Genomic DNA, 72,089 nt, shown 5'->3' on the forward strand with positions numbered 1-72,089 from the left:
ATCGTGTGGGCGAATACTACACCCCATTTGGAGTCTCCTAGCTCCCTCTAGCTATAAATATGTGCACCCCTCCTCCAAATCCGGGTTCCGAAACCCTAGCCCCGCTCCCCTTCGCCGCCGAACGCGTCCGGAGGAGCCGGACGCATCCGCGCCGCCGCCCGCAGTGAGCCAGCCACCGCCACGTGGCGACCCCGGCCCGCCAGCCGCCGCCCGCCGAGGCCCATCGCCGGCCCCCGCGGGCCCGAGCCGCCCCGCGCCCCGCGCCTCCTAGCGCGCCGCCCGAGCCAAGGTGCTCCGCCGCCCGACACCTCGTCCTCCGCCGGCGCCTCCCGCGTCTCCGCCGGCGACCCCCGCCGCCTCGCCTCACCAACCCCGACGCTGGTCGCCGTCCGTCCGGTCGCCGGTCGGATCCGCCTCCGCCCGTGCTCCTCCGCCCCGACTCCGGTGACCGCGAGCCTCTCCCTCCTCTCCTCGCCGGCCGCCGTCTCCCTCCTCCTTCCGCAGCTCCGGCGAGCGCCAGATCCAGATCGAGGTTGCTTCCCCCCCCTCGAAATTCTCTAAGTCCCGAGATATTTTTACAATATGTGGCTCTGTTCATTGCATCATAACTCCGTGCATACTGCTCTGTTTCGTGTCTGTAATAAGTCGAAATGTTCATTATGAGATGGTCTTCATTTCGTTCCATTACGCCATGCTCGTTTGAGTTCATCTGGGTGCTCAAATCTCTGATGCAAGAGTGCTATATGATGTTTACCTGCTGTTACTTATCAGAACTTGATGTTTTGTTATTTTTGTTGCATTTGATGTGTGCATCTTATGGGCATGAGCTCTACAGGTGTTTTGATCTATGTCATGCCATCTTTACGGAGGTGTATGCCATGTATTTTTGTGATCTATGTGGTGACTAGCACAAGCATGCAAACTAGGCTTCGTGGTATTTCTGTTTTCAGGGACAGGATTTTGCTGTCTGTTACTGCTGTTATTTTCTTGCCATGTATCCATGTGTCTACAGAGAGATACATGCTTGTTTTGGGCATGTTCAGTAAGGATGTTTTGTAGATATAGTTGTGCTCTATCCATCCATGCCCCTGTTTGCAATTATGGAGTGACGTAGCATGTCTTAATCTTACTCTACTTTTGCTATAAAATATTTCTGGCAGAATGTTAACATGATATTCAATTTTTCCAAGGCTGTTGTAGTTGATCCATACATGCTATTATTTTCTCTTGCCATGGATAGCTTCATAAACATGCCATCTTGCCGTAGGTATGCTTTTTTAGTCATGCATTGCTTTGTGATGAGTGAATCAAGCTCACCAAGAGGCCTTCATAATTCTGTTAATGCCATGTTATGTTTTCTGCCAAGTCTGAAACCTGTTAACGAAACTTGCTATGTTTACATGGGTGCCATCATATCTTCTGATCCTTTTTGGCTCATGGTCAGTAAGGGAATTTTGTTATATGCTTTGAGTAGAATCATGCTATTCCTTGTTTTGCCATGTTAAGTTCCTGTAGCATGTGTTTTCCTTGCTCTGAACATTGCTACCTGATGCTGTTTATGCCATGTCCAGTAATTTCACTTTTGCCATGCTTGTTTGAACCTTTTATGTTGTGATCTAGCCGTAGCGCAGTGTTCATCTTTTGTCAAGCATCTCCTTTAGATCACTTCCATATACTTTGTTGCTATGTTGGAGTGCTGTAGCATAGTTACTTGATGTATTCTATGTGCTATCATGCTGTTAATCGTAGAATCGTGTCATTCTTGTTTTGCTTGCCATTTGCAAACCGTGCATCCGTTTCCGGTGATCTTTATATCGATTTCGACCGAAATCATCTCATCTTTCCAGTGGCATACTTGGTTTGCCAAGTTACTGCCTTGTTCATCCTTTTTCTTCCGGAGCACGCATACGCATCGCATATCATATCTTGCATATCATGCATGTATTGCATCATGTTGCTTGTGCATTTCCCGGGATTGATTGTGGTTCCATTGCTTGTGTTCTTGCTGTGGATAGAGCCGGGAGACGAGTTCATGAATGAGGAACCTGTTGAGTACGCTTACGAGGATCAAGCTTTCGACAACTCTGAGACCTTGCGGGCAAGATGACCATACCCTCGAAATCACTTCTATCTTTGCTTTGCCAGTTGTTCGTTCTATTGCTATGCTGCGCTACCTACCACTTGCTTTATCATGCCTCCCATATTGCCATGTCAAGCCTCTGACCATCCTTTCCTAGCAAACCATTGTTTGGCTAAGTTACCGCTTTTGCTCAGCCCTTCTTATAGCGTAGCTAGTTGCAGGTGAAGTTGAAGTTGGTTCCATGTTGGAACATGGATATTTTGGAATATCACAATATCTCTTATTTAATTAATGCATCTATATATTTGGTAAAGGGTGGAAGGCTCGCCTTATGCCTGGTGTTTTGTTCCACTCTTGCCGCCCTAGTTTCCGTCATACTGGTATTATGTTGTAACACCCCGGATGTAACTTGCCATATTTGCAACTCCGACTCTTGCCATTTTCGGCTATGTGCTATGTTATTTCCTCCGTGGTCGGGTTTTGTTTTTTGTTTTGTATTTTGTCATGTCATGCATTTTCATATCATGTCATCATGTGCATTGCATTTGCATACGTGTTCGTCTCATGCATCCGAGCATTTTCCCCGTTGTCTGTTTTCCAATCCGGCGCTCCTATCTCCTCCGGTGCACCCCTCTTGTTTTCTTTCGTGTGCGGGTGTCAAACTTTCTCGGAATGGACCGAGGCTTGTCAAGTGGCCTTATTACACCACCCGGAGACCACCGGTCAAGTTTCGTTCCATTTGGAGGTCGTTTGGTACTCCAACGGTTAACCGGGCATCCGCAAAGTCCATTTGAGTGTCCAGCAAAAACCCCCTCTAAAACCAGCCCAAAACCCACCAAACTCTCTTCCATGCTCTAGGTCGTTCGATCACGATCGTGTGGGCGAAAACCGCACCTCATTTGAAGCCTCCTAGCTCCCTTTACCTATAAATATGTGAGACCCCCGTATTTTTCGCGCAGTCCAACCCTAGCTCCGTTCCCTCTCCGCCGCCGGAAACGTCCGGACTGGACCGGATGCGTCCGCCGCCGCGCCCCGCCCAATCGGGGGCCGCCACGTGTCGCCCGACCCGCCGCCGTTCGCCGCGCCGCCCGCGGCCCGGGGAGCCCGCACCCGGCCCCCGCGGGCCCGCGCCTCCGCCCGCCTCCGCGCCCAGCGCGGCTGCCTGCCCGCGCCGCCGCCGGCCGGCCCCGCCACCGCGCCGGCCACCGCTCACGGGCGAGCTCGCCCGCCGCCGACCTGCCGCGCCGGCGCCGCCGGCGCCCGACGTGGCCACCCTCCGGCGCGGCCCCTTCTTCCCGCCGGCCACCGCGCCTCCCCGGCGCCTCCTTGTGCTACGCGCCGCCGTCGGCAACCACCACCGGCGAGCTCCCTCGAGCGACTCGGCCTCGATCCAGATCCGGAGCCCGTACGTTGACTTTCCCGAACCCCCCCCCCCCCCTCGAAATATTTCTAAGTCATGGATTTTACAGCATGTGCACTTGTTCGTGATGCCATAACTCCTCCCATGTAGCTCTGATTTGCGCGTGTAATATGTCAAATTGTTTGTCTCGTGATGCTCTACATTTTGTTCAATTGCACCATGTTCATTAGAGGTCATCTTGATGCCCAAATCTCTGTTGGAAGAGGGCTAGTTGCTGTTATTCTCTGGTTCTTATCAGAACTTGGAGATTTGTCATTTTTGTATCATTTATTCTGTGCATCTTATGGGCATGAGCTCTACATGTGTTTTGAAGTATGCCATTCTCTCTTTCCAGTGGTGTAGTCGATGTATTTTTGTGATCTCTGTGGTGACTAGCACAAGCATGCAAACTAGGCCCCGTAATGTTTCTGATTTCAGGGACTTGGTGATTTCTCCAAGTCTTTGTCTGCTGTTATTTTGTTGCCATGTAAACTTGATGCTACAGGGAGATCCATGCATATTTTGGAGATATTTCGTAAGGATGTTTTATAGCTATAGTTGTAATTGATACATTCCTACAATTGTTTGCAATTATTGAGTGCCATAGCATGACTCAATCTTGCTCTACTTTTGCTATAAAATATTTCTGGCAGATTCTCAACATGATATGCAATTTTGCCAAGCTTATTGTAGTTGATCCATACATGTTATGCAATTGTTCTTGCCATTGATAGCTTCATAAACATGCCATCCTCCTTTAGATGTGCTTGGTTTGTCATGCATTGCTCTGTAGTGAGTGCATCAAGCTCACAAAGGGGCCTACATATTATTATTTCTGCCATGCTCTGTTTTCTGCCAAGTCTGAAACCTGATAACGAAACTTGCTATGTTTACATGCTTGCCATCATATCTTCTGGTCCTTTTTGGCTTATGGTCAGTAAGGGACTTTTGTCATGTGAATTTAGTAGAACACTGCCATGCCTTTTTGTTCTATTTTTAGTTCCTTTAGCATGTTGATTTCGTGCTCTGAACATTGCTACCTGATGCTGTTTTCTGCCATGTCCAGTTTTCACCAAGTCTGTGATCCTGTTATCTTTTGCACTTTTGCCATGCTTGTTTGAGCTTGATATGTTGTGAACTAGCTGTAGCTCACTGTTCATCTTTTGTCAAGCATCTCCTGTAGATTACTTTCATATGCTTTGTTGCTATGTTGGAGTGTTGTAGCATTGTTGCTTGTTGCATTTTAAGTACTATCATGCTGTTAATCGCAGTTTCGTGTCATTCTTGTATTTCTTGCCATTTGCAAACCGTGCATCCGATTCCGGTGATCTTTATATCGATTTCGACCGAAATCATCTCATCTTTCCAGTGGCATGTTTGGTTTGCCAAGTTACTGAAATGTTCATCATTTTCCTTCCGGAGCACGCATATGCATCGCACATCATATCTTGCATACCATACATGTTTTGCATCATGTTGCTTGTGCATTTCTCGTTATTGATTGTGGTTCCGTTTGTTTGTGTTCTTGTCTTGGGTAGAGCCGGGAGACGAGTTCGTGAACGAGGAACCTGTTGAGTACGCTTACGAGGATCAAGCTTTCGACAACTCTGAGAACCTCGCAGGCAAGATGACCACCCCTCGATAATCACTTCTATCTTTGCTTTGCTAGTTGTTCGCTCTATTGCCATGCTCCGCTACCTATCACTTGCTATATCATGTCTCCCATTTTGCCATGTCAGCCTCTAACCATCCTTTCCTAGCAAACCGTTGTTTGGCTAAGTTACCGCTTTTGCTCAGCCCCTCTTATAGCGTTGCTAGTTGCAGGTGAAGTTGAAGTTTGTTCCATGTCGGAACATGGATATGTTGGGATATCACAATATCTCTTATTTAATTAATGCATCTATATATTTTGGTAAAGGGTGGAAGGCTCGGCCTTATGCCTGGTGTTTTGTTCCACTCTTGCCGCCCTAGTTACTGATATATCGGGATTATGTTCCTTGAGTTTGCGTTCCCTACGCGGTCGGGTGATTTATGGGACCCCCTTGATAGTTTGCCTTGAATAAAACTCCTCCAGCAAGGCCCAACTTTGGTTTTACCATTTGCCGCCTAAGCCTTTTTCCCCCGGGTTTTCGCGAGCCCGAGGGTCATCTTTATTTAAACCCCCGGGCCAGTGTTCCTCTGAGTGCTGGTCCAAACTAGAGCCACTTGCAGCGCCACCTTGGGGAAACTCGAGGATTAGTTTTAGCTGTACGTAGTGTTCATCCGCTGTGCCCTGAAAACGAGATATGTGCAGCTCCTATCGGGATTTGTCAGCACATTCAGGCGGCTTTGCTGGTCTTGTTTTACCATTGTCGAGATGTCTTGTAAACCGGGATTCCGAGACTGATCGGGTCTTTCCGGGAGAAGGTTTATCCTTCGTTGACCGTGAGAGCTTATGATGGGCTAAGTTGGGACACCCCTGCAGGGTATTATCTTTCGAAAGCCGTGCCCGCGGTTATGAGGCAGATGGGAATTTGTTAATATCCGGTTGTAGAGAACTTGTCACTTGACCCAATTAAAATACATCAACTGCGTGTGTAGCCGTGATGGTCTCTTCTCGGCGGAGTCCAGGAAGTGAACACGGTCTGAGTTATGTATGACGTAAGTAGGAGTTCACGATCACTTCTTGGTCATTGCTAGATGACGTCCGTTCCGTTGCTTCTCTTCTCGCTCTCATTTGCGCAAGTTAGCCACCATATATGCTTTTGCCCCTGCAGCTCCACCTTTTTACACCTCCCTTTCCTATAAGCTTAAATAGTCTTGATCTCGCGGGTGTGAGAATAAGTAGTGGAGCCCAGTTGGGACGATCGGGGATCTAGCATTTGGGGTTATCTTAATTTCATCTGGATTTTGGCCGTAGTCGGTCTATATGTTTGTATTTTGGATGATGTATGATTTATATTCATGTATTGTGTGAAGTGGCGATTGTAAGCCAACTCTTTATCCCATTCTTGTTCATTACATGGGATTGTGTGAAGATGACCCTTCTTGCGACAAAACCACTATGCGGTTATGCCTCTAAGTCGTGCCTCGACACGTGGGAGATATAGCCGCATCGTGGGCGTTACATATGTTCCTTGAGTTTGCGTTCCTTACGCGGTTGGGTGATTTATGGGACCCCCTTGACAGTTCGCCTTGAATAAAACTCCTCTAGCAAGGCCCAACTATCGTGGAATTGTCACGGCAGATGTCCTTAGTGTCCGGACTTAGTCGCGAGGCCAGCGCAACTATGCAGTAGCTTGAGAGGGGTTGGGCGGAATCGGGAAACATCATCCGGTAATAGCCCTACATGTTGTTTGTGGCTAGGTCTCATTATGCTCATGAGAGAGTCGCCGGTAAGTCGGCTCTTTGTGTCTAGCCCTAGAGATTGTTTCTTGTTGCTCGTCCCTCTTTGGGGTGCCCTGCCCCTCCTTATATAAGTTGAAGGGGCGGGTCACATGTGGAGTCCTATTAGGATTAGGACTAGTCTATTACAAGTGGAATCCTAGTCTGCTCCCTTAAGGGAAAACTCCTTATGCCTTTCCTCGTAAACCGGCCCACCATAACATGAGCCGGCCTTCTGGGCCTTGGGCCTAGTCTTCTATATGACCCGCCGTTAGGGCCATCCGTGAGTCGCCAGGCTCGTGAGTCGCCACCACGGCGGGTTACCAATGAAAACGCCAATCCCGGCCGGGTCATACTTCCGGCCTGGTCATACCGCGGGGTATATCCCCGACATTAGCCCCCAGTTTAATTTGGATTTATCCACGTTAAACTGATCCTTGCCAATGCAAAAAAATCCCGGCACTTCTTCTAAAAAGTCCTGGTCAATAGGCCAGCTTCATAACCAATTTGCTGACATTGGCTCTTGTAGAGAAATATTATAAGAAATAATCCATTTGAGTGGGCCTTCAATGCTCTAACTTGACAAAAATTATTGGTCTTGAAATATTCAACTGATATTCAGCCGGCTTAAAGATGTAGATCTTGCCGATTTATGATTGCCAAAATTGTCGGGTTATAAATAAGTGATGCCGGGTCATGATTGTTGCAGACACCGTGTTAATCTGGTCTACTCCAAACTGAGAATTTGAAGATTTTTTCTCCCTTATATGCATATCACTTGTAGCCCCCAAGTCTTAAGAGGAAAACATAGTGATAACTTAAGACTTGCTTCAATATAAGTGTTGCAACCTTGAAGAAATCCGGGCTATTCATCTCAATCATTAGTCATAAACTGAATATTCCACATATGTAGCCCCCAAGTGCCGGGTTGTCATGCTTGCAACAACCTGGGACTTGTAATTGCCTTATGCTCATAAAAACTTCAACCAATGTAGCCCCCAAGGGCCGGGTCATTATGCAATAATGAGCAGGGACTTTGTAAATATGATCATGTAAACTTGACCAGCAACATGTAGACCCCAAGGGCCAGGTCAGTAAGATATTATCGAGCTGGGACTTTGTATATTATTCACTGATAATAACATCATATGATGTAATCTCTACCATGGGGCTTGAACGCACGTCCACAAGGTTAAGAGCTTTGTACTCTACCAACTGAGTAGTGGATCTTTCAATATAATGGATTAAGGCTTGTGTACCTTGAATTTTCGATGGGAGCAATTGGTAGCCCCCAAGGGCCGGCTCATTTAGAATGTGATGAGTCGGGTCTTCAATAAGTTGAGCAAAAATGACTTTGCATTAGCCCCCAAGTGTCATGGTACATGCTGGCAGTGACATGGGACTTCGTATTCAATGTAATATCAATTTGGATAATGTAGCCCCCAAGTGCCGGGTCGTAAGCCTGCAGCGACTCGGGACTATTCCTTCCATTTTAGAATAAATCATATCCATTGATAAAATAATAGCCATTGCGCCAAAGCGACTTTGAATACCTCATCTGTTGATAAGTAAATCCGGAGTTTAAATACCCGGCGGCTCTTGGCCGATGGCGATTTAATACGCCTCCATTGTAAGCCGGAATTTGTACAACCCGGCGGCTTATAGCCTTTGAGAAAATCAAGAATTGATAACCCTTTTGAGACACCAATTTCAATCTATGATGATGGGCTTGAATTTAATCATTTATGTAAGTCATAGCTCTGTAAATCCTGCAGAGTTTAAACAACATATGCCCTGGCGACTTAACGTCAAAAACCAGGGCGGGTAACCACCCAAATGTAGTCTTATCCTGCACATAATTAGATCACAAGATCCCTTGGCAGTTTACCGCAGGGCGGGTCATAATATCTCACATATAACCATTGATGTGTAACAAGGAGTCACAGATAAGCCTGTTATGAATCATAACTTTGAAACATAACTATAATAATAATATTATACCTGTGATATTGAATTTTCACTGCCGGTTTATGTGACCTGTGCAGTAAGGGTGATAACCCAATCTTTAGAAATCAAGACTTCCAAATGTTTATGATTGTCATATGATGGCGACTTATCATCCAAAGTCAAACCGGGTTAAATAGCAACCACTCATATACACTTTAGATATGATCAAAAGAGCTTCAAATAAAATCCAAAAATTGTTTGCAAAAAGAGACTTCAAAAAATTTGAGGCTTCTGATTCGAATACGATCAGAAAACCGTCCCAAAGGGGTTAAGCTAAGATTCGAATACGATCATATAGCCCCCAGTGGCTTTGGCGTTGCCGATCAAGAGGGTACCGACAGCTATGTTCTCTTTGGTTCGAATACGACCTATGTTTGAACAGGAAGCCCCCAAATGACCTTGAGAGTTGTTTAACGACGCTGATTCGAATACGATCCACGTCGGTTCCCAAAAGGGGTTGAGCTATGATTCGAATACGATCAAGAAGCCCCCTAGTGAGCTCGGCAGTGTGCCGATCAAGAGGGTACCGACAGCTATGTTCTCTTTGGTTCGAATACGACCTATGTTTGAACAGGAAGCCCCCTAGTGATCATGAGAATATTTAACGACTCTGATTCGAATACGATCAGGGTCACACCTAAAGGGTTAAGCTAAATTCGAATACGATCAGCTCCCAATGGTCATTAAAGCAGGGTACCTATGTTTGGGTTGTGCTTTGTAACAGACTCTTTTTGGTCCCTTTAATTTTTCCTGAGAACTCGAACTTTTGCGAGAGATAAATTCTTTTTGAACCGGAAAAACCGGATATTGAGAGTTTCAAAGCTTTGTGATAAACAAATTTACCTTGAACCGGATTTTGAACCGGATTTGAGAGCTTCAAAACTTTGTGGCAGATAAATTTCCCTTGAACCGGATTTTAAACCGGATATTTAAGAGCTTCAGTGCTTTGTGGGAGATGTCAAGTCTCTTGAGCCAGATCTAAACCGGAATCCTTCTTCTTAAGCCGGAAATTTTCTGACGGCCTTTAAACTTTTTACCAATGTGGCGGTAGCCTCCGGAACCGGGTTATTTTTCCCTCCAATGACCCGGAGTTCTTGAATGCATTGAAACCGACCAATGCTGCCGAGTCATATCATTGTAGCCCCCGAGTCTCAAGACGACTTGAGGAGTTGGCTTTGAGATTCTCCATATTGACCATAGCATAAGGTGTATATCATTGGTGTTGATAGCGCGATGTGAATCCACAGAAGGTTGAGGTGACTGCGGCGGGTTATAAATGATCATGTATGAGCCGTGTCAGCAACTCGGCCAATGGTTCCTTCCAACTGGTGATTTGAAGTTAACCAAAACTGTAGTGGAGGCGACTTGTGCGCCTGCTCATTGAGCCATCCAGTGCAAACGGCGGTTGATGATAATTTGCCTCCAATTTGAAAGAAAACCGGGCTACCCAAGCTATGACTTGCTCATACTCAATAAACAGCTCATGCAGACTGGTGCGGCCCGGTATGTTGATGTAGACCAGGCCGCGGGAGACGGAAGACCTGTGCATGCTTTATTGGGTAATTCGCACGGTCCTAACGAGTTGATGCGGACTGGACCACGATATAAACCGGCATGGGTTATCCAACAGCTCAGCGATATAATAATCCCTTTTTGCAGTAGACAATTTGTCCTGCATTGGAAAACTTGCAAGCCAGGGTAATTGCTCTTTTTAAAGAAAGCAATACATAATATGAAAATATAATGGATGGATTTCACCTGATATGTTAAGCCAGAAAATATCCACCACGGAGTTTAATGATCACCACGGTGAAGCAGTGTTGTAAGCTGGAGCGGGCGCGTGAACCGGCCGTGAGAGCGGACGGGCGAGCCGTCCGTGGCGTTGTAAGCCGGTGTGGTCGCGAGAGATGGCCACAGCATTGGAAACGGCCCGGACCCAGGCGAGACAAACGCGGACGCGGACGATGAGTCAGTCACGCGTACGGATGTAGCGGGGGCGGCGACTTGCACAGATAATCCTGGCGCGCACCCTTTATGCAACACCTTTGTAAGGAATAATGGCCCTGTGAAAAAATTATCAGACCAAGTAATTGTTCTTTGATGAAAACAATATGTGTTAATAAAATAAACTTGGATGGATATCACCTGATTTGTTTGGATGACCAATGATCCGCTCAATGTGCCAGAGACAACTTAGGCGGACTGGCAACTCAATATAGCCTCGGCGGCTAAACACAGCAGAGGCGGCTCAACGCGGCTCCAGCGGTTTATATAGCAGAGCTGATCCGGCGACGCAACGCAAGAGCACTCGCGGCGGCTCGGCAACAGAACGAGGCACCGCAAATGTTGGATGTGACCGGACAGAAAATACCCCGCCTACATGTACGTTTAGCTGAGCAGCAGTAGCACCCCATGTGGCTTCATGACTGCCACGATGACTTATTGTTTTTTATTCCATCCATGAAAACCTAATTTGTCTTGATGAGATGAAGAAACGGCAGTAGCTTTTAATCTCCATGTAGTACGAGCAGTACTGCGCAATGTATCAGCCAAACCAGGGTTTTGTAGTCTGTTTTTGAGTACACTTTTTGCCACAATATGCATGTTCCTCCGTCTCCTCAATGAATGTAGATCAGAAAAAACGAGGCCGCCGTTGTTCCCTGCCACCACAGGAGTCCTTTGGGACTTGGCCCGTGTGTGTAACTAGATTGGAGTTCTCGGATGGATGGAAAGTGGCAGCAATATGGTCTCGTGGCAGCAATAGTCCTCGCAACAGTTGTAGTGTTGATTAGAAAAAACGAGTAGTAAAAACACCAGCCGCGCCTGAGCTCCTCGGGACTTGAAGCTTCCCTGACGTATGGTTGCCGTGGACGGGAAACATGTGCCGTACTTCCGAATTCTTGGCAGTGTGTTATGGAAATCTAAACAGTCTTAGCGACGTGCGGCAGCATCCCAAGAAATCGATCCGGTTTTGGATTAGACTGCTTGTCGGTCTCGTCAACTCGGTGGTTTTGCTGGTTTCTTCATCGGAACGGTCCTCCTTGGTCTTAGTGCTTTGCGTGTCCAACCAATACTAGGTGCTGCAGAAAACGGCTGTCCTCGCCTTCTCTGGGATTTGACGCTTTGTCGGATCACCAGGTGTAGTGCACAGCATCCACCGAGAAAAAATTAATCTCATCAACCCCATCGTTTTTTGTTTGAGGGTATCAACCCCATCGTTTCGTGACGTATAGATTGAGTACCTGTCAGTTTCGGCGGATCATCGGACAGCGGCGGCAGACGCGAATATCTCAACCCTAATCTCTTCTTTTACTTCAATCTCATGGATTGTAAAAATCTTCATCCGAAAAATTGCAAAAATCCTCGATCCCTGGGGATCCCTCCAAGAACTCATCACCACTGTGAACAGGCCCCACGGTGGGCGCCAACTGTCGTGGAATTGTCACGGCAGATGTCCTTAGTGTCAGGACTTAATCGCGAGGCCAGCGCAACTATGTAGTAGCTTGAGAGGGGTTGGGCGGAATCAAGAGACGCAACACAAGACAAGGATTTAGACAGCTTCGGGCCCCGGGAAACATCATCCGGTAATAGCCCTACATGTTGTTTGTGGCTAGGTCTCATTATGCTCATGACAGAGTCGCCGGTAAGCCGGCTCTTTGTGTCTAGCCCTAGAGATTGTTTCTTGTTGCTCGTCCCTCTTTGGGGTGCCCTGCCCCTCCTTATATAAGTTGAAGGGGCGGGTTACATGTGGATTCCTATTAGGATTAGGACTAGTCTATTACAAGTGGAATCCTAGTCTGCTCCCTTAAGGGAAAACTCCTTATGCCTTTCCTCGTAAACCGGCCCACCATAACATGAGCCGGCCTTCTGGGCCTTGGGCCTAGTCTTCTATATGACCCGCCGTTAGGGCCATCCGTAAGTCGCCAGGCTCGTGAGTCGCCACCACGGCGGGTTACCAATGAAAACGCCAATCCCGGCCGGGTCATACTTCCGGCTGGGTCATACCGCGGGGTATATCCCTGACACCAACCTTGGTTTTACCATTTGCCACCTAAGCCTTTTTCCCTTGGGGTTTCGCGAGCCCGAGGGTCATCTTTATTTAAACCCCCGGGCCAGTGTTCCCCTGAGTGCTGGTCCAAACTAGAGGCACTTGCAGCGCCACCTTGGGGAAACTCGAGGGCTGGTTTTAGTTGTACGTAGTGTTCATCCGGTGTGCCCTGAGAACGAGATATGTGCAGCTCCTATCGGGATTTGTCGGCACATCGGGCGGCTTTGCTGGACTTGTCTTACCATTGTCGAAATGTCTTGTAAACTGGGATTCCGAGACTGATCGGGTCTTCCCAGGAGAAGGTTTATCCTTCGTTGACCGTGAGAGCTTATAATGGGCAAAGTTGGGACACCCCTGCAGGGTATTATCTTTCGAAAGCCGTGCCCGCGGTTATGAGGCAGATGGGAATTTGTTAATGTACGGCTGTAGAGAACTTGACACTTGACTTAATTAAAATACATCAACCCTGTGTGTAGCCGTGATGGTCTCTTTTCGGCGGACTCCGGGAAGTGAACACGGTTTGCGTTATGCATGAACGTAAGTAGTTTCAGGATCACTTCTTGATCATTTCTAGCTTCGCGCCATTGCGTTGCTTCTCTTCTCGCTCTCATATGCGTATGTTAGCCACCATATATGCTTAGTGCTTGCTGCAGCTCCACCTCATTACACCATCCTTTCCTATAAGCTTAAATAGTCTTGATCTCGCGGGTGTGAAATTGCTGAGTCCTCGTGACTCACAAATTCTACCAAAACAGTTGCAGGTGCCGACGATACCAGTGCATATGACGCAACCGAGCTCAAGTGGGAGTTCGACGAGGAATGTGGTCGTTACTATGTTTCTTTTCCTGATGATCAGTAGTGGAGCCCAGTTGGGACGATCGGGGATCTAGCATTTGGGGTTATCTTATCTTCATTTGGATTTGACCGTCGTCGGTCTATGTGTGGATTTTGGATGATGTATGATTTAATTTATGTATTGTGTGAAGTGGCGATTGTAAGCCAACTCTCGTTATCCCATTCTTGTTCATTACATGGGATTGTGTGAAGATGACCCTTCTTGCGACAATACCTACAATGCGGTTATGCCTCTAAGTCGTGCCTTGACATGTGGGAGATATAGCCGCATCGTGGGCGTTACAGGAATCTTGCCACACTTTCTGTGTCTATGACATGTGGGGTTCACTGCTAATAAAAAAATCTTGTCTTAGGTGTGGCGAATAAAAAAAAGACTTATATTTAGGAACGGAGGGAGTAGAAAATATAAATAATAATGCATGTTGGGGCAACCCACGTTTTAGTCGTGGGCTTGTTCACAATTTTTACGAGGGGGTGGTTGTTCATTTAATGGAGGGACTTGTACCAGACTTGAACGATACAAAGTGCGACCTGGCACCCTCAAAAAAAAGTGCGACCTGGCACACCGTAACACCACTTGGAACAAGCGGGTAGCTATCTCAAAAAACAATCAACAACTAAAAAACGGCGACCTGGCATGTACTCCCTCCGTTTCTTTTTAGTCCGCATATAAGGTTTGGTCAAAGTCAAGCTTTGTAGAGTTTGACTAACTTTATATTAAAAAATATAAACATTCACAATATGAAATCAATATTATCAGATGCACCATGAAACGTATTTTCATACAATATAGTTTTAGTATTGTAGATGTTTATATTTTTTTATATAAATTTGGTCAAACTTTGTGTAGTTTGACTTTGACCAAATCTTATGTGCGGAGTAAAAAGAAACGGAGGGAGTAGTACACAATTTTAAACGATTGTTTTGATCGAGTGAAAATGGAAAACTACCCCACTACGTATATATAGGCCGGAGCCTCCACGCTTGCTTGCTATGGTTGCTCTATTCACACACTCTCGTCCTCTCCAGATCTAAACAAGATAGGGGTGGTAACACTGTCTTTCTCCCTTCAAAAACACTGTCTTTCTGTCCTCACCGCTGGTTATAGATCCGGACGTATCCCCCTCCGCCGGTGAAGGGGAGGAGGGGCAGCGTTTAGGCCGTCGTCGACAGCGAGGGAGGAGACCCACTGCCGGCCACACCATTATCTCTGGCCGAGCGCCGGCGCGAGAGGTCCTCCGATCCCTTCGTCGTTGCCCTAGTGTGGGCGGATCCGGCCTCCCGCCGCCCACCTATCCACATCCCGACGACCTTCAGGTATATCTTCCTTCGAAACCGACTTAGCTCTACTTCCCCAGCTCGCTACGTCGCTGCATGTGCATCATTTTCTACCTCTCAGCCCCTCTCGATCGGATGGTCCAACGTTACCTTTTTTTCTTCTATTGTTAGAGGTAAAGCTACTTCATGGATTCAAATCTTGTACTTGGTTCAAACACGAAATAAAGTGGGGGTGGGGGAATTTAGTATGTAGTACACGGGACTTGGTACAAACAGGTAGGAAAGGGGGTGAAAGTAGTACAAACTGGTCATCCAACCGGTCTCTTGGTCGAAAAGGGAAATATCGGGGGTAACGATGTACATAGTGGTATGACCAGGACTAGATTTGCTATCCACACATAGGAGTAGGTGGCTAGTGTGAACAAAAATGGGACCAACCAGATATGTTTCTTGGATGTTTGTTTCTTGGGGCAACAAACTATGAATCACCACTTTATGCCCCTGTTTAGGTACATGGTGTTGGACTGCTGGTGCACCCACTGTCCCATGCCCTTATACCAAATATTTAGTTGTTCTTAATCTAATGCCCCTGGTAAAAATGAAGCCATGCCACTGTTATAAGCCATGACAAGTTTAGCCAAATGTTCTTGCCTGTAATTGTTTCAGACTCTGACTGTTTCCTCTGTAGCTTTTTGTGCAAACAGGGATATCCATTTCACCTGGTTGCTGTTGTGACCTTTTGGTGCACTGCACAAAACTCTTCTTAAAAGAAGTGACTTTTGTGCTGTTTAAGTGGAATGTCAGAATGGAAAAGTTGGTTCATTTCGGTGGAACTGCACAAAGGGAGATCTGTGTTCCAATCCTCATCATCCATATTGGCACCATAACCTTCCTTTAGGTAAGAATGATATTTAATGCATGTGTTCATCTCTATTTTGTGACTGCCATGAGAAAATAATGCTATTTTTTACTAGTACACTTGTACTCCCTCACTGACAAAACCAATTCTGAAATAGAAGGCCAATCATGTACTTGGTTTCACCAACTGGTGAGGAGACTGAGAAACAGAGCATGAAGAGGAAGAAGAAGAAGAGTAAACAGTGCCAAGGCGATCTTGCTGAAGCCAGAGGCCTCAGTCGAGGCCATTCAAGGGCTCCGGCAACGACTACCTTACATGTGAGACGATCCTCCAGGGAGCCCTTCCACTTTTGCTGTCTCACTTAATTAATTAGGAGTACTTAAGTACCACTAATTTATTGCTGCCTAATTTTCCTGTCGGAGTTACACAAATCTTTAGTAGCACCCTATGATGAATCATGTACGTGTGTATGTTTGTCTATGAGGTTAATCATGTGGTGGAGCAGGGAGGGAATGCTAACTTTACCCATTAAGATAATGAGGGTGCTTCTATTTGTTAGTGTATGTTTCATCAACTAGTCCCACTATTACAGTAATCTCACTCTCTCAATATATGTGCCAACAGGGATGCTCGATTTTGGTGGAACTGCACAAAAACTTTGGGTGCTTCATTGCCTCGACAGCTTCCTTCCTTTCCTGTTAGTCACTAATCTCGGCTTGCATTCTTCCTTTGCTGTCAGTCGCTTGGCTTATCTCGGCTTCCAGTCAAAGGAAATAGTAATTGATATGCTACCTCACACAGGTTGGTACTGGTCTTTATCCTGATTATTGTGCTCGTCATATGTATTGGTAATTGGGAATTGTGCTACTGTTTGCCGATTTCATAAAGGAGTAACTTGGAGCCTGAACTCGCAGGCAAATCATTACATCGGGTGATTTCAGTAGAACTGCACAAAAAGATCAGATGGACAGGTACTTATGCTGCTGCTATGTACTCCAAAGTTCACTCAGACAAGCATCGATGTTGACAAGAAGAAGTGCCGATATTCATTCGAGTATCAACCGGTGTCAACCAATTGTCAAACTCCAAGTATTAGGAGTGTGAACGCTAAAAATATTGCTTGGCGCATAGCCCAGAAAAATGCGGTCCAGTCTTTGGTCCCAACTTGTGCCTTTTGGTTATCTGCACATATGGTAGTGAACTGTATGGCATGGAGTCTAAAGATTCCAGACAAGTTGGTTGACGCGTATATTCATCTGGCACTTAATCAGTCTGCACGCCAGGAATGCTCCATTTTAGTTGAACTGCACAAAAAAATTGGGTGGTTCATTTTTTCAACCGCCTCCTTTCTCGTCTGCAATGTAGAACTTTGGCGAGATACAGGACCAAGATGAGCCAGTAAACTAGTTGGATGAAAGTAGTGGCCAAGTTGCTCAAACCTCCCTCGGCACGAGGCCACTATTTGAGGATAAACCTACAAGCAAAGTTCAGATTGTCTGTGTTGCCTCTTATGTACTCGAAAGTTTACTCGCAGAAGCATTAATTTTAGCAAGAAGTACCTCCGACTGAACACCATTTACCAGTCTGCAATGTAGAATTTTGGCGAGCTACAGGACCAAGATGAGCCAGTAAACTAGTTGGATGAAAGTAGTGGCCAAGTTGCTCAAACCTCCCTCGGCACGAGGCCACTATTTGAGGATAAACCTACAAGCAAAGTTCAGATTGTCTATGCTGCCTCTTATGTACTCGAAAGTTTACTCGTACAAGCATTAATTTTAGCAAAAAGTACCTCCGATTGAACACCATTTACCAGTCTGTACCCTAGGTAATGAAAGTTCGTCCATGGATCATATTGGCTGTGATCTCAATCATTTGGATGCATAAACATACTGAACATGTGTATATCTGAATCTTTTTGTGAATTATCTATGAATATTGTTGTGTGATCTATCAATCATTTGGATCCGTAGACATGCTGAACTTGTGTATATATGAATCTTTTGAGTTCTTAATAGTGAATGTTGGCTATGAATATGAACGTGTCCTGTGAACCTGAGTTTGATACGAATGTTTACCTTTTCTGTTGTGCTTGTGCGTGAACTTGTTAGTATGCCTACTGTGGGGTATATGACGTGTGGGTGTCAACGGCACACCTTCTTCCCGAGAAGAATTGCACCTGCTTTGTTAGGGTAGCAACGGCGCATCAGATCTTTTTAATCTTTTTGCTCTGTCTTGCCCCCTCCCCCGCTCAACCCCTGCTGTAATGTTTTCGGCCTCAAAACAAACATAGTACTGCGTTGTTTTTGGGGCTTGATGAAAAATCGAGTGTTGGTTTCTGTAGGTTGGCCCGCCCAGCAAATGGGCTGCTGGTCCACCACGGACTGGGAGGCTATAAATACAAGTTGTATGGTGCAGAGGCAAGTAAAAAAACGCCATCGAGAGCCATCCACTGAAGAAAAAAAATCTCTCCTGATGTGCTTCTTCAGTCGTGCCGCCGGCCCCCTCTATAATCCAGTTCGCTCGGGGATTTGGTATCATTTTTTTCCAGAGGGCGAACAAGTATCAGCTAGGCCTAGGTTTTGTATTTTAACATGCGTAGCGCACGACATACGGGTGACAGTGGTTTCAACTTATTTTTTGAGGTCCATACCGGCCTATGGGCTTTTTTTAAAGATCGGCAGCCCAATGTATTTTTTAACCACATTATATATATTTATATTATTACTATTATCGTATATTTTATAGAGACTTATATATACATTATGAAAACATCCCACGTGTTATTAACTTATAAAAGTAAATGTTTAACAGAAGTTGGCAAGGAAAATCCTGGTTGTTTTTTATTCACAGGCAAGGAAAATCCTTGTGATTGCGTACAAAAGCTTGCGAAGATTTTAAGGACCAATGTAATAATAACGCGCTCATTTTTATTTTGAGCAATAACTCGCTAATTTGTTAATTATGTATATAAAAAATGTGCCTCTCCAGTTTATTTTTGATATTAATTGCTCCTTCTAACATAACATTATATATATAATGAGCCCAGCTAATTCGTGTATTTGAAGGAAGTGCAAATGGGCTGGGATTTCTTAGATAATATAATGGGCCGCATTGACGCGAAATTATTTGTTCACCCAGCCCAGCAAATGGACTGTACATTCTAGAAAACATGGGTTAAATATATGCCACATTTTTGCAGGCTGACATGTGGGCCAATAGGTCGAAGCCTACGCAGGGCGATGTCAACTTGGTCCGCATGCACCTTCAATCTCTCGTCTTCTTCCTCCAGCGTCGCCGGGACCGCCTGGTCCGGCCTCCTGCGGCTAGCGGCTCTGCTTAGCACGCATCGTTGCGAAGCACTACCCCACCGCCGGCCAGGCTATCCCTCCACCCCTCCACACCTCCTGTTATTCTCCACCGACTGCAGCCCCACACCGCACCAGAACCAGTTATAACCCTTCTCCTCCACTCAATCTGCGACTCCACTGCCGCGTCTTCCCATCTCCGAGTCGTTCCCGTCCGGGGCCTCGCCATCGTCCACCGCCTCGCTGCACTCGGTGCGGCGTGGTCAACAAACGAGAGTCATCGGAAGAGGACTGTACGTGGAGAGCCTGGCGGCTGGGACCCACGAGGTCCATGGTCGCACACAAGGAAAGTTCCTCCTTATTAAGCTGAAAAAAATGTTTCCTCCACCTGACAGCTGGGACCCACCGGCTGTATCTTCGCACGAAAGGAAGTGCCTCCTTGTTATGCGAAAAAAATTATTCCTCCCATTGACAGCTGGGACCCGTTAGATTTGGTGGCTGACTTGTGGGCCTACTAAGCGGACGTGTACGCAGGGCTTTGTCAACTTAATCAACAAATGATTCTAGCAGCTAGACGGTTGGATGTTAATCCAACAGCCGTGCTCCTACTTCAACCTCTGTTCTTGCTCCTGTCTCCCGTGGGCGGCACCGTGGCTGTGATGCCGCGCACCGAACCAGTCAAGTTTCCCACTCCTCTCCATCTGCGACTCCACTGCCCCGTCTTCCCCATCTCCGGGTCGTTCCAGTCTGGGGCCTTGCCGTCGTCCATCGGCCTTTGGTGTGCTCGGCACGGTATGGTCAACATGGTCAACAACCGAGAGTCATCGGAACATGACTGTACGTGAGAGGCTGACAGTGGGGACACACCACGCCCATGGACGCATGCATGCAACGGAACGCGGCGTGGTCAACGTGGTTAAGGAACGACTTCCATCGGAAGTGTACTGTACGTGGAGAGGCTGACAGCTGGGTCCACAGCCGCAGCAAAGAAGTGCCTCCTTATTACGCGGAAAATAATGATTCCTCCACCTAACAGCAGGGACCCACCGGACGGGCCACCGTATTTTGTGAAAAAAATATTTCCCCGCTAACTGCTGGGACCCACCGGACGGGTCACCGTATTTCGCGAAAAAAACGTTCCCCCCACTGTCAGCTCGGACCGACCAGATGTGCCTCCTTATTACGCACACAAAAATGAATACTCCCCCTACTAGTTGGGACCCACCTTGGTGGGTGGCTGACTTGTGGGCCTACTAAGTTGACGGGGACGGAGTGCTTTGTCAACTTAGTCAATATGAACGATTCTAGCTCCAGTGACCATACGATGTCCATCCAACGGCCGTAGTGCTTCTTCAACCTCTGGTCTTGTTGCTCCAGCTGCCCAAAGCAGCACCGGTCGTGCCGCATGCTCCTACCTCCCGTGGCCTCCTATGCTGCCGCGGAGGCCTCACCGCCCCCTACTATTTCCACCGCTAGCCAGGCCATCCCTCTACTCACCCACACCTCCTATTATTCTGCGGCGACGGCAGCCTCACACCACGGCGAACTAGTGAACCCTCGTACTCCTCTACGCGTGGGCATCCACTGCCGCGTCTTCCCCGCCTCCGCGCCGTCCCCTTCCTAGGCCTCGCCATCGTCCATCGCCCTGGTGCTCTTGGCGCGGCGTGGTCAACGTGGTCAAGGAACGGCTTCCATCGGACACTGTACGTGGAGAGGCTGACAGCCGGGTCCACGGCCATGGCAAGGAAGTGCCTCCTTATTACGCGCAAAATAATTATTCCTCCACCTGACAGCGGGGACCCATCGGACGGTCCACCGTATTTCGCGAAAAAAACGTTTCCCCCTGACTGCTGGGACCCACCAGCTACATCTTCGCATGCAAGGAAGTGCGTCCGGGAAAAAACAAAACAAAAAATGATTCGCCCCCCTGACTGCTGGGAGCCACCAGCTACATCTTCGCACGCAAGGAAGTGCCTGACAGTCGGGACCCACCTGGTCGAAGCGTACATAGCGTTGTCATTCTGGTTGCGAAAGTGTACGTACATACTGGTCGATGTAGAGGCGTGCACATGTCGTAGTAGAAGCGCGCACGTAGCATGTAGACGTACGTACATCGGCCAGGGTGCAAGAAAGTAAATACGGCCACGTACATACATACGGGCGGGGTCTCAAACGCCTACTCGCACGTACGTACGGCGAGGGCTCGTGTACATCGCTGGGTCGGAACGGAGAAACAGCATCGTCGTCGTGTTCATGGGGAGGCAACGGAATGCGTGGTGTTCATCGGGAGGAAACGGAACGCGTGGGAGCCAACCAGCTTGGACGGAACAGCCGATGGAAACGAGGTCTGGCATACTGCAGAACGGAGGAAACGGCCTTGTGTTCGACTGGCCACGTTCGAAACGGGATCCTGTTCATCGGGAGGGGTCTGGCGTACCGCAAAACGGAGGAAACGGACCTCCTACGGTCGAGATGGGGGTCCTGTTGACCGGGAGGGGTGTGGCGTACCGCAAAACGGAGGAAACGGACTTGTGTTGGTGCGCTACGGTCGAAACGGGGGTCCTGTTCATCGGGAGGGGTGTGGCGTACCGCAAAACAGGACTCCACGGGATACTGTTCATCTCCACCATCGACCCCCTCCAGCCTCTACGGGCTACTGTTCATCCACCGTCGACCTCCTCCAACCTCCAGCTGCGACTGTTCATCCACGGGCTCCTGTTCATCCAGCCTCCACCGCGCGCTACTCCACCGGCTACTGTTCAACCAGCCCTCTCCACGGGCTCCTGTTCAACCACCCCTCCACGGGCTACTGTTCATCCTGCCCTCCACCATCTACTGTTCATCCTGCCCTCCACGGGGTGGTCATGTTCATCCTACCATCCACGGGGTCCTGTTCATCCAGCCCCAACCGGCTCGAACGATCGGGGTCCTGTTCATCCACCCCCACCGGGAACTGTTCATCCAAACCCCCCAGCAACGCTCACTGTTCATCCAGAGGAAACGCCACGGGGTCCTGTTCATCCACCCCCATTGGGAACTGTTCATCCAACCTCCCCCCAGCAACGCTCACTGTTCATCCAGAGGCAGCATCGATCGGCTTCAGTTAGCAGCAGTAGTGAAGGAATCGCTCGATCGGGATCAGTTAACAGCCATCGATCGATCGCTCGGGTTCAGTAACGCGTAGCCTGCAGTGCAATCGCTCGGGTTCAGTTAGAGCCCAACGCCTCGCTCGGGTTCAGTTAGAGCCCAACGCCTCGCTCGGGTTCAGTTAGAGCCCAACGCCTCGCACACACGCGCTTACGTACGAGAGAAACGTGCATCGCTCGGCCCCCGACCACCCACTGTAACCGGGGACTCCCCGATATTTTCCGCGCCCTCGCTTCTACCATGGTTTTTTCCGTCATGGACGGCCCAAAGAATGTCATCCAGCTGCGTCTCCGGCCCGCCCAGGAAGAAAAGCCCATTTTCTGTCATGATTTTTTGTCATAGAAGTAGGACCCCACCACATCTATCATGATACCGGGTTTTGTCACAATTATCGTCATAGAAGTGTCATAAGTATGACAGAAAAGATTTTCGTTCGGCCCAAAATGACACGGATGTGTTTTTTTTGTAGTGCTTCCTGCTTTTAACCCACATGGTGGGCCCATAACCCACAGTTCCACATGATTGAAACCTGACCCTTCTGTAAATCCCTGTTCTCTAAAACTGTTCCTCGCACATGGCTTCGTATGCAAATCACAAGCCATGTTCCTAGTGATCTATTCTGGTATTAGACACAATACTTATTCCCATTGCTCTGAACCCCTTTTAATCACTGTTTTAGGGAACGAGCGATTGCCTAACCTGCCTGAAGCTTCTTATTGCACCTTCTTACCATGCTCTCAATGACTTTCTTGAATTTCAACTCGAGAGATTCCTCTATGACATGTTCATTGAGATAGCCCCCAGGTACCTATCATGTGTTGAGCTCCGTCCTTCCTGAGTCTTTCCCCCTTACTCTACCCCTTAAATCTCGGGATGAGATTTCTTGTAGTGGAGGAGAATTGTGACGCCCGGATAATGAATTTCACTGTTGAATCCCTTAAGCTACAGTAATCCCCTGCTAATGATGCCATGTCATCATTTTCACTCTTGCTAAATCCCCCTTTGATTCAATCCGGTTCAAATTCAAATTTAAATTAAAGTCTAAGTTTAAAGTTTTCAAATGTCAAAGATAAAATGTTCAAAGGGTGGCAAATAATCCCTGGATATTTGGCATGTTGGAATCAACCTATTTTGAATTCCCAAAATGCCCCTGGGAATTAATTTTTGGTCCAGCAGCATTTATTTTGGCCTTTTCAATTTCTAAAAATTGTTAGACAACTCCTTTTGACCCCATACTTTTTGTTCCATCTCAATTTATTGTGTTAGAATTATGTGTCAAGTTTGTTCAAAACAAAACTCATTTATTTCCAAAAGAAAATGGAAACTAAGGCTAAAAGTAATATCAAAATAAAAGAAAACTAAAACAGTAAAAGAAAACATCCTCCCCCCTGGGCCAAATGGCCCAGCTGGCCTCACTGGCCAAGCTGGACAAGCCCAGCTTCCCCGCTTCCCCCATCTCCCTGTTCCTTACCCCCTCGTGGCCACCGCCGATGGGCGCCACGGCCTTGGCAGCCACCGTGGAAGTCATCCACCGGCCGCACCCCGCCTACTTAGTCGACACCGGCGCCCCTCCCCCGGACCGAAACCTAGCGCGCCTCTCTCCCCACTCTCTCCGCCTCTCCCCCCTCCAGATCCACCTCTTGCCAACGCGCCCGTTGCCGCCCGCCTCACTCTGCCACAGCCACCGGCCACCTCTCGCCTTGTCATTGCATCCACGAAGACCTCCGTCGTCCGCTACGTCCACTACGTCCACTACCGAGACGAAAATGAGCCGGAACCCTCTCCATCGCCGGATCGCCGTCTTCTTCCACTGCGTTCGTCTGCGAGCTCCGTCAAATCCGGCCACCTTAAGCCCTCCCCGAGCTGGCTTTGCACCACTACTGGCTCCCGGTGAGCACCGCGTGCTCCATAGTTGCCGGGAACGGGGAACGGTGCCACGTTCTATGAACCGGGAACGTCGACCCGGATCGAGGGTCGGGGTCGACACATGGGACGATACGATTCGGTGGCAGGAACGTGACCCCAGAATACAAGGGAACGAGATGGTACGAAGAGTGGTTCGAGACATACCGGGCTAGTGCAGCGTCCGCCCTCCTCCATCGACTATAGCGACGAGAGGATCGACAACTCCAGCGGATTCACGTGATCAGGTCGCCATTCATGCATCTGTGGGGGCGCCATGGCAGCCTCTGCAGTACGCACCTTCCGGGGTCACGGCGGCATGGACTCCGCACTCCGCAGTCCTCCATGGTGCCGCGGCGGCTTCAGGTCGCCGTCCATGCATCCGCGACATCCAGCACCTGTGGGCCGCGGCTGCAACTCCATGTGTTTCGGGGCTGATTGAGATATTCTCCGTGCGTTTTGGGGCTATGAAAAAACAGGAAGAGTGGATGGAACAAGGCCCATAACAATCAAGGCCCATAGACGTTATTAGAAATATTTCGTGCTAAAAAAAGCCACGAAGACATGATCGCAGTAATAGGCACGCGTTACTCTAGACCCACAGTATCGTTCCCGATGATCGTCCCAAACTTGCCGGGGTCGCATCCCTTCCATCGATGGATCGATAGAAAGATGTCTACCCCTATCGTTTCATGTTATTAGCCGGTAGCGATTCTCGACCCGTCGTTTCCGTCCCTCGACCCCATCGACCCAGAAACTTGGCAACTATGGCGTGCTCCCCCTCCTCCTACCCCTCCGTATTTGGCGCCGTAGAACTCTGCCTGCTGCCGCTCGTCGCCGTCGTTTCAGTCGACGTTGCGTTCGACCGAGCCCTCGACCATGCTCGTCGACGCCGTAGTAGGCCGTAGCACCACCCATGCGCTCCTGTTGCCACCTCCGCCCTGCTGCTCGCTGCCAGGTGCCATGCCCGCCACTGCCCGCTCGTGCGCCCTCTGCTCGCCCTGCGCATGCCTCGACCCCCGTGTGCCCGCCAGTCGCCTTGTCGCGCTGCCCCCTGCGCTTGCCCCGCTCGACTGGCCGCCGTTTGCCGCCAGCCCCTGTCCGCTGCTGCAGCGTGCTGCCACTGCTAGCGCTGCTCCGCTGCTGGTGCTCCTGGTACGTACACTACTGCCGCGGCTTGCTGTCGTCGCCGACAGCTGCTCGCCTGGCCGCGCGCGTGCCCGCACCCGCTGCCGCCCACGACTGCCCGCACCTGCCTGTGCCCACAAGCGCGCGTCCATCGCTACTCTGTTGCCGCTGCTCTGCTGGAGCTAAGTAGCTGATGTTTATTGCTACTGTAGATGCTACTAGCTAGCTTTTCTATTTCTACACTGACTAGCCCTCTAAACATCCCCTAAACAGCGATAAGACAAGTCCTAACATGGGTAAAAATTATATGAACGGAAAGTAGACGTAACAATCTTCATTTAGTTCCATTGGACCTGTTTCATATAATTCGTGGTTTAATTCCTACGAAAATCACAAAGTTCTATGTTCTGTTAACAGAAAAACCGAAAACAGCTTTATTTTCATAGCTACTTTAGAGTTGTTGATGATCAAGCAAATGAACTCTAATATGGATGAAAGTGATACTTACATGTAGACCGCAGAGAAATGCTCACAATTGATATAAGGCACAAAATCATAGGATGTACAGAACAATAACTATAGCCTCCATAAAACAGCTAAGTGATGTTTAAAACTGTCGAATTCTCAGACTCAAGCCAAATTTCAGTAAATCCTGAAAATTGCCAAGACTTCAGAAATTCATAGAAATTAATCCGTAACTCGGATGGAAAAGTTTTATACATGAAAGTTGCTCAGAACAACGAGACGAATCCAACACATGATCCGTTCATCTGCCACATGCCCCTATCATAGCTAACATGGAACTTTCCCCCTCCATTTCAACTGTCCGTAAATGCCTAACTTCGGGAAAACTTTCCCGGATGTTATCCCCCTTCACCGGTATCGCGTAGTACTGCGTTAGAACCCCCCTAGCTTTGCATGTTGCCTGTCATACATATGTTTGCTCTGTATTTACTGTTTCTTCCCCCCTCTTCTTCTCTAATAGACCCCGAGACCGCTGTCGATGACTCTGTGATCGACTACACCAACGACTCTTCTTCCCTTTCAGCGGAGCTTCCAGGCAAGCCCCGTCTTTGATCATCCCGATATCGCCCATTCCATTCTCTCATGCTTGCATTAGATTTTGCTACTGTAATTGATTGCTCCTATTCTTATGCATAGCCTGCTTTTGTACCTGCTATTGTACCTTACCTGCTTATTCTAAACTACTTAGTATAGGTTGGTTAGTGATCCATCAGCGACCCCTACCTTGTCCTTGTTGCCCCTGGTTCATCATCGATGACTAGAGCAACTTGATCGAGAACCAGAGCACGACACCTCACATCACATCACGCCCCTTTTGTTGCTCGACTCTATAGAGCTACTATCGAGTGCCGAGGGTGGTACCTCATAACGCACTCCTACTGATGACTCTGTAGTGTAGCTATTAGGTTGTGATCATCGAGGGTGATTCCTCCTTTACCACTCCCGATACAACTCTGTCGTGCAACCCCTCAAGTGTGAACCTCGAGGGTGGTTCCTTTTACGTTCACCTTGACGATTACATCGAGTGGAATCCACCGAGGGTGATTCCTCAGGTTTTCCCCTTGATGTTTGGACACACGGTTACCTTGAGTTTACTTGAGACCTTTGTGAACGTCGGGCGGTCTCGGAGAGCACCCGCAAGATAATTACGTGGCACGGCCGGGCATTCTGGGCCCTTGCCGTAAGTCCACGAGACGGGGCGACAGGGTCACATCGATCATGAGTCTCTGCTTGTCTCCGCAAGCTAATAATACACTATGGTTTGGGTATTTGTTCTGAGTTGACCTTTGGCCTTTACGCACTAACCACCATGCGAGAATAATTATGGGACGTCGTAGTATCAGCCGAAGCTTTGTCAGACGTCCAGTTCAGCATTGTGGCCGGCCCGGATCGCGCCATCGAGGCAGAGGTGGTGCTAGTATCCCCTTGCACACAACGGCCCAGAGTGTGATGGGCGATGGGCCCAGACCCTAGAGTACTTAGGATGTAGACCGGCGGGGACCTCTCTGCTGAGCCTAGGTAGGGCTACGACGTGGTTGATCTCCCGAGGCCGGGCGTTGACCCAGAAAAGTGTGCCCGGCCAGAGTAATCAAGCATGTTGGAAAACATGGTGCACCCATGCAGGGAGGATTATCTATTAATAGTCGCGTCCACGGTAACGGACGTTCAGACTATGTCCTAATCTATTACAACTACAAATTGATACTTGAGATATGTGGCCCCGGGATTGCTTTCTTGCAGGGATTCGAGGAAGGATCTCTGGGCGTTAATGTTACAACATGTTTGTTAAATATAAATTGTTATTCTATACTCTTCTACATGCTGCAAGATGCTTGGAGCTGCTTGAAGATGCTAGTCTTCGATAGGCTAGGCCTCCCCTCTATTCTGGCATTCTGCAGTTCAGTCCACAGATACAACCCTTCCATTTGATACCAATGCAGACTTAGTATAGATTTGATGCTTGCGAGTACTTTGCATGAGTACTCATGGTTGCTTTGATTCCCATTTTCCCCCTTCTTTCTTCTTTCTCGTTGTTGCGACCAGATGGTGGATCCCTGGAGCCAGAAGCCACCGCCGACGGATACTACTACATGGAGACCGCCGAAGACCAGGAGTAGTTAGGAGGTCCCAGGCAGGAGGCCTTGCCTCTTCGGTCGTTTATGTTTGTGCTAGCCTTCTTACAGCAAAACTTGTTTAACTTATGTCTGTACTCAGATATTGTTGCTTCCGCTGACTCACTTATGTATCGAGCAATGTTTAGGTCATATGGCTCTGTTTAATTACTAAAATTGCTCAGAGATGGCCCATAGATACATCTTCGATACACGGAGTGACAAATTCTAATCTCGATCTATGCCAACCCAACAAACACCTTCGGAGACATCTATAGAGCATCTTTATAATCACTCAGTTACATTGTGACGTTTGATAGCACACAAGGTGTTCCTCCGGTATTCGGGAGTTGCATAATCTCATAGTCAGAGGAACATGTATAAGTCATGATAAAAGCAATAGCAATAAAACTAAACGATCATTATGCTAAGCTAACGGATGGGTCTTGTCCATCACATCATTCTCTAATGATGTGATCCCATTCATCAAATGACAACACATGTATATGGTCAGGAAACATAACCATCTTTGATTAACAAGCTAGTCAAGTAGAGGCATACTAGGGACACTCTGTTTTGTCTATGTATTCACACATGTACTAAGTTTCCGGTTAATACAATTCTAGCATGAATAATAAACATTTATCATGATATAAGGAAATATAAATAACAACTTTATTATTGCCTCTAGGGCATATTTCCTTCAGTCTCCCACTTGCACTAGAGTCAATAATCTAGTTCACATCGCCATGTGATTTAACACCAATAGTTCACATCACCATGTGATTAGTTCACATCGCCATGTGACTAATACCCAAAGGGTTTTACTAGAGTCAATAATCTAGTTCACATCGCTATGTGATTAACACCCAAAGAGTACTAAGGTGTGATCATGTTTTGCTTGTGAAAGAAGCTTAGTCAATGGGCCTGTCACATTCAGAGCCGTATGTATTTTGCAAATTTTCTATGTCTACAATGCTCTGCATGGAGCTACTCTAGCTAACTTGTCCCACTTTCAGTATATATCCAGATTGAGACTCAGAGTCATCCGGATCGGCGTAAAAGCTTGCATCGGCGTAACTCTTTACGACAAACTTTTTATCACCTCCATAACCGAGAAATATCTCCTTAGTCCTCTAAGGATAATTTTGACCGCTGTCAAGTGATCCACTCCTAGATCAATATCGTACCCCGTTGCCAAACTCATGGCAAGGTACACAATAGTTTGGTACACAGCATAGCATACTTTATAGAACCTATGGCTGAGGCATAGGGAATGACTTTCATTCTCTTTCTATTTTCTGTCGTGGTCGTGTTTTGAGTCTTACTCAACTTTACACCTTGCAATACAGGCAAGAACTCCTTCTTTGACTATTCCATTTTGAACTACTTCAAAAATCTTGTCAAGGTATGTACTCATTGAAAAATCTTATCAAGCGTCTTGATCTATCTCTATAGATCTTGATGCCCAATATGTAAGCAGCTTCACCGAGGTCTTACTTTGAAAAACTCCTTTCAAACACTCCTTTATGCTTTCCAGAAAATTATACATCATTTCCGATCAACAATATGTCATTCACATATAGTTATCAGAAAGGTTGTAGTGCTCCCACTCACATTCTTGTAAATACAGGCTTCACCGCAAGTATGTTTAAAACTATATGCTTTGATCAACTTATCAAAGCGTATATTCTAACTCCGAGATGCTTGCACCAGTCCATAGATGGATTGCTGGAGCTTGCACATTTTGTTAGCACATTTAGGAGTGACAAAACCTTCTGGTTCTATCATATACAACTCTTCTTTAATAAATCCATCAAGGAATGCAGTTTTGGTATCCATTTGTCAAATTTCATTAAATGTGGCAATTGCTAACATGATTCGGATAGACTTTAAGCATCGATACGACTGAGAAAATCTCATCATAGTCAACATCTTGAATTTGTCAAAAACCCTTTTCGATAAGTCGAGCTTTGTAGATAGTAACACTACTATCAGCGTCCGTCTTCCTCTTGAAGATCCATTTATTCTCAATGGCTTGCCGATCATCGGGCAAGTCCACCAAAGTCCACACTTTGTTCTCTTACATGGATTCTATATCAGATTTCATGGCCTCAAGCCATCTGTCGGAATCTGGGCTCATCATCGCTTCCTCATAGTTCATAGGTTCATCATGGTCTAGCAACATGACTTACAGAACAGGATTACCGTACCACTTTGGTTCGGATCGTACTTTGGTTGACCTACGAGGTTTGGTAGTAACTTGATCTGAAGTTTCATGATCATCATCATTAACTTCCTCACTAATTGGTGTAGGCATCACTGGAACTGATTTCAGTGAAGAGCTACTTTCCAATTCGAGAGAAGGTACATTTACCTCATCAAGTTCTACTTTTTCCTCACACTCACTTCTTTCAAGAGAAACTCCTTCTCTAGAAAGGATCCACTCTTAGCAACAAAGATCTTGCCTTCGGATCTGTGATAGAAGGTGTACCCAACAGTTTCTTTTGGGTATCCTATGAAGACGCACTTCTCCGATTTGGGTTTGAGCTTATCAGGCTGAAACTTTTTCAAATAAGCATCCAACACCAAACTTTAAGAAACTATAGCTTAGGTTTCTTGCTAAACCACAGTTCATACGGTGTCGTCTCAACGGATTTTTAGACGGTGCCCTATTAACGTGAATGCAGTTGTCTCTAATGCATAACCCAAAACGATAGTGGTAAAATGGTAAGAGACATCATAGATCGCACCATATCTAATAAAGTACGGTTACGATGTTCGGACACACCATTACCCTGTGGTGTTCCAGGTGGCCTGAGTTGCAAAACTATTCCACATTGTTTAAAATGAAGGCCAAACTCGTAACTCAAATATTCGCCTCCTCGATCAGATCGTAGAATCTTTATTTTCTTGGTACGATGATTCTCAACTTCACTATGAAATTCTTTGAACTTTTCAAATGTTTCAGACTTGTGTTTCATTAAGTAGATATACCCATATCTGCTCACATCATTTATGAAGGTCAGAAAATAACGATACCCACCGCGAGCCTCAACACTCACCGGACCGCATACATCGGTATGTACTATTTCCAATAAGTCAGTGGCTCGCTCCATTGTTCCGGAGAATGGAGTCTTAGTCATCTTGCCCATGAGGCATGGTTTGCAAGAATCAAGTGATTCATAATCAAGTGATTCCAAAAGCCCACCAGCATGGAGTTTCTTCATGCTCTTTACACCAATATGACCTAAACGGCAGTGCCACAAATAAGTTGCACTATCATTATTAACCTTGCATCTTTTGGCTTCAATATTATGAATATGTGTATCACTACAATCGAGATTCAATAAACCATTCACCTTGGGTGTATGACCACAAAAGGTTTTATTCATGTAAATAGAATAACAATTATTCTTTGACTTAAATGAATAACCGTATTGCAATAAACATGATCCAATCATATTATCCTCAACGCAAACACCAAATAACATTTATTTTAGGTTCAACATGAATCCCGAAGGTAAAGGGAGTGTGCGATGGTGATCTTATCAACCTTGCAATCACTTCCAACACACATCGTCACCTTGCCCTCAACTAGTCTCTGTTCATTTTATAACTCCTATTTCAAGTTACTAATAATAGCAACTGAACCAGTATCAAATACCAAGGGGCTACTATGAATACTAGTAAAGTACACATCAATAACATGTATATCATATATACTTTTGTTCACTTTGCCATCCTTCTTATCCGCCAAGTATTTGGGGCAGTTTCACTTCCAGTGACCATTTCCTTTGAAGTAGATGCACTCAGTTTCAGGCTTGGGTCTAGCTTTGGGATTCTTCATGGGAGTGGCAACTTGCTTGTCATTCTTCTTGAAGTTCCATTTCTTTCCCTTGCCCTTTTACTTGAAACTAGTGGTCTTGTCAACCATCAACACTTGATGATTTTCTTGATTTCTACCTTCGCCGATTTCAGCATCGCGAAGAGCTCGGGGAATCGTTTTCGTCATCCCTTGCATATTATAGTTCATCAAGAAGTTCCAGTAACTTGGTGATAGTGACTAGAGAACTCTGTCAATCACTATCTTATCTAGAAGATTAACTCCCACTTGATTCAAGCGATTGTAGTACTCAGACATTCTGAGCACATGCTCACTGGTTGAGCTATTATCCTCCATCTTGTAGGCAAAAATACTTGTCATGGGTCTCATACCTCTCGACTCGGGCATGAGTCTGAAATACCAATTTCAATTCTTGGAACATCTCATATGCTCCATGGAGTTTCAAAACATTTTGGAAGTCCCGGTTCTAAGCCGTAAAGCATGGTGCACTAAAATATAAAGTAGTCATTATACCGAGCTTGCCAAACGTTCATAACGTTTGCATTTGCTCCTGCAATAGTTCTGTCACCTAGCGGTGCATCAAGGACATAATTTTTCTATGCAGCAATGAGGATAATCCTTAGATCATGGACCCAGTCCACATCATTGCTACTATCATCTTTCAACTTATTTTTCTCTAGGAACATATCAAAAAAATAAAATAGATACAATTGATACCCTATACTTGTGGGTCATCAGCAGGCTCGTCGACATTGAGACCATCGCACCCATTGGTACGACGGTGGTCATCGCGGTGTCACTCGACGATGACGCGTGTGTCTCCCCTCCGCCTGTCCTCCGGTGCTCGCTGTTGGCCTGGACGTTGATACGTCTCCAACGTATCTACTTTTCCTAACACTTTTCCTCTTATTTTGGACTCTAATTTGCACGATTTGAATGCAACTAACCCCGGATTGACGCTGTTTTTAGCAGAACTACCATGGTGTTGTTGTTTTTGTGCAGAAATAAAAGTTCTCGGAACGGAACGAAACTTTGCGCGGATTTTTTATACAATAAATAAGAATTTTTGGAGCCAAGGCCCGCCGGAGGGGAGCACCTGGGTGGGCACAACCCACCAGGGCGCCCCCAATCCTGGCGCGCCCAGGTGGGTTATCCCCACCTGGTGGCCCCGCAGACCCTGAAACCGACGCTATAAAATCCTATTTTTCCAGAAAAAACAGGGAGAAAGAATTATCGCAATCCACGAGACGGAGCCGCCGTCACCTCCTATTCTTCATCGGGAGGCCGGATCTAGAGTCTGTTTGGGGCTCCGGAGAGGGGGATCTTCGTTCTTCGTCATCACCAACCCTTGTCCATCACCAATTCCATGATGCTCCCCACTGGGAGTGAGTAATTCCTTCGTAGGATCGCTGGTCGGTGAGGAGTTGGATGAGATTCATCATGTAATCGAGTTAGTTTTGTTAGGGCTTGATCCCTAGTATCCACTATGATCTAAGATTGATGTTGCTATGACTTTGCCATGCTTAATGCTTGTCACCTTGGTCCCGGGTGCCTTGAACTCAGATATGAACTGTTTGTGTTATCACAATTATATCCACATTCTAGATCCGGTCTTGCAAGTTATAGTCATCTACTACATGTTATGATCCGACAACCCCGGAGTGACAATAGTCGGGACCACTCCCGGTGATGACCATAGTTTGAGGAGTTCATTTATTCATCATGTGTTAATGCTTTGTTCTGGTTCTCTATTAAAAGGAGTCCCTAATATCCCTTAGTTTCCAATAGGACCCCGCTGCCACGGGAGGATAGGACAAAAGATGTCATGCAAGTTCTTTCCATTTGCACGTATGACTATTTACGGAATACATGCCTACATTATATTGATGAACTGGAGCTACTGTCATATCGCCCTAGGTTATAACTGTCTCATGATGAATATCATCCAACAAGTCACCGATCCAATCCCTACGAATTTATCTCATATTGATCTTGCTAAGTTACTACTGCTATCGTTACTGTTACACTTGCTACAAAATTATTGCTATCACTGTTACCGTTACCATTACTACTGCTACTATTATCAAAACTATCATACTACTTCGCTACTGATTACTTTGCTGTAGATAATTAATCTCTAGGTGTGGTTGAATTAACAACTCAGCTGCTAATACCTTCAAATATTCTTTGGCTCCCTTGTGTCGAATCTATAAATTTGGGTTGAATACTCTACCCTCAAAAACCGTTGTGATCCCCTATAATTATGGGTTATCAAGACCTTTTTTCTTGCGCTGTTGCCGGGGAGCATAGCTATATTTGTTGAGTCACTTGCGATTATTATCATATTATCACTATGAAGAATCTGAAGGATGCTAAGACTAAGATTTTTCCCTCAAAGACGAGGGGAGGTAAGGAACTGCCATCCAGTTCTGCTTTAGATTCACCTTCTGTTATAAGTAAACTTGCAACACCACCACATGCTATCAATTCTAATATGTCGCAAGTTATTGATGATGCTAATTCTTCTATGGATAATACTTATGATGATGCTAGTACCTTGCTTAATAATGATGATGTGCCACTTGGTGACTTTCTTGATAAACAAATTGCTAGAGTAATACAATATGATGTTGTTGAATCTGATGATGAGCTTGAAATTGAAACTCCTGAAACACCTGCTAGAACTAGCATTCCTAGGTATGAATTGCCTAAGGTACCGGAAGGTTATGTTATGAATGAATAAACAACTAGACATATTCTTGCTTGTAGGGATAGAGATGATCTGGAGAAATTATTATGCAAGTATAAAGAAATATCTCTAAATGCTAGAATGAAATGTGATCCTAAGTTTGCTACTTCACCGATTTATATTGATGATAAGGATTATGAATTCTCTGTGGACCCAGAGTTAATTACTTTGGTTGAATCTGATCTTTTCCATGGTTATTAAACTGAAACTCTTGTGGCACATCTTACTAAGTTGAATGACATAGCCACCCTTTTTACTCATGATGAGAAAACTCGCTAGTACTTTATTCTCAAATTATTTCCGTTCCCATTAAAGGGTGATGCTAAAGCTTGGTACAATACTCTTGCTCCTGGTTGTGTGCGTAGTCCCCAGGATATGATTTATTACTTCTCTGAAAAATATTTCCCTGCTCATAAGAAACAAGCTGCTTTACAGGAAATATTTAACTTTGTGCGAACTAAAGAAGAGAGTCTCCCACAAGCTTGGGGGAGGCTTTGTCAGTTACTTAATGCTTTGCCCGATCATCCTCTCAAGGAAAAATGAAATACTTGATATCTTCTATAATGGACTAATCGATGCTTCTAGGGACTTCCTAGATAGTTGTGTTGGTTGTGTTTTCAGGGAACGAACTGTTGGACAAGCTAAAGAATTATTGAATAATATATTGAAAACTTATGATGATTGGACTCTTCCTGAACCACCGCTTAAACCCACTCTGAAGAAGAGGGGTATATTATATCTCAGTCCTGAAGATATGCAAGAGGCAAAGAAATCTATGAAGGAAAAAGGTATTAAAGCTGAGGATGTTAAAATTTTACCTCCTATTGACGAAATACATGGGCTTAATACACCACCACTGCCTAAGGTGGTAGAGGTAAATTCTCTAATGAAGTTCAATGATAATGAAAATCCTCACAATATGCACCCTAGCCAATGCCTTTATGAGTTTGAAAACTATATTAGAAAACAAGGTCACTTCAATGCAAATGTTATGAAACAATTGAAATACAATTCTGATATGATTGCTCGCTTGAGTGACTTGTTATTTAGAATCTCAAATGTTGTTAGAGGTGTTGGAAAGCATGCGTCTATGGTTCAAACTCAGTTAGAACAAGTTGCTAAATCACAAAGAGAATTGCTTGATGAAATGAATCATAAAATACATGACTTTGCTGTTAGAGTTGCAACTAGAGGAGGTAAAATGACCCAGGAACCACTTTATCCCGAGGGACACCCAAAAATAATAGAACAAGATTCAAAAAGAGTTAACACTGATGCACGTAGTCCATCTAAAAAGAAAAAGAATGAGAAAAATGATAGGACTTTGCATACTTCTAGTGAACCTGAAATAGAAAAACCTCTTGACAATGATAATGAAACTTCTATCTCTGATGCTGAAACTCAGTCTGGTAATGAACATTCACCTAGTGACAATGAAAAAGATAATGATGATGTTCATGAAGACTCTCAACCAAATAATAAAGAACCAGGCAATGATGTTGAGATAGAACCACCTGTTGATCTTGATAACCCACAACCTAAGAATAAAAGATATAATAAAAGTGACTTTGTGGCTAGAAAACACGGTAAGGAAAGAGAACCGTGGGTTCAAAAACATATGCCCTTTCCACCTAAGTCAACTAAAAACAAAGATGATGAAGAATTTGAACGCTTTGCTAAAATGCCGAGGCCAGTCTTTTTGCGTACTCGCTTTACTGATATCTTGAAAATGCCTCCTTACGCAAAGTACATGAAAGACATCATCACTAATAAGAGAAAAATACCAGAAGCTGAAATCTCCACTGTGCTTGCTAATTATACTTTTAAAGATGGAGTACCTAAAAACTTGGAGATCCGGGAATACCAACTATACCTTGCTCCATCAAAAAGAATTATGTGAAAACTGCTTTGTGTGATTTAGGAGCTGGTGTTAGTTATGCCTTTTTCTTTATATAAAAGACTTGATTTGAATAAACTCACACTGTCACGACCGGTTTTTCAATAAAATATTTATTGAGAGACCAATCCCCTTTACGGACCAGTAAAGAAGAATTCCTTCTCACTGGTAGACAATATCTTGGTCACAGAAGAAAAATACCAGGAGTACTGAATATAATACAAGGTTGAGCGGAGACTGCTCAACAATTTATTACATGAACGCCGACAAAACATAACGGCGGATAGGGTGGCATAACTACTAACTCACGATAACAATGATGGTGGAAATATCACCGCGAAGTGGGTGATATGATTCCTGAAAACTACAGCTCTTCGAGCGTCGGAGTGAGGCTCGAGGAGACTTATTGCGGGTGGCGGAAGCGTATATAATACAAGTGACCAATATCCAAGATCGCACAGGACTGACTGGGACTCCTCTAGGTGTCGGACGCACTATCAAACTCTTCATCCAAGAGATCGCCTTCGTCAACATCTGGCCAAATCAACAAGCCAGGTGAGTACTATGAAAGTACTCGCAAGACAGTTCGGACATCAGATATAACAAATGTAAACATGAAGCATATGAACAGATTAACCAGTGCGTCCAGACATAGAGATAATAATGCATGGGAAAAATAGCAGAGAAGTCGGGCGGTAGTCCTCCCGAAATCCCAAAATAAATACTGGGTGCCAAACGAGGGTCTGAATGACTCCTCGAGAGGAAACTGCAAGAATAGTAATACCGGTGCCAAACGAGGGTCTGAATGATTCCTCGAGAGGAAACTGCAAGAATAGTAATACCGGTGCCAAACGAGGGTCTGAATGACTCCTCGAGAGGAAACTGCAAGAATAGTAATGCCGCAGTCGGGCGTCAGGGCGACACCGCATAAAGGGCTTATAACAGAAATAAATGACAAACATGCCACTGTCGGACGTCTGAGCGACATCACATAAAGGGCTTGTATTGAAAGCAAAAGGCAAACATGCCACAGTCGGACGTCTGAGCGACATCACATAAAGGGCTTATATTGCAGCTCAATAATTCAGTAGCTCGGGAACATAAATTATTACAAGTACGAGACAAATATAAGGCTAGTCCATCCGCAGGGATAACAATTAAACCGGGTTTACCACTAGAGCTTGTTCACCAGGGATAAAAATTCCACGAGGATAGATATGGATATACTGATCACCCTACTTGATCATGGATACGATGACTTGGAAGGATTTGACTCTCCAGAGTCTGTACTTAACCACAGCCAACGGATTTCAGTAGTCACGGGGACTAGTTCCGTTTACGGTGTTTTGGAAGAAACACGTCTAACCAGTACACACCCATTCAACATTCCGAAGCCAGGGATCACCCTCGGCAACGTTCAAGAAAAACCTTGAGACGGGGAGGCTACAACCTCGCGTAGCATGGGATCAAATTTCTATACGTGCGCTCTAAGGGGGTGCCCCCCCTCTCGGTCCCAACCGGAAACACCCATGCCCCCTGACCGGATGACTGGCTTTAATCCAGGGCCATGGAACCATCATCCCGGCCCCTCTGTTTGGTGTGTACACGGAAAGAGGTTACCAACTTACTAAACCGCATCCTGGCAAAGAAACATGTGGTAGCACGGAAGGGAAAAGAACGATAACGTGACTCCGTCCACGTTAACGTCGGAATTTGACGGATGACGCAAGGCTGGTATGCTACAACAGTACCACCTTGCTGCCCTTCATGTCACCACATGATTAGGCCATCTCTCACCGGAGATTATCGCAACTTTGGGACATGCGGGTAGTTGCCTCACAAGCAACGAGGTACTCATCGACACTCATATGCCACGCACAACTTACATGCAAACATGCAAAACACCTATCATATCAAAGGTTCAAACATGCTTGCCTGGTTCGGAGAAGTCGAAGTCTGGCTCGGCGAAGTTCGCGGCTCCGTCACCTCTTCCGGAACCTACGGCATAACGAAAACGGGCACTAACGTGAAAACCAACGCGTGCATAAAAACTTCTCCAAAAAATTTCCAATTAAATCCCATAAAAAACTAGACAAAATTTTAAGACTGTCAGAAAGAGAATCACTCAAAAATCACTTTTTATTAAAAAGTTATAAAGGTTTCTGTCCAGGGACTCATCTGTAATGAAACAGAAAAGTTCCAGGGGTTTAACTGAGAAAACAGAAAACGGTTCGAATGGAAACGCGCAAGCTCAAAGGGAAAACGTATTTGCCCGAAGGCGCCAACAGAAAACGGTTCAAAGGAGAAGAGAATAGAGGCTGACAGGGGGGGTCCACATGTCAGGTTTAAAAGAGTTCGCCGGCGCCCGAAGACTGCGGTGGTCGCCGGCGTCGAACCACGACGAGACAGGGAGATCGGAGTGTACCAAGAGCTTCAGCGTGTCCTTCCGCGTCGGTGGGTGGTGGACTCGACCGACGGAGAGCACCACGTCGACGGCGACACTTTCTCCGGCGGACGGCGGCTCTGGTGATGGTGGAGAACTCCGGTGGGTGCTGCAAACTCCGAATTGAAGCACGGGTCAGAAGAGTGGATGCATAGGGGAGCTACTGGCAAGAGATGGGAGGCAGAGGCGCACGCACGGGAGCGAATCGAGCTGGATCCCGTGGCGGGTCGCGGCGGCCGGAGTTGAGGAAGGAGACCTCCTCGGGGCTCTTCCAGTGGCTTGGTGCGGTCTAGGTGGAGTGCAGAGGTGGTGTGGGTTCGAGTTGAAGCTCGGGGCCTCTATTTATAGGCGGATCGAGGGGGTGGCCGTGAACGGAGAATCTCCGGCGAGCAAATACGGCGAGGCAGTGGATTGGCAGGGGGTTTAGGTGGCCGGGCAGCATCAGTGGAAGTTACTGGTCCTGTTCCACTGCTAAACATGGTCGGGCATGGCGTAATGGTGCCGGTCCACGGTGGGGTGGCCGCACGGGCACGATGGCGGCAGAGAGCGCGCTCCGCGCCCAGCGGTTCACGACGAGGGTGGCAGCACGCACTGGGGAGTGGAAGACCACGCGGCGGCCTCCGGTGGCTTGGGCGGCGCTGAGTGGCGCCATCGCCGATGCGCCTCTCTCTAGCGGCCGCAAAGCCGCCGCTGGCGTCGATCACGGGGCGGTGCACCTCCTCCAGCATGTCGCCGACGCCCGCAAGCATCCAGGCGCTCGTGCGGTGCAGGAACAAGGGGGAGGGGATGGGGAGCAAGGCGCCAACGCGGCACTGTCGAGATCGACAACATGTTCTGAAGAAAACGATAGTAGATCACTGAACTGTGTTTCTGAATCTCTGAACTTGACATTGACAATGCACTGCAGGTGTTCGACAGAATGATTTGGCATGAAGAAGATTTTTCCTGGGGCTGGGACTTGGTGAGGTGACCTCTCAATGCACCCAGGGGCTGTCTGATTTTTCTCAGATTTTTAGGAGAAGGATTTGAATGAATTTCATCAAATTTGACAAATCTGGTTCAAACTTGCAGCAAGTGTAGTTTGAAAATTTTGAACTGAAGACCAGTGGATCTTCATGGATCTTGGTTGAGGGTTCAAAGGACTAGGAGGGGAAATTGGTTTGGGGCCAAAATTCAAAACAGAAATGGTAGCTCCTTTGTAAATCTCCAAGGGCTAGAATAGAAGACAGAATTTGTTTTGATAAGATTTAAATGGAAAATAATCATATGGGGAGGTTCAACTTGCTGGATTTGATGCAAATCATGATCCAAGGATGAGGGAAGGTTTAGGAGAGTGGATTTGCACTAAGGCCATGGCAAGAGAGAATTGTTGAAAGTGGTAAAGGATTATTCCAAAAGCCATAGTGCATTTTTCAAAGAAATCTTCAAAAGACATTTTCCTCAAGTGAAAAGCATTTTGGTTTGAGTCCAAGTAAAAGGCAAGAACCTCCAAGACCAAAAACAAGTCTTGGGTGAATCCAAATAAAACTCTTGCCATAAAGAAAATATTTTAAAAGGGAGGGTTCTTTTGAAGAAAAATTTAAATCACCTCCCTGAAGTCAAATAAAATTTTTGAAAGATCCAAATAAAATTTTGGGTGTCACACACACCCACTGAAATATCTTTGCAAATGGCTGACAAATCAACTGACATACCTATCGGTATTTGTGAGGATGTTCTCGTTGTTGTTGCTAATGTTACTATTTTGACCGACTTTGTTATACTTGAGATGCCCGAGGACGACAACATGTCGATTATCCTTGGTAGACCCTTCTTGAATACTGCAGGGGCTGTTATTGATTGCAATAAAAGCAAGGTCACTTTTCATATCAATGGTAATGAACATATGGTGCACTTTACGAAGAAACAATTCCTAGTTAATGGCATTAATGTTATTGAAAAATCTCCAACAATCACTATTGGAAGTTTTCAAATACCTCTACCTACTGTTAAAAAGAAATATGAAATGCTTATTGTTGGCGACATCGATATCCCCATTGAGGTAAATTAGTGATTTACGAAAGTTCTTCGGTTTCATGCTAATCGAAAGTGGTTGTTAATAAGACTTGATCAACCTTATTAATGGATCATTTTTTAGCGGTATGAAGCTGATGAATTTAGTAAGCACTACCTTCTGTTTCTACTTTTTGTTTTCTCTTTTTATTAGTTAAATAAAATAAAATGCCATGTTTTGTTTGTTTTCTGATTTCCCGTGCAATAAAAAATGACCCAAAAATAGAAGTTCTCAGAATGCCCTGAAAATGTATTTCAATTTTTTCTGAATATTTCTGAATTTCTGGTGCAAATAATATCAGCGGGAGGTGCACCAGGTGGGCACAACCCACCTGGGCGCGCCAGGACCCCTAGGCGCGCCCTGGTGGGTTGTGGGCCCCATGTGGGCCCCCTCACTTATCCCTTCACACCACATCACCACTTACCTCCAGAAAAAATTCTCCATTGTTCTCTCTCCCGTGTTCTTGCTCTCAAACCCGTGGATTTCGATCTCTTTGCTCGAAGCTCCATTTCCAAAACTGTTTCGGGGGATTGTTGCTTGGTATGTGACTCTACCGTTTGTCCAATTAGTTTTTGTTTTAGTGGTTTATATTTTGAATAATTAGCTACTCTTGGTGCTGCTATAGATGAGCATGCATGTTGAATTCTTAGAGTTCTAAGTAGTTTGAATGCTTGCTATGGCCTCTATGTATCTCTATGAGTAGTTGCTATCAATTTTGTGAAGTTTTCTTGAGAAAAAATTGCGGACTAAAACTTTCAGAATTTTTTTTCATAGGAAAAGGATGAATATCTTTAGGAAGTTTGCCACTAAGAAGAACTCCAAGGGTGTTATTGGGGAGTCTTCTGACAGTGATCTCCATCCTCGGAGGTTGGCGGAGGTACGGCCATTCGAATGGCCGCACACCCAGTTCATGGAAGAGGCTGGAATCCTTCAGGAGTTCACACATTATGCTGCTAATGCCGGCCTCACCAACTTCATCGCAGCTGAATGCAAAAAGTATCATCTCCTCACAAACATCTTTGTTCAAAGTTTTACTTCCCTTTCTAGGAATAATTCCCCTGAAGTACGGTTTGATTTATATGCTGAACCCCATCAGATACCACTTACTGAGTTTTGTAACATTTGCATGATCCCTTCTAATTGGAGCTTAGCCGAGCCTAGGCCGGCGGAGTTCGAGACCTTAGGTAGGTATGTACATCCCACACGGTAATCCGAGAGAAACATTTCCATAGGTATGTACATCCCACACGGTGAATCCCAGAAAAACATTTCCGCAAGTATGCATATCACACACAGTCAATCCAAGGAATACATTTCCGTTCTTATGTACATCCCACACGGTCAATCCAGGGAAAACATTTCCATTCGTATGTATATCACACACAGTCAATCCAAGGAATATGTTTCCGTTCTTATGTACATTCCACACAGTCAATCCAGGGAAAACGTTTCCGTTCGTACGTACATCCCACACAGTTTTATGTGTAGGCTCGTGTGTGAAAGGTGTAACTATCACACACGGTCTGCCTTGGTTAACTATTTGCTTTTATCAACTACATCACACACGATTTGATGAAGAAAACTGTGTGGCATTGGGCTATCCATCGCAAGCACTTGTACTGCTAGAACCGTTTGCAAAGGTCCATGACACATTTAGTAGGTTTATTAGTTTACAATTAATAATTCCAGTATTACGCAAATTCACATTTCATATCGAATAGTTGTTTGCCAATTTCATATCAGGCACATAAATATATTATAACATCACAGTACGGTAGCTACATGAAAACAACATAGTACAACTTATAGCTAGTTCAACTTCATAAGAACAATATATTCATTTCCCTAATCGAGATCATCCAGGCTCGTCTTATTCATACCGCAAGACATACATCATGTGTTCTCATATCTGAATATTCAATCCGACAAGACAAAACTTCAAAGGGTAAAGATTCAATTCATCACAACATGAGTATAGAGGGGAGAAACATCATATGATCCATCTATGTTAACAAAGCCCATGATATAGATCACGAGAGAGACAGATTAAACACATAGCTACTGGTACAAACCCTCAGCCCCGAGGGTGGACTACTCCCTCCTCATCATGGTGGCCGCCGGGATGATGAAGATGGCCACCAGAGATGATTCCCCCTCCGGTAGGGTGCCGGAAAGGGTCTAGATTGGTTTTCGGTGGCTACAGAGCCTTGCAGTGGTAGAACTTCTGATCTAGGTTAACCCTGAAGGGTTTCGGAATATTTGGGAATTTATGGTGCAAAGAGGGGGTGTGGGAGGCCACCGAGGTGGGCACAAGCCACATGGGCGCGCCAGGGGGCCCTGGCGTGCCCTGGTGGGTTGTGCCCCCCTCGGGGCACCCCCTCCCCCCCCCCAGGTGCTTCTTTGGCCCAATAGTTGTCTTCTGGCCCATAAAAAATCTCCGTGGAGTTTCGCGGTGTTTGGACTCCGTTTGATATTGATTTCCTGCGATGTAAAAACAAGAAAAAAAAACAACAACTGGCACTGGGCACTGGGTCAATGGGTTATTCCCAAAAAATGATATAAAGTTGCTATAAAATGTTTGTAAAACATCCAAGAATGATAAAATAACAGCATGAATACTTCATAAATTATAGATACGTTGGAGACATATCAGCATCCCCAAGCTTAATTCCTACTCGTCCTCGAGTAGGTAAATGATAAAATAAATAGTTTATGAAGTGTGAATGCTAGCAAAGTGCATAAGTTTGATCAATGATAATTTCAATCACTTTTCCTAGCATCAAAACAGCAATTCTTTCTTATTAAACTTCTCATGTCATAATGGCAACCAATTCACATGTTAAGGTTCAAAGAATGAACTCTCTTGAAACTCAACAACCTATGTTATTAGTCACCAAGAAATTGCAATTCAACTTATTCAACAGAGTTTAAGTAAGAGCTCCCCATACTCAACCATCATATAGTCTTCTATGATTGCTAACACTCACCGCATACACATGAGCAAAACGTTTCAACCGGACACATAGAAAGATAGGGGTTTATTGTTTTGCATCCCAACGTATTCACCTCAAGGGTGATGTCAACAATAATAACTCATGCTACCAATATTCAACTGGACATATGTCCCTAGATCTTTCCTCACTGCATGATGCTTGCCAAAAGAGAAAAATAAAAAGGAATGGAGAGAATAACTTTGACTCTTTGCATCAAAATAAATACTAAAATGTAAAAGATAGGCCCTTCGCAGAGGGAAGCAGAGGTTGCCATGCGCTTATTTGTTTGTATGCTCAACCCCTTAGTGCAAAAGAATGTCATGCTATACTGCCCCTTATGATAGCAACCTTTATTATGCAGTCCGTCGCTTTTATTGCTTTGCCATCACAAGTTCGTACAACACTCAATTTTCTCTTACACTAAATGATCTAACACTTTTAGAAGCAATTTTTATTGCCTTACTTGAAGGATCTTGCTCAATCCTTAGGTAGGTATGGTGGACTCTTGAAAATAAGATTTGGGTTTAAGGGTTTTTGGATGCACAAGTAGTATTTGTACTTGGTGCGGAATTTTTTGCTAGCAAAGATGGGGGGCAAGCAGCACATGTTGAAGGATCTATGACAATATAACTTCTATGTGAATGTGAACAAACATAAATCGTTACGTTGTCTTCCTTGTCCAACGTCAACAATTTTGGCATATAATATTTTGATGGGGGCTCACAATCACAAAAGATTTCCAAGATAGTGTATTTGCATGTGAAAGTTCTCTTCCTTAAACTAATTATTCGTGAATTGCTTGTATGAGCAATATTGTGATTGTCAAGCCTCACAAGATTTCACTTTCTAAACCCAATTTGAAGCTACCACTAGGCATGATATGATTTCAACTTCATGGCATTCATTTATTCAACAATTTACTCATAGGATATAAGTGAAGCACAAGAGTAAATGACAAACTACTCCAAAAAGATATAAGTGAAGATCATGGGAGTAGTTGAGTACAGGGATAGCTAATTGAGGACTCTCTCTTATTTAAAAATTTCAGATCTAAGTATTTTATTAAAACAGCAAGCAAAACAAAACAAAATGGCATTCCAAGAATGGCACACATCATGTGAAGAAGCAAAAACTTAGGCTCAACCGATACTAACCGATAATCGTTGAAGAAGAAAGGTGGGATGCCTACCGGGGCATTCCCAAGCTTAGATGCTTGAAACTTATTGGAATATTAACTTGGGATGCCTTGGGCATCCCCAAGCTTTAGCTTTTGTGTCTCCTTAGTTCTTCTCATATCACGGTTTTCCTAAATCTCAAAAGCTTCATCCACACAGAACTCAACAAGAACTCGTGAGACAAGTTAGTATAAACCAATGCAAAAACTTTATCATTCTCTACAGTAGCAAATCACTAAAATTATTATTCAACATTGCATACTAAATTCCTCTGCATATTTAATACTCCTATCCTCAAATAGAATCGTTAAACAAGCAAACATATGCAAGCAACGCAAACATAACAGCAATCTGCCAAAACAGTACAGTCTGTAAAGAATGCAAGAGTATCAATACTTATTCAACTCCAAACATTATGAAATTCTACCACACTGTAGAAAATTTATCAGAGCTTATTATGCAAAAAGTTTCAACATTTTATCACATTCTGACTTTTCTAGGGAATTTTGGCAACAGCGATAAACTTACTGTTTTCAAACAGCAACATGTATACTTGCAAAATAAGCATGGAAATGGCTATACTTGACATTTTTATTGAAATAAAAGATTCAAAACATTATTCTAAATAACATCAAGAAAATACTAACAAAATAAAATGACGCTCCAAGCAAAACACATATCATGTGACGAATGAAAACATAGCTCCAAGTGAGGTTACCGATAATGTTGGAGACGAAAGAGGGGATGCCTTCCAGGGCATCCCCAAGCTTAGTTGCTTGGATCTTCCTTGTATATTAACTTGGGGTGCCTTGGGAATCCCCAAGATTAGGGTCTTCTCACACCTTATTCTCCTCATATCGATATCTCACCCAAAACTTGAAAACTTCAATCACACAAAACTTAACGGAACTTCGTGAGATAGGTTAGTATGATAAAGAGCAAACCATTTCACTTTGGTACTGTCAAAGACAAGATTCATAATTGTTTCCACACAATTAACACTGTAGCATATCATTTCCACAATTTATATTGAGCAATATAAGACATAGAAACTAGAAAACAAGCAAACTATGCATTGAAAACAGAATCTGTCAAAAACAGAACTGTCTGTAATGATCTGGATAACTACCATACTTCTGCTACTCCAAAAAATATGAAAAATTAGGAACACGTGAGAAATTTGTATATTAAACTTCTTCAAAAATAATCAACTCAAAAGCACTCTTCTGTTAAAAATGGGACTTATTTTCGTGAGCACAAAAGTTTCTGTTTTCAGCAAGATCAAAGCAACTATCACCCAACATTATCCCAAAGGCATTACTTGGCACTTTATTGAAACAAAAGCAATAAAACATGATCAATACAGTAGCATAATCATGTGAACACACAAAAACAGTAATTAGAAGTGTTAGGTTGTCTCCCAACAAGCGCTTTTCTTTAATGCCTTTTAAGCTAGGCATGATGATTTCAATTATGCTCGCATAAAAGATAAGAATTGAAACATAAAGAGAGCATTATGAAGCATATGACTAGCACATTTAGGTCTAACCCACTTCCTATGCATAGGGATTTTGTGAGCAAACAACTCATGGGAGCAAGAATCAACTAGCATAGAAAGGCAAAACAAGTGCAACTTCAAAACAATCAACACATAGAGAAGGAACTTGATATTATTGAGATATGTAAGAGCATAAGTTCCTTCCTCATGATAATTTTAAGAAAAATCATGAATGTATTCAACAATATAACCATCACATACAGCAAACTTTTCATGATGCACAAGCATAGACGATTTATCACTCTTTATGGCATACATGTCATCATAATAATCATCATAGATAGCAACTTCATTGTCATAATCAATTGAAACCTCTTCCAAAATAGTGGATGTATCACTAAATAAAGTCATGACCTCTCCAAATCCACTTTCATAAATATTGTAATAAGATTCAACATCTTCCAAAATAGTGGGGTCACTACTACCTAGAGTTGACACTCTTCCAAACCCACTTTCATCAATGTAATCATCATAAATAGGAGGCATGCTATTATCAAAATAAATTTTCTTATCAAAAGTAGAAGGAATCAAAGGATCATATCATTAAGCAAATCATCCCCAAGCTTAGGACAAGCATTATTTCCAGCAAATAAATCTTCAAACAAGTCATACTCATTAAACATACCATCCCCAAGCTTGTGGTTTTGCATGTCAACAAAATCATTCTTATCAATAGCATGAATGGCACCAATAGTATAGCAAACATCATTATCATATTCTTCCAAGCAAGTACTAAAAACATTTTCAAGATCATAAGGAACATCATTGTCTTCCCAATCATAATCGTCACAACAAGCAATAGGCATAACAAAATCATCATCAATATCATCATCCTCCATCAACATGTTTGATTCACTTTCATGAGGCAGGATGGTGATGGGAGAAACATTATTTGGGAGATATAACTTTTTACCTCTATTCTTTCTTCTTTTCTTCTTCTTCACCACACCATGTGTGGGTTTAATTAATTTTTTCAAGCTTCTTATTGAAGAGATTGATTGGATAGGAAGCTCCTCCTCGTTACCTGGTTCATCATAATAAACACTAGGAGGGTATTGGGAAATATTTTCCCTTTAATTAGTATTTTATTCATATTCTATTGGTTTTCTTGTCTTTATGTAGTTGGCAATATAAGGATTCTCAATGCAATTTACCGCACAAAACATATAAATTTCTTCTAGATCAAAACCAAGAAATCTTTTGGGATTTGGAAAACCCTTAATTATACGTTTCATTTCTTCATACCCCAAAAGAAGGCTAAGCTATTTATGATGCTCAAGGCTAATCAAGTTATCACAATTTTTGGACACTATTTGATCATGAAATAAATTGCATTGGAGATTTAAATGATCATGTTCATTGCAAAGTTCACAAGGATGGCAAAAAATTACATCTTTCAGCACAATCATCTAGCCTCTCTTGCAACTTTTTTGTTTCTAAATATTTATGCTTCTTATAAAATCTATCTTCCCTTTTTGGTGTGCAATGGCACTCCCAATTCACTCCACAAAAATTGACATGCTTATATAAACATTTTTGTCATGACTTGTGCAATCATCATTAGCATTTTGGATATTCAAAGAATTCACAATAACAACATTGCAATCATGCTCATCATTCAAATATTTTGTGCCAAGCATTTTATTGACTTCTTCTTCTAACAATTGAGCACAATTTTCTGAACCATCATTGTCAAGAAAGATATTATAAAGATGATCAATAATATGATGCAACCTAAATTCCATTTTTATGTAGTTTTCTTTTATGAACCAAACTAGTGATAAAACAAGAAACTAAAAGATTTAATTGCAAGATCTAAAGATATACCTTCAAGCACTCACCTTCCCGGCAACGGCGTCAGAAAAGAGCTTGATGTCTACTACGCAACTTTATTCTTGTAGACACGTGTTGGGCCTCCAAACCCAGAGTTTTGTAGGACAGTACTTATTTTCCCTCAAGTGGATGACCTAAGGTTTATCAATCCATGAGAGGTGTAGGGTGAAGATGGTCTCTCTCAAATGACCCTGCAACCAAATACAAGAAATCTCTTGTGTCCCCAACACACCCAATACAATGGCAAATTGTATAGGTGCACTAGTTCGGCAAAGAGATGGTGATAAAAGTGTAATATTGATGGTAGGAATATATTTTTATAATCTGAATAAATAAAAACAGCAAGTTAGCAAAAAGTAAAAGGGCACAAAAATGGTATTGCAATGCTTGAAAACAAGGCCTAGGGTCCATACTTTCACTACTGCAACCTCTCAACAATGCTAACATAGTTGGATCATATGATTATCCCTCAAAGTGCAATAAAGAATCACTCCTGAGTTCCTATTTGCGAAGAACAAAAGATAGAAAATGTTTGTAGGGTACGAAACCACCTCAAAGCTATTCTTTCTGTTCGATCTATTCAAGAGTTCGTACTAAAATAACACAAAGCTATTTTTTCCGTTCTATCTATCCTAGAGTTCGTACTAAAATAACACCAAAGAAAATTCATATTCATAATGCTCAATCCACACAAAGAACTACAAAGGGACCCCAAAGTTTCTATCGAAGAAAAGATAATAAAAACGTGCATCAACCCCTATGCACAGATTACCCCAACGTCACCTCGGGAATCCGCAAGTTGAGTGCCATAACATACATCAAGTGAATAAGTATGATACCCCATTGTCACCTCAAGTATTCATACCGCAAGACATACATCATGTGTTCCCATATCTCAATATTCAATCCAACAAGAAAAAACTTCAATGGGTAAAGATTCAATTCATCACAACATGAGAATAGAGGGGAGAAACATCATATGATCCATCTATGTTAACAAATCCCATGATATAGATCACGAGAGAGAGAGAGATAACACATAGCTAGTGGTACAAACCCTCAGCCCCGAGATGATTCCCCCCTCCGGCAGGATGCCGGAAAGGGTGTAGATTGGTTTTCGGTGGCTACAGAGCCTTGAGGCGGCGGAACTTATGATCTAGGTTAACCCCAAAGGGTTTCGTAATATTTGGGAATTTATAGTGCAGAGAGGGGGTGCGGGAGGCCACCGAGGTGGGCACAACCCACCTGGGCGCGCCAGGGAGGCCTGGCGCGCCCTCGTGCGTTGTGCCCCCCTCGGGGCACCCCCAGGTGCTTCTTTGGCCCAATGGATGTCTTCTGGCCCGTAAACAATCTCCGTGGAGTTTCGCGGTGTTTGGACTCCATTTGATATTGATTTCCTGCGATGTAAAAAAACAAGCAAAAAACAGCAACTGGCACTGGGCACTGGGTCAATAGGTTATTCCCAAAAAATGATATAAAGTTGCTATAAAATGTTTGTAAAACATCCAAGAATGATAAAATAACAGCATGAATACTTCATAAATTATAGATACGTTGGAGACGTATCAGCATCCCCAAGCTTAATTCCTACTCATCCTCGAGTAGCTAAATGATAAAAGAAATAATTTATGAAGTGTGAATGCTAGCAAAGTGCATAAGTTTGATCAATGATAATTTCAATCACTTTTCCTAGCATCATAACAGCAATTCTTTCTTATTAAACTTCTCATGTCATAATGGCAACCAATTCACATGTTAAGGTTCAAACAATGAACTCTCTTGAAACTCAACAACCTATGTTCTTAGTCACCAAGCAATTGCAATTCAACTTATTCAACAGAGTTTAAGTGAGAGCCGGTATCATCATAGATGTGGTGGGCTCCTACTTCTATGACAAAAAATCATGACAGAAAATGGGCTTTTTGTCCTGGGCGGGCCGGAGACGCAGCTGCATGACATTCTTTGGGCCGTCCATGACGGAAAAAACCATGGTAGAAGCGAGGGCGAGGAAAATATCGGGGAGTTCCCGGTTACGGTGGGTGATCGGGGCCGAGTGATGCGTGTTTCTCTCATACACGTACGCGCGTGTGCGAGGCGTTGCGCTCTAACTGAACCCAAGCGAGGTGTTGGGCTCTAACTGAACCCGAGCAATTGCACTAGCTACATTACTGAACCCGAGCGATCGATCCTTTGCTGTTAACTGAACCCGAGTGATTCCTTCGCTACTGCTGCTAACTGAAGTCGATCGAACCCTGCTGCCTGCTTTCCTTGATGAACAGTGAGTGTTGTTGGGGGGGTTTTGATGAACAGTTCCCGGTGGGGGGTGGATGAACAGGACCCCGTGGTAGTAGAGGCCGTTGCCGCTGGATGAACAGGATCCCGATCGAGCCGGTTGGGGTGGATGAACAGGACCCTGTGGAGGGCTGGACGAACAGGACCCCGTGGAGGACTGGTTGAACAGTAGCCCGTGGAGGGCTAGATGAACAGTAGCCCGTGGAAGGGTTGTTGAACGGGACCCCATGGAGAGGGCTGGTTGAATAGTAGTCGGTGGAGGAGCGGTGGAGGCTGGATGAACAGGAGCCCGTGGATGAACAGTCGCAGGTGGAGGCTGGAAGAGGTTGACGGTGGATGAACAGTAGCCCGTGGAAGCTGGAGGAGGTCGACGGTGGAGATGAACAGTATCCCATGGAGTCCCGTTTTGTGGTACGCCACACCCCTCCTGATGAACAGGACCCCCATTTCGACCGTAGCGCTCCAACACAAGTCTGTTTCCTCCGTTTTGCGGTACGCCACACCCCTCCCGATCAACAGGACCCTGTTTCAACCGTAGGAGGTCCAAGAGAAGTCCGTTTCATCCGTTTTGCGATACGCCAGACCCCTCCCAATGAACAGGATCCCGTTTTGACCGTGGTCGGTCGAACACAAGGCCGTTTCCTCCGTTCTGCAGTACGCCAGGCCTCGTTTCGATCGGCTGTTCTGTCCAAGCCGGTTGGCTCCCGATGAACATGACGTATTTTGTTGCCTCCCGATAAACACGATGCATTCTGTTGCCTCCCCATGAACACAACGACGATGCAGTTTCTCCGTCTTGACAGCCATGTACACGAGCCCTGGCCGTACGTATGCGCGAGTAGGCGTTCAAGACCCCGCCCGTATGTATGTACGTGGCCGTATTTACTTTCTTGCACCCTGGTCGTTGTACGTACGTGTAGATGCTACGTGAGCGCCTCTACTATGACACGTGTGCACCTCTACTACGACACGTGCCCTTCCTTACACGGCTACGGTTCATCGATGCAGCCTGCAGACAGACCGATCGACCAGTATGTACGTACACATTTGTGACCAGAATGACAACGCTACGTTTCGGTGTCAAAACCGGCTGATCTCGGGTAGGGGGTCCCGAACTGTGCGTCTAAGGCGGATGGTAACAGAAGGCGGGGGACATGATGTTTACCCAGGTTTGGGCCCTCTCGATGGAGGTAATACCCTACTTCCTGCTTGATTGATCTTGATGATATGAGTATTACAAGAGTTGATCTACCACGAGATCGTAGAGGCTAAACCCTAGAAGCTAGCCGATGGTATGATTGTTGTTATCCTACGGACTAAACCCTCCAGTTTATATAGACACCGGAGGGGGCTAGGGTTACACAGAGTCGGTTACAAGGGAGGAGATCTACACATTCGTATCGCCAAGCTTGCCTTCCACGCCAAGGAGAGTCCCATTGGGACACGGGACGAAGTCTTCAATCTTGTATCTTCATAGTCCAACAGTCCGGCCAAAGGATATAGTCCGGCTGTCCGAGGACCCCCTAATCCAGGACTCCCTCAGTAGCCCCTGAACCAGGCTTCAATGACGATGAGTCCGGCGCGCAGATTTGTCTTCGGCATTGCAAGGCGGGTTCCTCCTCCGAATACTCCATAGAAGATTTTGAACACAAGGATAGTGTCCGGCTCTGCAAAACAAATTCCACATACCACCGTAGAGAGAATAATATTTCCACAAATCTAATCTGCCGACGAATTTTGCAGCATGATATGACACCACGGCCCGGTCATTATTCGAACCGTTTTTCACAACCAGCCACTGCACCTATCGCGAGGCGGTTTCCTTGGCACGTCTTGTCGAAGCAGAGATCGTGTCCCCTTATCACGGGATTCTCATCAATACGGGTGTGGGTAACCCAACCGCGCCATCAATTACGGCGCTTGGGGAATAAGAGGTTTTACCAGGTGAGTGGGGAGGCGCATCGCCTCTTCCGTCCTTATAAAGGGACAAGGATTCACTCTTTTCACCCACGCCTTCTTCCCGATTCATTCTCTTCTGCTCAAGCTCCAGCGCCCAAGCGTTCATCTTCTCTGCCCACAAAAGGTCTTCCGAAGATGTCCGGATCCGGAGCAGGAGGCAAATGGATGGCCTCTACCGTCCGAGAGAAGGATATCAAAAAGCTTCGGGAGGCCGGGTACCTGGCCAAGAAAATCAGCCACCGTCTCCCGACGGCGGGACAGATCGTCCCCACTCCGGAACTCCACGAGAGGGTTGTATTCCTCCCTCACTTTGTCCGCGGGCTAGGGTTTCCCCTCCACCCGTTTGTTCGTGGCATCATGTATTATTATGGGATCGATCTTCACAATTTGTTACCTAATTCCTTCCTCAACATCTCGACATTCATTGTCGTGTGCGAGGCTTTTCTCCGCATTTCGCCGCACTTCGGTTTATGGCTGAAGATTTTAATGTGAAGCCCAAGGTGGTGGGTGGCGAGCACGCCGAGTGCGGGGGCGCTATGGTGAGCAAGATGCCCAACGTCATATGGCCAACGGGAACCTTTAATGATTCTGTCAAGGAGTGGCAACAGCAGTGGTTTTATATCACTGAGCCGCGCGGCAAGGAATGGGCCGCCTCTCCCGAGTTTCGATCCGGTGCCCCCCTGCGGCTTACATCCTGGGTTAAGAAAGGCCTGGACTGGTCCTCGTCCGACGAACTGTCGGTGCTCCAGACGCGCGTTGAGGATATGGGAGACAAGAACATTGAACTTGTCAATGTGGTCCAGGTGATGTTAGTTCGCCGGATCTTGCCTTGTCAGCACCGGACCTGCAATTTATGGGAATTTGATCCGGCCAGGCACCAGACCTTGCGGGAGCTTTTCGGCTCCTCGCACAAGGACATTTGGAAGGTGCTTTTCAAGTCCAGCAAATCATGGCCGGACTCCGCCGAGGACCGCGGGTACCAACTGTCCCGCCCTGCAAGTTCGGTAAGTCATCAAAACTTTTTATCCGCGTAACCCAAGGGAAGCGCTTAACGCATTTTATACAACTCTCCCAGGGCTGGACGAAGAAGGCGGAGCGGATCCATTGTCCGGCCCCGCTGCCCGAAGAACCGGACATCCCACTTCTGACGAAGATGCTGGTCCCGGCGCCTTACAAGGTGCCAAAGAAGACGGCCGAGAAGGAGGCCAAAAAGACCCGGGGCGGCCTTCGTCGCCGCGGCACTTCGGACACAATATCCGAAGGCTCCAATGCCCATTCCGCCTCCGAAGAGGACGAGGAGGAGGAGGAAGATGAATCCCCTGCGGGGGGAAGAAAGAAGAGGACGGCCTCCGCACACTTGGAGGCCGAGCTGCCCAAAAGGGGAAAGGCTCCTCTTCCGGAGGAGTCCACTGCCGCCGCCGACAGCGGCCCGGCATGGGATCCCAGGGCCCAGCCCCTGGTGAACTCGTAAGTATATAAAATCCGAGTACGTTTTAGGCGTCCGGACTCATCGTGGCTTAGTATTTTAACCTAAGCCATATTTTTTGTAGTCCGGCGAGGTCCCGTACCAAACAATCCTCATCAGAGGACTTGCTGAGCTCAAATGCTATGGAGCGGGACGCCCCCAAAGGCCCCTTCCTCCAAACAGGTGCATAACACCGAGGCTTCGTCCCAGAAGGACCCCGGCCAAGGAGGAAAGGAAAAAACCGTGAAGGCGGCGCCTGGAGGTCAAACCTCAGGGGCCGGACACGTGGGGGAAAAGATTCCCATGGGGGCTGACGGCGGGGGCGATCCTGAGTTCGGCTCCCAGCCGGATGCGATTCCAGAGACCTATACGGCTCCAAAATCAAGCAGGCAGCCTCCTTCGGCTGGAGGGGGCATGCCTGTTCCATCGGCGGCCTCTGTCCATCCAGAAGTGTCGAATGCTTTGTTGGTGGCATTGAAAGACGCCTCCATCATTGATGAACACCGTCCCCTTATGGGTGCGGTGATTGAGAAGATTCAGTCAACTAAGAGTGGACTGAACGAAGCCTGTATCAGCCTTATAAGAGGCTTTGAGGTATGTTTTATGAGTTGTCGAAGCGTGTCATAGTATAGATAGTAGCCCCTGATACACTATTCGGTGAAAGAAAGAACCGGACAGGGGATCGAATTGATGATCGCAGGAAGACTCATTGAATGATATTGATTTCTCTTCTGTTACAAGCAGGCGTCTGTAGCAGCTGCTGCCTCTCGTACTGCGGAGATCTCCAGACTGGATCAAAGTCTGGAGCGGGCCATAGAAGAACTTGGCCAATTCAGAATGCAGTTAAGAGATAAACAAGGTATGCACAAGCTTTGCTCGCATTTATTGCGAAATAAATTTTCAGTGTGAAATAAGCTGCATAATTTGTGCTAGGGGTTATGACCGAAGTCAAGGCCCTCAAAAGGGCCGTTGCCGAGGCCGAGAAAAAGGCGGCCACAGAGCGGACTCTTCGTGAGAAACACGAGGCCAGAGTTATTGAAGCTGAGCAGGAGCTGGAAGAGGCCGTAAGGAGATGCGAGACCTTGGAGCAGAGTTTAACGGAGAAAGAATCCGAACTCACCAAGGCGCGTCAGGCCACGAGCGATGCCCGGGGGGAAACCCAAAGCGCCCTGCAGGGGATCCAAGAGGCGAGAAAGATCGCGGCGGGTAAGGCTTTTTCCATGTAAGGCAAGTATTTGAAGGGAAAACTATGTTTCTGATTTTGAATCCGGATTTCTCAGGGGTATTTGCCGAGCTACCTCGCAGCATATCAGATGCCGCCCAATTCTACCGAGCCGAAGAAAGGAACACCGCAGATAAGCTCTTCTGGTCGCAGTATTTGGCGCCGAATTATCCGGTGCCTTTTGCCGATCAACTGAAACAGCTGATCGAACTGCATAAGGCGGCGGAACTAGCCATGAAAGATCTGGTTACCCGGCAATGGCCTGCCGAGCCGATTCCAAGCAGCTATTTCGGGCTCGTGAAGCGGCTTGTAAGCGCTTGCCCTCGACTTGACGTCATCAAGCGGTCGGTCTGTATAGAAGGTGCGCGAATGGCCTTCGCCCGCGCAAAGGTGCACTGGGGGAAGATGGATGCCGAAAAGCTGATGACCGAAGGACCGCCAGAGGGGAAGGAGCACCGCAAGCCCGAATTATATTATGAGAGTGTGCTGAAAGGATCCTACCTTGCAGCGGAGCTATGCACCAAGGACATTATATTTCCATGAATGCCAATCATGTTGACCTTTGTAATGTTTGAACAAGGTCATTTATTTGTCGCCTGTTATATAAAAGTTTACCCTCCTGTGCGGCCGTTTTATATGTTAAACCTGAGAGTTGGCCAGTCGTCGGCTTCTGCCCCCACGTAAGAAGTACGGGGGTGTTCGGGATAAACCTGAGCACTCTTTATCCCAGTTTTGGGTCCTTCGAAGGAGGTGCTCAGCACAACGAACCAGGCAATCGGACTATAGGGCTTTATCACCCTCACTTAGCCATAGGAGCTTTAGTATGGTAGGCGCAGCCCCTGGTGTTCGGAAGACCGTACTAGGGGCTCTATAAGCACCTGATCAGAGAAAATACCGATCCATCGCACGCTGCATTGGTTATGGCATTATGCGGGAGAAAGCCTTAAAGATTTTGTGACCTCTCGAACAGCTGACCAGCTCTCGCCGTATCATGACAGTCAGTTTCGGCTTTCTCTACCGAGGTGCTCGTCCGGAAGAACTGGGACACAATCGCAGTAGTTCTGCCAGTGCTACCTTAGCCGATATAGCGGAACGTAAGGTACCAAAACATGGGAGCCGGGCAAACCCTACTATTGACCCAAGACATGATTCGGAGCTGATGCATATAACTATAGGTTCCGGGTGCCGAACTTCCATGAAGGTGTTCGGACTTTATTGTCGTGTTATGGGTAAAACGAAGCCCCTGGCATATTTTAAGGCATATCGCTGTGTACGGATGCCACTTGACAAAATGATTTCAATAAGAAATAACAGCATGTAAACGTCATATAAATCCACATGTTGTATTTGAATAGTACGTCTATGTGTATGGGTACAAGTAATGTGATAAAAAAAGGAATATGATTGCAGAACCTGCTGAGACCAGGGGGAACACGCTGAGTGCGGATCTGTAATATAGCCGGACGGTCACTGTGGGGAATGACTAAGGATTCCCTTACGCGTTCAAGCTGCCTCCGTGTAGCCCGTCCTGGTCGGCGCAAGGGTGAACCTGCGAAGGAAATGTAAGAAATATTTACGTGCCGGAGGGCGGTTGCGCCGCTGAGTTCGGCCTGTCCTGGCTTTCGCCGGAGTGCTTAGTTTACCTCTGGACGAGCCGGGCTATCCTTCCGCGAAGTAGTTCGGAGTCCCTTGACGGTGTCCGGGAACCTGGACATCGACTCGAGGTTCGGCTGCAAGGTGCTGCTCGTTGTTTCTGCTGCTAAGGCAGTGGTGTATTTGTTGGTGCCGAGGGAAGGTTCGGCCTTGCCATGAACTGTGATGACGCCGTGTGGACCGGGCATCTTGAGCTTACGGTAGGCATAATGTGGCACCGCGTTGAATCGAGCAAACGCGGTTCGTCCGAGCAGTGCTTGATAATCACTGCGGAAAGGGATGATTTCGAAGATTAACTCTTCGATACGGTAATTTTCTGGTGATCCGAAGACTACCTCAAGGGCAATGGAGCGTGTACAGCTAACCTCCACACCTGGTATAATGCCTCTGAAAGTGACTTTAGTGGGTTTGATCGCCGAATGATCGATGCCCATTTTGCGCACTGTGTCCTGGTAAAGCAGATTTAGACAGCTGCCTCCGTCCATAAGGACTCGAGTGAGGTGGAACTCGTCTATTATTGGGATGAGGACTAGTGCGGTTGGATTGCCCTGATTGGCGTTAACCGGACGATCCGTGCGGTTGAAGGTGATCGGCCCTAGTTTATATTGTGGGACGACTAGTTCCGTTGAGTCGCCATCCCTAAGGATGCATATCCGGTCCGAGTTGGTAATTTGGGTGGTATTTACCACATTCACCAATTGAATATGCGGGGGGAATTTCTTTTGACCTCTTGTGTTCGGTGATCTAGGCTCTTCGTCGCTATCGTCGCTTTGAGACCCCCCCTTCGTCTTTGGCGCCTGCCCTGCCAGCTTGTTTGAAGACCCAGCATTCTCTGTTGGTATGGGTGGCTGGCGTTTCTGGGGTGCCATGAATTTGGCATTGGCGATCGAGTATGCGGTCCAGGCTGGATGGACCCGGATTTTTATTTTTGGGTGGCCCTTTCCGTTGACCGGACTTTGAGCCCCTGAACCTGACATTAACTGTCGTATTTTCGGCGTTTTCACCATATTTGCGGCGCTTGTGTTTGTTGCATCGTGGTTTGCCGTTGCTATCCCTGGCTTCTGATATGCCAGGTTTGCTTGCTGTATTGGTACTACGAGCCAGCCAGCTATCTTCGCCCGCACAAAAGCGAGTCATAAGTGTCGTGAGGGCTGCCATGGATTTTGGCTTCTCTTGGCCGAGGTGCCGGGCGAGCCATTCGTCATGGATATTATGCTTAAATGCCGCTAAGGCCTCTGCATCCGGATAGTCGACTATTTGGTTCTTCTTGGTTAGGAACCGGGTCCAGAATTTCCTGGCCGATTCCCCTGGCTGCTGAGTTATATGACTTAAATCGTTAGCGTCCAGCGGTCGCACATAAGTGCCTTGGAAATTGTCCAGGAATGCCTCTGCCAGGCTCTCCCAACTTCCGAAGGAGTTTGCCGGCAAGATATTGAGCCAATGCCGAGCCGGCCCTTTGAGTTTTAGCGGGAGATACTTGATGGCATGTAGGTCATCCCCGCGGGCCATGTGAATGTGGAGGAAGAATTCTTCTATTCATATCGCGGGGTCTGTAGTACCATCATATGATTCAATGTTTACGGTTTTAAACCCTTCTGGGAATTCGTGATCCATTACTTCATTAGTGAAGCATAGGGGGTGTGCGGCGCCCCTGTGCCGAGCTATATCACGACGCAGTTCATACGAGTCTTGTCTGCCGTGTTCGGCTTGGCCGGATTTGCTTTTAGTGTATCCGGCGTGACGATCATCGTCACGTGTTGATGCGTGCCCCCGTGATCCGTAGATCGATCTTGCATGTTTTGCCTTGTTTTCCAATACATCTCGCAGGTCCCGCGTGTTGCCCCGGGCCTTGGTATTTTTGTTTGGGTGGCGGCGGGGTGCGGGCTGGTTTTCAGGCTGAAATGCCTCTCTGTCTCGGCCGCGAGGTGGCCGATCAGCCGCATCATACGCTGGTGATGTATGTTTCAATGCTTCCTCTTCGAGTTGGGGTAGCAATATGCGCTTTGGGTAACTCTTGGTTGGGCGCTCGAGTTCGTATTCCTCGGCTGCCAGGACTTCAGTCCATCTATCCGCTAGTAGATCTTGGTCAGCTCGAAGCTGTTGTTGCTTTTTCCTCAGGCTGTTTGCTGTGGTTATAAGCTGGCGCTTGAAGCGCTCCTGCTCGACGGGATCCTCAAGCACGATAAATTCTTCGTCGTCGAGGCTCACTTCGTCTTCGGAGAGAGGCATGTAATTGTCATCCTTTGATTCTCCGTTTGTTGCCTGTTCCGGAGGGCTAGCTTGTTCATCCTCCCGCTTGAGGTCTGGCTGGAGGGGATTATCGTCGTCTTCGGCACTATCTGGAGCATTATTGTCTCTTGTGTCGGTATCGCTGCCTTTGCTATGGCGAGATTTGGAGCGGCGCCGCTGACGTCGGTGCTTGGGTTGCTTCTTGGAGGGATTATCCTCCGTTGTCTTATCGCCATCCCCTTCTTTGGGGTATCCACCATGTATATGTCATACAATGAGGTGGCAGTCCAACGCCCTATGGGCGGTGGTTCCTGTTCGTCTCCTGCATCGACGTCCATACCGTCGATGTCTTCGGAGTCGAAGTCTAGCATGTCGGTTAAATCGTCGACAGTGGCTACTAAGTGGGTGGTGGGTGGGGAGCGAATTTCTTCGTCGTCCGCATCCCATTCTAGCCGGACATAGTTCGGCAAAGGTTCTCCTGACAAGGAGAGGGACCTTAATGAATTTAGCACGTCGCCGAAAGGCGAGTGCTGAAAGATATCCGCGGAAGTAAACTCCATGATCGGCGCCCAATCAGATTCGATGGGCACGGACACAAGCGGCTCGGAGTCCGTGGCCGGGGACGAATCCAATGATTCGGCAACACGGGTCTCGTGGGAGGTGAAGTCAGTATTCGGCTCTATCGCCACTGAGAGTGCGGCTTTCGTGGCGGGGTCTATCCACCCATCCTCCGATGGCGCAATTTGTTCCGGATTAAGGGCCGGAGTAGTTGCAGGCGTGATCTTCCGAGCACTGTCCCACGGCAGAGCTAAATCATGCTCATCATGATCGTCCGGCGTACCTGACATGGGCTCGAATCCGCCGAAGATCAAGTCTCCGCGGATGTCGGCAGTGTAGTTCAAGTTTCCAAATCTGACCTGATGGCCTGGGGCGTAGCTTTCGATCTGCTCCAGATGGCCAAGCGAATTGGCCCGCAGTACGAAGCCGCCGAATACGAAGATCGGTACGGGGAGGAAAACCTCACCCTGGATCACATCGTTGCCGATGATTGAAGGAGCCATCAAGCCTTACGGTGGCGGCACAGTGGAACTCTCAATGAAAGCACCAATGTCGGTGTCAAAACAGGCGGATCTCGGGTAGGGGGTCCCGAACTGTGCATCTAAGGCGGATGGTAACAAGAGGCGGGGGACACGATGTTTACCCAGGTTCGGGCCCTCTCGATGGAGGTAATACCCTACTTCCTGCTTGATTGATCTTGATGATATGAGTATTACAAGAGTTGATCTACCACGAGATCGTAGAGGCTAAACCCTAGAAGCTAGCCTATGGTATGATTGTTGTTGTCCTACGGACTAAACCCTCCGGTTTATATAGACACCAGAGGGGTCTAGGGTTACACAGAGTCGGTTACAAGGGAGGAGATCTACATATCCGTATCGCCAAGCTTTCCTTCCACACCAAGGAGAGTCCCATCGGGACACGGGACAAAGTCTTCAATCTTGTATCTTCATAGTCCAACAGTCCGGCCAAAGGATATAGTCCGGCTGTCCGAGGACCCCCTAATCCAGGACTCCCTCACTATGTACGCTTCGACCAGGTGGGTCCCGACTGTCAGGCACTTCCTTGCGTGCGAAGATGTAGCTGGTGGGTCCCAGTAGTCAGGGGGAAATGTTTTTTTCGTGAAATACGGTGGCCTGTCCGATGGGTCCCTGCTGTCAGGTGGAGGAATCATTATTTTCCGCATAATAAGGAGGCACTTCATTGCTGCGGCCGTGGACCCAGTTGTCAGCCTCTCCATGTATAGTACTCTTCCGATGGAAGTCGTTCCTTGACCCCGCCGCGCCGAGAGCACTAGGGTGGTGGATGACGGCGAAGCCTAGGAAGGGGGAGAACATGGAGCCGAGGAAGACGCTGCAGTGGAAGCCCACGCGGAGAGGAGTACGAGGGTTCACTGGTTCGGCTGCGGTGTGAGGCTGCCGTCGCCGGTGAAGAACAGGAGGTGTTGGTGAGTAGAGGAATGGCTTGGACGGCGTTTGGGACTAGAGTGGGCCGGTGAAGCATGCGCGGCAGCACAGCCGGCCATGGGAGGCGGTAGCAGGCAGTACCGCCGGCGGTAGTTTGGGTGGCTGAAGCAAGAATATCCGAGATTGAAGAAGCACTACAACCATTGGATGGACATCCAATGGCCACTGCTACTAGAATCGTGTCTTTACTATAAGTTTACAAAGCCTTCCGTACGCCTTATTTGGCCCACAAGCCTTCCGTACGCGTCACTGACTATAATTCTCAAAAAAATAGTAGGCCCACAAGTGAGCATCACATCTGTGGCAGAGAACATATAGCCCATTTGCGATTTGTAATAGTGTACAGCCCATTTTTTAATTCTAATGGAATTTACTATAACCCATATACAGTCTGTTAAAATTACAGCCCATTTTCTAGCCAGGACAACGATTAATAATTTAAACCAACCTCTCAAAACAGAAATCAACCAAAAATCCCACATTTTGATGGGATCCGAAAAAATTTATCCCGAAATTTTGTGCCAGATTAAATATAATTTCAAAATGAATTTGTATTAGGTAAAAATCTAAAAAAATACTGCGCACGCAATAAGTAATGAAATGAAAATTTCCAAATTCAAACAATAATATTTTTTAAACTAAATACCTGCTTGGTGCGTTTTTGTATATACAGCCCAGTTTTTATAATTACATCCCATTTATTATTTCTTAAAGCCCATTTTCTTGTTAGACCTAATAGGAAAGATTTATAGCCAAGCAGGGCGGATAATAACAAGTTGACCTGGGTTAGGTATTCCGCAAAAAAGTATAGCTGGGGTGGCCATTTTCACCTTGAAAAAATAATATCTGGGCTGGATATTTGGTCGACATAAAATAATAGCCTAGGTTAGACGGGCCACAGGCCACCCTATTGATATCCTGCTCCTCTGACACTACTGCAGGTTGCTGCTAACGCGACACTACGATCAGAGACCCTTCGATGAAACAGTGTGCGATGCCATAATCACAAACGGTGGTGCAAAATAACCATCAAAAAAGATGCAAAACGTTTGCGATGGAGGATGCATCAAACACGGTTCAGATTTTAGTTGCGTGTGCGATGCAGGGCATACGGTTCAGCTCAATTAACTGTTTGCGATTAGGAGGAACAAAAGAAACGGGCAGCCAGATAAAGGTGTGTGGGATATACAACATACGGTTTACTCGGATGAACTGTTTGTGATTAGGCAACACAAAAGAAACGGTCAGCCAGATGAAGGTGTGTGCGATATACGGCATGCGGTTCACTCGGATGAACTATTTGCGTTGAGACAAGAGAACAGAAACGGTTCAATACAACAAGATGTGTGTGATACGCGGCAAACAGGTTTGTAATCAGAAATGTGTGCGAAGACCGATAATAACACAGACGGTTGCGGCTAATAAGACGTATGTGATATGCACTGTCTACACAACATCTATTGGCCATGGGGGGGCGGGCGGTCATCCGGATACGCCATAAGGATGCGAAGAGGCATCCTATCAGCAAGGACTAGTTGTTCCACCAGTAGCTCATGTAAGAAAACTCTCAAGTTAAGTGTGCTCAGGCTGGAGCAGCCATGAGATGGGTGACTGGATGGGAAGTTGTGTTGATGTTAAATTAACTGATAGCATGGGTCATATCTGTCAAATTAAATAACTGATACGACCCATCCCATGAGTTAATTTAACCTCGAGGTCCTTGTTTTTTATTTTTTATTTTTTAACACATGTTAAAGAAGGTCTACCGCATTACTTTTTGACAATGTGCGATGCGTGGCATACAGTTGATCCATCCGACCTGTTTGTGATGGAATAGGCCATGTGTGTTGTGGGCAAACGCTTGCTAGTATTCAACCATTTGGGATTGATGAATTCACCACCGACAGGTTCCCTAGTGTGGTCCATGTTCATCTGATCATCATCTACTTCTTGTGCTAGCTCGATGTTCCTTCTATGCTAAGTTTCCATTAATTGATAGTGTTTTATGAAGACGCCACCGTTTCCCGCCATTTCCTCAACTGTTTCCCGCCACCTAGCGATATTGCGCATAGGCGGCGCGCGACGCACGGAGGCGACAAGCGCAGCCTGTAGCACATCCACCTTTTCAAAGCATGCCAACCCACCAAAGCGCCGCCTCTGCCATCAACCTCGTCGACGAGGAAAACGAGCAGGCGCCACGGCCCGTCGAGGCCGAGGCGCTACCCGGTAACGCGATGGACGACTCTGTGATGTGCGTCATCGCCAGGGTTGAGCAGACCTTTGGCGCATGGCGCTTGAGCGCCGCGGATCAAGATAGGCATGTCAGCACCGACAGGCTGCAGCTCGCCGCACAACATGATCGATGGCGCGCCGCAGAGCAAGCTAGGCGCGTCCACGCCGATAGGTTGCGGCTCGCCGCACGGCGAGACCGTTGGAGCACCGCAGAGCGAGAGGCGCGGTGCACCGCACAGTAAGAGCAGATCCATCGGTGCTTGCCTAATGTCGACATGGCGTCGCAGCTGGGTACACGTCTCGTCGGTACCCCCATTCCTCGCCAGGAGTGGGCAGAGGCCCTCAGCGTCGTACTTGCACCAGAGGTCAGCCGCGCCGTACTTGCACCGGACGCCCGCCGCGCCGTTCGCATGGGTGCCGCCATTCGCCTTGTCCGAGGCCCGCTGGATGCCAACGCGCTGGTCCGTAGGCTCGACCGCCTCCTTGGCCCAGGTGTCCACCTGGGCGCAGTAGAGGAACATGGCCATCGCATCCTCGAGCTGGTGATCTCCAATGAAATAGCCAACTTGGAGCTCGAGATCGCGCGCCAGACGTTCCATGAGCGTGTCGACCGCTTGGACGAACGCCTGCACGAGTTCAGGCAGAGCCAAGAGCTACCGTAGGCAAGGGCTGCTGGTCATGGTCTCGTGGACGCGTTTTATTTTGAAAAGTCGTTTCGACGTGGATAGCGATGTATTCACAGCAATCATAGTATTGCTCTGTTTCAATGTGTGTACTTTGTTTTCCATTCTTATATGTTCTGTTTCAATGTGTGTATATACGCTTTCCATTCTGTATATGTGGATGATAACAGCTAGATTCAAATTAGTATACAAAAATAGATAGAAAATGGAATTCATAATATATATATATATTAATTGTTCATTAGTTCATCACTGAATATATATATATAATATCATCACATATACGTGATGATACTTAACTACTAGGTACAATGCATAAAATTGAAAACGAACAATACTAAAAAACTAATAATCCCTCCTGGGGCCAGTATTCCGGCAGCCCCTCGCTAGCAGCTCCCTGGTGCGCGGCGTCTTCCCTGTGCAGAGGCAGTACTCTACCTCCTCCACCTTGCAGCGCTTGACGTACCGATCTGCCTCTTGCTGGCGGACGCGCGCGGCCGATCTTGCCATTTCGTTGGGCGCCCACCGGAGCTCCTTGTCGGTGGCACGCTGGAGCTTACTACCCACCTCCACGCAGCAACGAGGCACCCAGCGCCTATGACCTTCCTCGCGAAGTACCCATCTTCGTACACCTCCTCGGCACGATGACGCGCCTTCCCCCAAAGCTCCGCCGCCTCCTTTTTCCAGGCGGCATCACGGGCTTCACAGGCCGCCTGGTACCTGGCTTCCTCCTCCTCCATCTCCTTCTTGAACGCCACTTGCCTGGGTTTCTCAGCCGGTGGCGACGACTTCCACAGACAAAGATTGTACTAGCCCCAAAACCAATCCAAAGTTGGGGGGTCTGGCGCAACCTTGTCAGGCGGCGCGTAGGAGTCCTCATCGTTGCTAATCGATTGAGCATCCTCGGGGGGGCGGCGACTCCTCGTCGGCGCGTGGGTAGGCCGGCGGCGCCATGGCAGAGATTTGAGAGAGAGAGAGAGAGAGAGAGCGAGGGGAGGATTTAGATGAGAATGCAGGCGGGACGACGTGAGCAAGGTAGTATTTATTGGCGGCCGGAATCTAGATCGACGAGGACAGTACACACGCCGGTCGCCAGAATTTACGACTACTGTAGTTTGAATTACACACGATTCCTTCTAATTTACTGCACATGGAATTAACTCGCACACAAGTACACAAAAATATGATTTTTCAAACCGTTATGGTTAGGCGTTGCATGTAGATGTAGTTCAAATTTGAATTACGGTCATTAAATGGTTAGAAAATCACTTAAATGTCTTTAAAAGGTCAAATGACCCCTGAAATTTTCCAAATTTTCACATGACAGTTGTATTAGTGCACGTTAAACGTAGGAAAAAATAGAAGGCCGTAAGAGGAAGCTATCTCCCGATCGTCATCAAACATGCATTGTTCCCTCTCGGAACCACGAACCTTCTAGCGAGTTGCTCCGGTTTGTGAGGGGTGTGTGTCCAAACGTTCGTCAAACATGCCAATTTCTTTACCACATCATCTTGGTGGCATGACATTACATCAACCAAGGTTTCATGTTTTTCTGATCATTTTTTTATTTTTTGGAATTAAAATGCCATGTCACTCCATGCATACGTATGCATGTGTCCATGTGGTGAGACCAATATGTTTGAAAATTCCTTCTAATTTACTGCACATGGAATTAACTCGCACACAAGTACACAGATATGATTTTTCAAACCGTTTTGGTTGGGCGTTGCAGATGTAGTTCAAATTTGAATTACGGTCATTAAATGGTGAGAAAATCACTTAAATGTCTTTAAAAGGTCAAATGACCCCTAGAATTTTCCAAAATTTCACATTACAGTTGTAGTAGTGCACGTTAGACATAGAAAAAAATTGAAGACCATAAGAGGAAGCTATCTCTCGTTCGTCATCAAACATGCATTGTTCCCTCTCGGAACCACGAGGCTTCTAGTGAGTTGCTCCGGTTTGTGAGGGGTGTGTGTCCAAACTTTCGTCAAACATGCCAATTTGTTTACCACATCATCTTGGTGGCATGACATTACATCAACCAAGGTTTCATGTGTTTCGGATTTATTTATTTTTGGAATTAAAATGCCATGTCACTCCATGCTTAATTGTGTCATAGTCGTTAGACCAATATGTTTGAAAATTCCTTCCAATATACTGCACATGGAATTAAATCGCACACAAGTACACGAAATATGAGTTCTCAAACCGTTATGGTTAGCTATTGCATGTACATGTAGTTCAAATTTCGATTACGGTCATTAAATGGCTAGAAAATCACTTAAATGTCTTAAAAGGTGAAATGACCCCTGAAATTTTCCAAAATTTGACTTGGCAGTTGTATTAGTACAACAAAATTTCTCGTTCATTTAAAACACCATCCGTTGGCACTTTACTCCAAATTCGTCTTTCACAGCTAATAAAAAATATCTACAACATCACACACAGTTGTTTTCTAGGAACCGTTTGCGATGGAAATATCTGGGTCTATTTAAGTCTCCCTCCTTAAGCTTCACCAGCTCGTCTTCTCCAGTGCCGGCAACCCCCGAATCCACGAATCTCGATCCCCATTCCCACACCCCCTTCTTGCAAAGATGACGCCGTGGAAACGCTTCATGAAGACACGTACGATGGCCGCGCCCCCCCCCCCCCCGAGCGCCGCCGCCTGCGCCGAGAGCGCCGCCGCCTACACCAAGAGTGCCGCCGCATCTGCATTGAGCGCGGCCGCTTCCACCGAGAGGGCGTCTGCGGCAGCCGATAGGGCAGCTGCAGCAGCCGAGACGGCTGTAGCTGCTGCTACGACGGCGGCTGCAAACATCGAGAGCGCTCGAGCTGCCGTCCGTGCCGCCGATGTCGCCCTGTCCCGGGTCGAGGCCATTCACGCCAAGATCGAGGATGCACACGCCAACATATTCCAGGCCACCTCGGACTCCAGCATGCAACCCACGTCTAAAAAGGCGGCGGTGGCCATGGAGCACCTGCTTTCTCATGAGGTCGCCGAGCGGGAGATGGAGATGCAGGAGGCGGCGGAGATCGAGGAGCTCCGGGAGGAGGAGTTGCGCGTGGCCGAGGTCGAGATAGAGAAGAGTCTGTCCGTCGAGGAGTTGCGCGCGAAAGTTTCCCTCCACATTTCCAAAATTTTGGCCTACCCCCAAAATATCTACCCCCACCCCCTTCCCCCTTCCCCACCCGCTTTTCTCCCCGACCACAAGTCACATTTCCCCTGTTTCCTCCTTCCTTGCTTGCTTGCTAAGCTATAGCCGCTTCCTCGCTCTCGCCGTCTCGCATCCTACCGCCGGGGTCGCCATGGTCTTCTTCAAAGACCTCTCCAGCGGTTCCTCCTCCGGCGACTACTCCTCCACCGAGTTATGCCTCTCTTCTCTCTCTCTCAAGCTATGACTTGGAATGAAGGATTTTTACCCGATGGTCGATTTGAGTCATTTCTTCCTCTTATAGCTCCCTAGGATCATCAGTGGCAACGAATGGAGCGGGGTGGCTGAAGATATATCTGCTCGTTGTCACCATCAATCTCCATGCGTGAAGCTAGTTGTGTTTGATTCTGTGGACAGTGGGAGGAAGTTTCTGGCATGTGCAGAGAAGGTTAGACCCTCTTTCATTGTTACAAATCATTTGTTAGATGTGATTCAGACACTGTCACGGTCCAAACCCATTCATACCACACCTTCAACCAAACACATCCGTCTTAGTGTCACAGTTTGTACCTAGTATCTTAAATTGTTTCCATCTCATCAGCGGTGCCATTAGAAAATTATTTGGCACCGCTTCAGTAGTTTGTGCAGCCAACTTTGGTCCACACATCCGAGCAGCCAAGCAGTAAAATACTAAATCTTTATGGCATGAAGGAACTGGGCATCAGAGCAACTACGTGGTCCGGAGTCTGGGTCCCTGATTTTTTTCCGCAACATCGGCTCGCCAGTGCAGGGCACCGGTGCGAGATGTAGCAAAAGTTGTCTTTACCCCAGTTTAGGCATACATAGTGGACGGCCTTGGTGCTATTAGTTCTATGTTACTAAATTTGTGCATGTACACACCTGTTAGTATCAATTTGTTGTCATCCAAACACTGTCGCTATGCTGTTGCAATTATATTTACCTTCCTCATAAAATGTTCAATTTGTTACTTATTGTACATGAATAAGAACTTGTAGCGTCGTTGTAGTTAATTATAGCTTCTGATGTTCCAGAATTTGGTTGTTGTCTCAGTACCAATTATTTCATTTGTACATTGATCTTTTTGAGAAGATATGACATAATTAGCATGTTTCTTCAGTTTTTCAAAATAAGCATTGGTGATTTTCTATGTTGCTGTAAACCAATTTCCCCAACAATTGTTACTGATCTAGTTTGAAATATTATAGGATGAACAAAAGTGTTCTTACATGGATTGGGTTGATCAAGAGTGGCCACAGTCTTTGAAGATGTGCTTAGCGAAGCTCTGGAGCATGTATGAGGAAGAGAACGGACGTAGGCTTAGAGAAACTGTTGTCAACGCTGAAGAATATTTCAAGTTGTGGGATAAAAAGTTGAAGGTGGAGAATGATCTCAGATTTTTTTAAATCAGACTTTGGTAAGATGGTGTTGGCGAAGGAGGAAGCACTTTCCCAGTTGGCCCGTGCAAAACAGGTCCTTACTAAACTAAAAGCAGAGGTGGATAAGACGAGCCTGGATGATCTCGATTAGGGAAATGAATATATTGTTCTTATGAAGTTGAACTAGCTATATGTTGTACTGTGTTGTTTTCATGTAGCTACCGTACTATGATGTCATAATATATTTATGTGCCTGATATGAAATTGGCAAACAACTGTTTGGTTTTAAATGTGAATTTGCGTAATACTGGAATTATTAATTGTAAACTAATAAACTTGCTAAATGTGTCATGGACCTTTGCAAACGGTTCTAGCAGTAAAAGCGCTTGCGATGGATAGCCCAATGCCACACAGTTTTCTTCATCAAATCGTGTGTGATATAGTTGATAAAAGCAAACAGTTAACCAACGCAGACCGTGTGTGATAGTTACACCTTTCACACACGAGCCTACACACAAAACTGTGTGGGATGTACGTACGAATGGAAACGTTTTCCCTGGATTGACTGTGTGGGATGTACATAAGAACGGAAATGTATTCCTTGGATTGACTGTGTGTGATATACATATGAACGGAAACGTTTTCCCTGGATTGACTGTGTGGGATGTACATAAGAACGGAAACGTATTCCTTGGATTGACTGTGTGTGATATACATACCTACGGAAATGTTTTTCTGGGATTCACCGTGTGGGATGTACATACCTACGAAAATGTTTTTTCTCGGATTACCGTGTGGGATGTACATACCTACGGAAATGATTGGGTTTTGATGCCTCGCCCGATCGCACACGGCCCCAGCCTGGGTCCCAGGAGGGCCTATCCCCGATGATTTCTGGGTCGTGTGGGAAGGACCCCCATATCGCCCACACTCACTTGGTGGCGGTTCCAAATGCCATCGCGGAAAGGGGTTAAAAACCATTTGTTTAGGACCGACGCGTACTAGTGTGAACAACAGCAAAAACATCACTCAAGAAAAACTTCGCTTACACCTAAAAAACAAATACTGCTCGAGCTGCTGGGTCCCAACTGTCGGCCGCTCCTTGTGATATTCTCTCGTTTATTGACTATATAGGTTGACGATGGTGTGGGACTGTGCTGTCAGGAAACCAGGAGGAAGCAAAAAAGTTATAGTTGTATATAATAAGGAGGCACTTGCGTACGTACGGCAATGGCCCTAGTGGGTCCCTACTGTCATCCAGTCAAAATAAAGTCATCTCCTGAATCCTCATGTTCGTTGACCATGTTGACAATGCTCGGTGCTACGGCGAGCGCAACAACTCGAAGGACGACGGAGAGGGCCTCGCAGGCCCTACAGATGTTCTGATACAGCACCCGCTCCTCATTCAGGAAGACAGGATCATCGGACACCTATGAGCACCTTCGAGAGACCGAGACAACATGAAACGGTAAGGCTGCGCTTGGGAGCTCTAGTTTATTTCACACATGTATTAAGATACAAGTGTAATTTACTCGTCATCGGAAACAACGCGTAAAATACAGGCGTAATGAAACCGAGGGCCCGAGGTCTGTAACGAAAACCGGCATGTTACGCGTGTAATTTGAGAGACCGGTGTATATTTTACTAGTCGAAATCAACCAACCAAGCGATTCGCCCGAGACCATCTACTTTTATTTACGAGCGTCAGTTTTACAATCGGTTTTGGTTGGAAAACGATGATCCAATCACGGCCTAAGATGATGAGTTGGTCGGAAGATCATATGGTTTCACCTCTAACCTACCCGAGTTGTCGTATAGGCTATGAATGAAACATATGACAATGAACTTCTTAAGCATAGAAACAACAGAAGAGGATGATCTTCTTAACATGTAAATCACAGGCATTAGCTCAGCATGCAAAACAATATGAAGCAATATTCTCAGGAGGCACGGTGAACAGCTCGTGATGCCGCATGCCAAAGCATTCCAAGCTCAACTTTGCAATCAAACTCACAAGGCCTCGCATTACATAGACAACATTCAGAAAAAACTCTTAAAATACCTTACATAAGTCAACATTCATGTGACTATGCATCTCAGGAGAGTAAATATTTACTTCTGAACTAAAGACGGGAATAGGAAAAAACGATCAACGTTGCTCACAGCAAAGGGCGTCCCACTCAAAAATATCAAATGCATGTCTTTTGGCTAACATCAATGAGCAAAATTTGACAAGGTTTTCCAATTCCAATATATTAAACTAATGTCTTCTTGCTAACATCAATGATTAAACTTTGACAACCTTTTCCATTCAAAATATGTAATGCCTATGATTGTGGAACAGGCAGGGTTTGTCAACAGTTTGTCATCTGATAGTCCAGTGGCTCAAGGTGACAACGAATGATTAGAGAACCATTCGATGTATTGTGCATGGTGAAGTATTATGGAGGACACGAACCATCTGAACATTTTGTGCAGTTCCACTAAAATCAATCTGAGCATCCCTGTGGATTTCGTATTTATATGCTGCAAGAAAACAAAGACACATCAACACACACATGAATATTGGCCCCAGTGTCAACCCACCAATCGGTGGACTAACAAACTGAAAGTATGGTAAACAGATTACCATACCCAGATGCCCCATCGTTGTTGCTTAGAATGACATTGACGGACTTGGAGTCATGTCCTGGCTTCTTGTACTTGTTTGGGAACTTTTTGCCCAGTGCACTCCACATGTTGTAGAGTTGCCTATGCTCTCTGCAGACTAGTAATGTCACCAGCGTCTACTAATACTCTGTAAAGCTTCTCGATCATTCCTTGTGTAATGTAGCGCAAACAGTGACTGCTTCTTTCTGCAAAGTGGTAAGACCAACTGGACCCACTAATGTAGCAGTTTGCCTTAGACACATTGGCTCCTTTTGTGTAGTTCAACTAAAATCAAAGTCGGAATAAAACCGAGCTTTAATTTTGATATCCCTGTAAGCAACAATAGGTATGAGGGGAACAATTACTGAGAAATAAGGGTTGATGACTTGTACTCCCAGAAGAAAAACATCTACTGATCTACCTTATCTTAATGGGAAACAAAGCAGGAGAGTAGCAATTCTCAATCCGTGTGATTCATTCATATTAACTGAGACATTATCTTAACAATGCCTTGTTTCAACATGTATAAAGAACGACAAAGCAAAAAAGTACCATTCCTAAAACAATGCAACTG

The sequence above is a fragment of the Triticum aestivum genome, chromosome 6D (assembly GCF_018294505.1).
Source record: "Triticum aestivum cultivar Chinese Spring chromosome 6D, IWGSC CS RefSeq v2.1, whole genome shotgun sequence".
In the NCBI taxonomy this organism is placed as follows: domain Eukaryota; kingdom Viridiplantae; phylum Streptophyta; class Magnoliopsida; order Poales; family Poaceae; genus Triticum; species Triticum aestivum.